General features: G+C 46.9%; 2 protein-coding genes across 2 annotated transcripts; both read left to right on the top strand.

The window, feature by feature from the left end:
* The first annotated feature begins 12,952 nt into the window (after nt 1-12,952).
* NDUFAF6 (NADH:ubiquinone oxidoreductase complex assembly factor 6) lies at nt 12,953-32,639 on the top strand. The gene is made up of 6 exons (XM_054385451.1): nt 12,953-13,069; nt 18,073-18,129; nt 19,579-19,681; nt 21,707-21,840; nt 25,534-25,635; nt 32,511-32,639. The coding sequence occupies exons 1-6, from the start codon at nt 12,983-12,985 to the stop codon at nt 32,637-32,639; spliced, it is 612 nt and encodes a 203-aa protein (XP_054241426.1). The 5' UTR covers nt 12,953-12,982.
* A 36,186-nt stretch (nt 32,640-68,825) lies between these two features.
* Nucleotides 68,826-69,592, top strand: PLEKHF2 (pleckstrin homology and FYVE domain containing 2). The gene has a single exon (XM_054385499.1). The coding sequence runs from the start codon at nt 68,835-68,837 to the stop codon at nt 69,582-69,584; it is 750 nt and encodes a 249-aa protein (XP_054241474.1). The 5' UTR covers nt 68,826-68,834; the 3' UTR covers nt 69,585-69,592.
* Nucleotides 69,593-70,374: the final 782 nt, after the last annotated feature.

Raw genomic sequence — 70,374 nt, 5'->3', positions numbered from 1 at the left:
GAAAGCAGTTGGTTTTTAAAAGCTGGTTTAGAATGCACCAGAAAAACAGTGGGGAAAGTGAAAAGCAGAGCAGTAGCTGAGCATCTCACTTTCTCAGCCACTGCTGTACTTACCTACTTATTAGGCTGGCTGATAAGGGGCACCTCTGGGGGAGAATGCTTCCACCTACCACTGCAGAGTTCAGTATCAAAACTCCTCTGTATGCCTGTGCCCTGACATCCTCTACAGACAAATCCTCCCAGCTCCTGCCCAAGTGTGTCCCCTCTCCTGGGCCCCCTGAATCTGATAAATCACTTTGGCCAAAGAGAGCTGGAAGGGATTCTCTTGGAAGAGTAGGAAAGGCATCTGCAAAACAAGAAGGATCCTAACTGTTGGATGATGTGAAGCTTCCCTACCTATGGTGACTCTGCTTTGCATTCTCCTCTCATGTTCAGGGCCAAACCCCATCTTGAAAATAAATTCAGCACTGCTCCCTGGCTACATGGATATTTGACTATCTAGTTCTCTGAAGCACTTCATGGCTTACTTCAGTTTGGAGTTTACAACTAAAATGTCATTTTCCTTGTTTCCTCCACAGGTTTCCTCAACACTTTTCATTTCTACTCCACTGTTTGTACTCTGCCCAAGGATATTCGAGTTCTTTCTGTCAACCCAGTAAGGACTGCTACTATCATTTACATTTTTCACAGTCACAGACTAACAGAATCTGTTCAGAGGCTGGAAGGTACTTCTGGAGATAATCTAGTTCACCATCCCTGCTCAGAGCAGAGCCAGCTAGAGCTATTCTCTACCTCATGCTTGGGCTTCCCTTTGTCAAGTAAGGGGAAAACATGCCAACATGAATGTTCACATGGATGTTTGAAACAGCAGGACCCTGATGTGCCATGGAGCAGAGCAGTGTGCCAGGCTCGAAGCACTCTGTGTGACCTCTGAGGACCCAGGCTGAGTTTCAGGAGGTGACATAGCTGCCTAAAGACTAGGCAGACAGCAGTTTGACTGAGTTCCTGCTTGCTGATCTGAGGAGCTGTAAGTGCCCAAGATTTTGTCAGGAAAAACACTGAGGCACCCAAGATCCTGTTTCTGTGCATGGCTGTACATGCTATTATCTTGACAGAATCAGCTGTCATAGCATCCCTCACACACCAGCATCCCTTCCCTCAGGGACCAACTCCTGAAGACCTCGTATCATCTCACAAGATCAATCTAAAAATTAGTAGAAACACAACAAGTGCTGCAGTATCTCAAGAGCCTGTGTGTGTGTCTCCATGCTGCACTCCACAGTCCTGTCCCTACAGTTCTTCCCTGTGATCTGCACTGCAGAAAACTGTCAAAGCATTTTAGGAGATTTCAGCTGGTTGGCTGCTTTGCACCCTTGCACGAAGGCTTTCAAAAAGAAACTTCTTTCAAAAAGAAGCTTGAAGGGTTTGGGGAACTCTCCTGCTAAGCAGCTGACTGCACAGCCTGTGCTCTGCCTGGCATCTGCCACGAGGGGCTGGGATGAAGGCAGGAGGGAGGAGTTTTGTATCATGAGCAGGGAAGGAGGCTCCCACTGGGAGGCAAGAGAGCAAAGGTCAGGGTGGAATGAGTCCATCTCTATGGCCTTGCAGCTCTGTAACTTATGGACATGTTGCTGCCAGCCATTGGTTCCAGGTGAGCCTCCCAAAGTATTGTTTCCTCCCCAGCAACTGGCACCCTGCCTGGCCTGCAACACCTCACAAGTGCCTGTTCTGCACAGGAGGTTTTCCCTGAGCCCTTTTACAAGCTGTTACAAGGGCCTTGGAGGCAGTGAGGGTGCCTGGGGTGCTGCAGCACTGCCAACAAAGCTGTATTGTTTTGCTCAGCTGCCTGGCACCGCACTCAACCCTACAAGGGTTTGGAGCCTGGTTAAAGTTCCTGGACAGGTCAGGGGTCAGGTTGAATTGACCAGAATGAAGAGGGATCCCCTCAGGCCACCAGTTTTTGAACAGCAGAAGACAGCAGAAGCTCTTGGCTCGTGGAATGATCCAAGTGCCAAAAGGCTCCATCACCTTGGGCCGTACCAGGGTAACCAGTTTATGAATTATCCTCACTGAGTGGCAAGGCTCAGGCAGATCAGGGCACAGTGCCCTTCCAAGTCCTTGCTGATACAGGCCCCACGTGGCAAGCAGCAAAATGAGCATGGGTCTTACTTCTGTCTCTTGTTTTGGTGAAATAGCCTTGGGCAAACTCCCTCACAGCTCAAGGCTTAGGACAGGGCACTCATGATGCCAAGTTCTACTCTTTACTTTGCTCTAACAAAAGCAGCAAGCACCAGCATGCCTGCACAGGGAGCACAAGGTAGAGGATGGATGGCAGAACAGGGAGTGGTCCATACCCAGCTACAGTGCTGCTGGTCTCATGCTCTTCATCTCAGGTGGTAAAGCTGGAAACAGGCCTGGAGTGTTTCCATAGTGGGACAGGTCTCATACCATCACTGATGCAGTAGTGATGTGTCCTGTGCACCTAAAAGGCCTTGGGTTGTGAACAGTAACAATGCAAGTCAGTTAAAATAAGTTGTCTCAGGGACCACAAAGCGTCAGCTGTTCTCAGATGGGACCATTGCAGACAGCACTGCCACAGGAACTCAGCAACAGGAACTCAGCAACAGGACTTGAGAAGCCAAGCTGCCAGCTTTGTGCTTTAGTTACTCAACAGTGCTCCCTCCTGCAAGTTCTCCGAAAAAGACAGCACAGGAAGGTGTAGAGATCTCAGCAGAACATGGTACAGTTCTGGAACAAGTTGTTGTTCTTCCCCAGCTGATGCCTCTTTGCTGAAATGCCTGAGGCCTCTCTCATCTCACTGCATCTCCTGTCACTTCTTTTCAGACTTGTCAGGGACAAACCCTAGTGATGAGGTCTCTCATTAGTCACCTTCTCTCCTTCTGAGTGATGGTCTGGTTTGCAAGGATCCAAGCAAAAAGATATCACCAAGAGTAGGATTCACAACAAAACCACTTGCCTCCAACACAGCAGACACAACATTTGTTCTCTTTTTCCTCTGGTAAAACCAAACCAAAGCAAAGCAAAACAAAACAAACACTTGGTGGATTCCACTGAAAGCTTTGTTAAACTTGCAGTTGACTTCACCTGCATGCTGAAAACGAGTTTACACCCCCCCCACCTCTCTCTCTCATCTCCCTCCCAACAACTTCACATGAATTTCACACAAGAAAAGGCTGGCAACTTGTTGAAAGAACACAAAGACCTTGTCCCTGCCTACCATAGAAACAGGGCTGATACCTGTCTATCAAGAACTTGTGGCTCTGCAGTTTGCATGTTTCTTGCTAGCACTGTTTATCAAGGTAGCACAGATGGGGTGTATTGTTTGGCAACCTTAACCCTAAGCTTTATACAAGAAAGATGATGACAGGTGCAAGATAAGGGCTACATACAAACCCAAGAGTTCATTACAAACACATTTGCATCCAAAGCAGCAGCAGCAGGAGCAGCAGCAGGAGCAGGACTTGGCTCTACTTTATCTTAAAAGCATATACTTGGTGGATTGCATTCAAATCCTCCTTGCATTTGCATCTGATATTGCATGCCTGTCACCCCGGGCAACAACAGGGAACCAAGCTGTGCTTGCGTGGGCCTGTGCTTCTGTGCAAGGACAGCCAGATAAGTCCTCCTCCTTCTCACAACAGGATGGAGAGGCCTTAGCATAGCTCTTGAAAAACTGGAGATCAAAATCTGAAGAGTGCATTGTCCCTGCAGAGAGCAGGTTTTTCTCAAAGGAATTTGCTGTTGGATTAATAATGAAAGCTTCTTAATGATGGTCTTATTTTGATGTCCAAGTGGAAGCTGGGCAGATAGGATGCACTAAGCCCTTAAAAACTTGGCCTCACGTTCTGCCTCTGCCTGTTTGTGTGTGCAAAGAATGCAATACAGCTGTGGAGATGTTTGTGGTCAGAGATGGTCAGTGACCTACAACCAGTAGAGAGCCTGAGCTTAATTAGCATGATCCGAGAGCAGAAGCTATGTCCTTTTACTGAAGTATCTATGTAGAACCATAGAACCAGAGAATGGCTCAGGTTGGAAGGGATCTTAGAGCTCATCTGCTCCAACCTCTCTGCCATGGGCAGGGACACCTCTCAACTAGACTCAGCTGCTCAAGGCCTCATCCAACCTGGCCTTGAACACCTCCAGGGAGGAAACAGCCACAACCTCCCTGGGCAGCCTGTTCCAGAGTCTCACCAGACTCATACTGAAGAACTTCTTCCTAAGATCCAGTCCTGTTTTAATGAACTGGCTAAAAAGAGATAAGAGACTATCCTAAGAAAAGATAGGGATCAAAAGGTACCATGGAACAAAAGGTGCATGAACTAAATACTCATCTGTTCCCTCAGAAGTCTTCAATTTGACTCAGGAGAATTTGAAAATCGGTATTAACTGGCCTTTACCTGATGATGTATGATAGATCCACCTGTTTCATGGGACTAAAACTGAATCTCAGGTAAAACCACAGGAAGACTATCCAGATGAGCAGCAAATTCTATTGACTGCAGTGGAGTATGCCCATGGCTGGCAAAGATGCCAGTGCACAAAGGAAACTTGCTGTTTCACTCTGATAGACAGTCACCCCAGCTTAGTCCTGTAGCACACAGCCAAGGAAGCAGGCAGTGGTCCTCAACCTTCATAAATCACAGCCATAGATTCCATTCATAGAATAGTAGGGGTTGGAAGGGTCCTTAAAAAAGCAGTCAGAGTAACCTTCCTGCCAGAGCAGGGTCACCCAGGGCAGGTCACACAGGAACACATTCAGGTGGGTTTTGAATGCCTCCAGAGAAGGAGACTCCACAACGTCTCTGGGCAGCCTGTTCCAGAAGTTTTTCCACAGATACCATCTCTTTATTTGAAGCAGCACACCAAAAGTAACTTCTCACAGAGACCTTTGTTTCCCACTGCTGCTAGCACAGCACCTTTTACAGCCTTTATTTGTGCTTGAAGCTGGGGAATGAAAAAGCACAACAGTAACAAGGAATAAAAGAAACTTAACCAGCAGTTTATCTACAGAAGAACCTACAAAAAATAAACAAATGCAGAGCAGCAACAAAGATGAAACCCCTTCACTGCAAGATCCATCTGGAACTTTTAATCTACTTTGTAATTAAAGACTTGGGAGGTTTAAACCATGAGAAATGAGAAAACTAACTACATTTGAAAGTGGCCCAATGCTTGTTACCACATGCATGGTTGTATTATCCTGTGGCCAGGACTGAGGTGGCTGCAGCTAGGCAAGTTTTCTTGGTGTGCTCCTTTAAACAAAGGGTTTTGGTGGAATATTTTTAGTAGGCCAGGTAAAAATAACTGCATAGGCCTGTTTGCTGTGGCGTGGAACTGGGCAGGAAGCACTGTTACTGCACACCCTGATACTGGAATGAAGCCAGGATTATGCAGAAGACGGAAAGGAGAGAGAGAGAGAATATATCTTTGCCCATGTGAGCACAGAGAGCAGACCTGTCAGATCACTGCTCGGATTTCTGCCCCTGTTGCTACAGACGATGGATCCCTGCGCCAGTCTCCCACATCCCAGTGACCACTTCAGTCTGCAGACTCTGGAAATTCTGAGGCAGGTGTCTCTCTCTCTCCCTATTCTCCTCTGCAGGAAGACAGTTTTGATACAAGCATGTGAATATATTTAGACCTCCTCCGTATGGCCATCATGGCACAGCTAAGACTCACTTTTTCTCATTTCATGGAATCATAGAATCACAGAATGGCTCAGGTTGGAAGGGACCTCATAGATCATCTACTCCAACCCCCCGACATGGGCAGAGACACCTCTCAACTAGACTCAGCTGCTCAAGGCCTCATTCAGCCTGGCCAGCAGGAGGCATCCACAACCTCCCTGGGCAGCCTGTTCCAGAGTCTCACCACCCTCAGAATGAAGAACTTCTTCCTAAGATCCAGTCTAAACCTACTCTCCCTCAGCTTCAAACCATTTCCCCTTGTCCTGTCTCTAGACACCATTAGGAAAAGTCCCTCTGCAGCCTTCCTGGAGGATCCCTTCAGCTATTGGAAGGCAGCTCTAAGGTCCCCCCAGAGTCTTCTCTTCTCCATGCTGAACACCCCCAGCTCCCTCAGCCTGTCCTCACAGCAGAGCTGCTCCAGCCCTTGGATCATCTCTGGGGACTCCTCTGGACTCGCTCCAACAGCTCTGTGTCCTTTTTCTGCTGGGGACACCAGAACTGGAGGCAGGATTGGAGGTAGGGTATGCTGACAAATAAAATCTGGATGTTCTTTTAACAATGGTTGGCTATAACTGTTTTCTTGAAATTCCAGGTTACAGCAGTAACCTAAACCATTGCTACCCAAGGGTTTCAGAATTTTATCTGAGAAGTCAGCAAGACAAAATACTTCAGTAAGAAACATGACAAGCAATCATCTTTAAGCTTCTGAGAGACATATTGCAAAAGGTGGTAAAATTTGCCTCTTACTAAGCTTAAATTTTTACATTCACTGTTAAATACTCACTAAAACATCACCTTTAGTCCAACTGTGCTGGCAGCACAAAGGCTGACTTACTAGAATCCATACAAACCTGAGGAAGATTTTCACTAACTCTCCATGACATGTGAAATATTTGTTTAAAGCAAAACCCAAATCTAAATCTAAATTTAATGAGAACAATAAAGGCACAGAGCAAAAAGCAACAAATGTCAGCACACCAAGAAAGAGGTCAGGATTATTTTTTTTTGTACAACACTTGGTTATTTTTTTTTCTTACTAAGGGTTTAAATCAGTTTAGCACCATTTTGGTTCATTCAGAGATTAACAAAACTTAATATTTTATAAGATTTATTTAGAATACCCTTGTGGTTTAGAGTATGTTTATGTAACCCTCTGCCAGGAATTGGCAGCAGCTGAAAGAGCTGGATTCATTTATCTACGGGTTCTCTCTGAAAACCTAAACAACAGCAGTTCCAGCCTCCACCCAAAGCTAAATGACCTCCTTTGGGTGCCCTGACAAACAATAAATCCTACTCAAGGCATAGCAAGGGTTTAAAATAAGGGCTGGAGTTTCAAGACAAAGAGAACTTTAAGAGACAAGGGAAAGGGAAGAGGAAAGGTGCAGGGTAAAGCCACAAGAGCCACTAATCAATAAAATAAATAATGCTTTAGTGTGATCCCTAACCTCCCTCTTCTCCTCATCTCTGTGACAGAAAATAAAGGCTTCCTCTCATTTCCAAACTGATACCCTCTTACAACTCTCCCCATATTTACTGGATGGCTTCACTTCACAGCTAAGCTACTGATCACGTGCAGTAGCAGTCACAACCAGGGAGACCTGCAGATCACAGTCTCACAGTATATCAAAGGTTGGAAGGGACCTCAAGAGATCCTCAGGTCCAACCCTCCTGCCAGAGCAGAAGCACTTAGGATAGTCCACACAGGAACACATCCAGGTGGGTTTTGAAAGTCTCCAGAGATGGAGAATTCATAGAATGGTTTGGGTTGGAAGGGACCTTCAAGATCATCCGGTTCCAACCCCCCTGTCATGGGCAAGGACACCTCCCACCAGCCCAGGTTGCTCAAGGTCTCATCCAACCTGACCTTGAACGCCTCCAGGGAGGAGGCATCCACAGCCTCCCTGGGCAACCTGTTCCAGTGTCTCACCACCCTCACTGCAAAGAATTTCTTCCTAATCTCCAGTCTCAACCTGCCCTCCTCAAGCTTCAATCCATTCCCTCTCATCCTATCACTACAAGCCCTTGTCAAAAGTCCCTTCCCAGCTTGCTTGCAGGCCCCCTTCAGGTACTGGAAGGCTGTTCTAAGGTCTCCCTGGAATCTTCCCTTCTCCAGAATGAACAGCCCCATAGGAGGGGTTCTCCACCAGTCCACCTCTGGGCACACTCCACCAGATCCTGCCCTCTCTCCAGCCTGCAGCCTCTTGCTTGTGCTAACATCTCGTGCTGGTGCTGACGCTCAGCTGACCATGCAGTGACCTGATTCAAAGCACCAAAGTGGCCAAAACCAAATTCAGGAATAGCAAAAGCAAGCTGTGGATAGTTTTCTGCTCTTCTAACTCTCTGTGCTACAAAATGAAGGTCAAAGCTGTCACCAGGGAAGAGGTGGCAATGCTGGGGATAGAAAGGCAAGACTGCTGTTGCTTCTAGTAGTAAGCAGGTTGGGATAGCAGAGTTTTAAGCTAAAACTGCTCTTATGCATGGTGGCACTTTTGTATGAACTTCTGCCTTATCCCCAGGCAGGCCAAACTCGGATGGAGCACTTTGTGACTACAGGACTAAAAGGGACGTTCTGTCTCTAAACTACAGCCAGCCTGGATTGAATGGAGGCCCCCTCCCAGCAGAGAGGAGGAAGTAGGGCCTCTGTTGGAAAACTTAAACACATTTACAGAGAACTAAGCCTTGGGCTCAGCTTCGCCGCCCAGGCAGGACTGCGCTGCTCTGCTCCACACAGCCAACCGGCCCTGCGGCTCTTCCCCGTCCTGCAGCCACTCCTGCACACCTCCACTGCCACAACTGAACTTACCATTCAGCTTCCCCGGCTGTTTTGGGCACCCAGATACCACCCCACCACCCCCCACTCCCGAGGTGCCTGGTTTCTCAAGCAGCAAAGGAATTCGCCACCAGAGTCCACCTCAGGAGCTGGGGGAAACTGAGGCAAGCGAGGCACGACGGGCGCCATTTGCCGGACAACAAAAGGCCGTGCGGCTCCCACAGCCCCGGGCGGAAACCGCTCCTCCTCGGGTGCCATCTAGCGGTGCCGTCCCGTTAGGCGGTGGTGGCGCCGCAGGGTGACTGACGGGAGAGGCGGAGCGGCGGGCAGCATGGCAGCCGCCGCCATGGCGCGGGGAGGGCTGCGGCGCCGGCCCTGCCACTGCCTCCCGCGGCTCCCGCGGCCGGGGCTCGGCGGTGGCAGGGCGGCGGCAGCGGGCTGGAGCCGCCCGGCGCCCGGAGGAGACGTGCAGTACTGCGCCGAGCTGGTGCGGTGAGTGCCCGGGGGCAGGCCTGCAGACGCCGGGGTTTCCCCTGGCCTTGGGGCGGGGCGGGACTGTCCGAGGAAGGCTGGCGAGCGCTGCCCACCGGGCGGGAAGGCTGCGCGGTTCCTCGGCAAGGGTGGCGGAGGTTCTGTCCGGCCGCTTTGCCCAGCCCGGCCGCTTTGCCCAGCCCGGCCGCGGCCTCGCCTGGGCGCGGCTGGCTGCGAAAACCACCGCAGTGGCCCTGCGGTGAGCCCTGCCGGTGGATGGGGTTGCGGCAGAACCTCTCCTTCTCCGGGAGCAGCAGCGGAAACGAGGCAAAGACTTAAGCTCCATGGATGCCCTAACCTGTGCACGTCAGTGTCCCTCTCCAGCTTCTCTCGCAGTCGCGTTTCTTCGGAAACATTGAACGCTTCCACTTCATTTCATTCCAGGAAGGTTGGAAGAGACCTCAAAGATCATCGAGTCCAACCTGTCACCCTAAACCTCATGACTATCTAAACCATGGCACCAAGTGCCACGTCCAATCCCCTCTTGAACACCTCCAGGGATGGTGACTCCACCACCTCCCTGGGCAGCCCATTCCAGTGGCCAACCACTCTCTCTGGGAAGAACTTTCTCCTCACCTCCAGCCTAAACCTGCCCTGGCGCAGCTTCGTTGTCCATTTCGGCATTTGGAAGGGAGAGATCATCGAAGTGGGTGTTTAAATGAATGGTTTTGGATCTTGGCTACTGGGAAATGGCCAAGCTTCCCAAGTACTCCTTGGAAAATGAACAAAAGCAGAGGAAATCCAGCAGCTAGACAGACAGCTCAAGTAGCATCTGACCTGCATGCAGGAGGAGGAGGAGGTCTCGTGTTTTCAAAAGCATCCATTTCTGATCAGAACCAAAATGCTCCAAGAGGAGCAGGAGTGCAGCTCAGACACTTCCAGGCCAGGCAGCATTTCCTGCTTGGCTTCTGGGCTGTAAAGATCTAGCAGCTTTCTAGGTCACAAGAGTTCAGAGGTATGAAGTGAATAATGAAAAGATCCTTTTTGTAAAGACTTAAGTAATTTCTGTTTGGATACAGTTGCCCTAGGTGATCAACTAAAGCAGGGAGAAGGCTTCTAAGCCTGTATAGAAAGAGTGGAACAGGATCATCTTTGCCAGACTGATGCCAGTAAAAGATACAAAGGTGTGGGTGGTCAGTGATAATGTTTGAAGTGGGGAAAAAACGGAAAGAAATGTGACTATCCTAAATTTTCTGTGCAGCACAGGTGCATGACAATGCATAGCCAGGTTGTATTTCCCTTGATAAAGCTTAAGGTTATAGCTTTGTTCCCCTGCCTACTCTACCCTCTAACTCAGGAGATCAGAGGCTGTATGTACAATTAATATACAGGTAAAGTTAACATAGTAAAATGTTTGCAGTAACAATTTAGATTCCAAGAGACAAAAGATGTCATGATTGTATTTAATTTTTTTCGGGGGCTATTTTTGTTAAACCATAAAAAGGATGATCCTGCAGGTGATCCTGCTCTGGCATGGGGGTCGGACTTGATCTCTACCTTCTAACATTCTGTGATTCATGAAAATGAGTTAATGTGTTCTCCTAGACACCTGCTTCTCCACTCTGGAGGTAAAGCTCAGAGCTGCTGATCTTGTTCTGATGAAGAATCAGGTTACAGGCTTATGAAAAAGTACACGAACATGTTGCTGAAAACAAGCAGTTTAACTTTTCAGAGGTGACCAAACATTTTTGCTGGCTACAGGTCTGATTTTGCAGTTCTTGATTCCCTGCTCTCTGTTTCTGATTTCCTGGCACACCCAAGTGGCCAAACAAAGGCACATCACTGCACACCAGCAATGAGGTACCTGCAGGGAAGCTGCCAAGACACAGAATTTGTGCTTTGATTATTGTTGCCAATAAACAAAAACGTACTGGTTAAGCAACCGCCAGGCCCCGAAGCACAATCTTTGAAAGCAGTGTGGTTTCATGCATCTGGGTCAGGCCAGTCCCAGGCACAAATCCAGGCTGGGTGCAGAGTGAGTTGAGAGCAGCCCTGAAGAAAGAGTCTTGGTGGTGTTGATTGATGAGAAGCTCCCCAGGAGCCAGCAGTGCCCTCATGCAGACCAGAAGGCAGCTGGCTGCAGCCAGAGGAGTGTGGGCAGCAGGGCGAGAGGGGATTCTGCCCCTTGACTCTGCTCTGCTGAGACCTCACCTCCAATCCTGCCTCCAGGTCTGGTGTCCCCAGCAGAAGAAGGACACAGAGCTGCTGGAGTGAGTCCAGAGGAGGCCACAAAGATGATCCAAGGGCTGGAGCAGCTCTGCTGTGAGGACAGGCTGAGGGAGCTGGGGGTGTTCAGCCTGGAGAAGACTCTGGGGGGACCTTAGAGCTGCCTGCCAATAGCTGAAGGGATCCTCCAGGAAGGCTGCAGAGGGACTTTTCATAAGGGTTTGCAGTAGTAGGATAAGAGGGAATGGTTTGAAGCTGAAGGAGTTTTAGACTGGATCTTAGGAAGAGGGCGGTGAGACTCTGGAATAGGCTGCCCAGGGAGGTTGTGGCTGCTTCCTCCCTGGGGGTGTTCAAGGCCAGGCTGGATGAGGCCTTGAGCAGCTGAGTCTGAGAGGTGTCCCTGCCCATAGTGGGAAGGTTGGAGTAGATGATCTCTGCAGTCTCTTTCAGCTTGAGCCATTCTAGGATTCCGTGTTTGGAACAGAAGTCTGGAAGTTGAACAGTCTGGATTCTATTTGCAGTTCTGCCACAACTTTAGCCAAGTCTTGAGAGCTGGATTTGAGAGGTGCACAGCGAGTTCAGACACCCTCCCCTCGTGTGGAGTTTGTCTTATTTTAAAATGAGCATAAAAGCTGCTACTTTTGCAAAATCAGAGTTTTGAACTCTAGCTTCCTGCTACTGCTTTAGGAGTTCAGTGCTAAGCAGTAGCACACTCAGTGTGCATAGAACTCTAAATAATAACTGTATTTTTTCCCTCCCTTTCCAGGAAGCGAGACTATGAAGGATTTCTGTGCTCTCTGCTGTTGCCTGCTGAATGTAGAACCTCTGCTTTTGCCTTGAGAGCCTTCAACGTGGAACTGGCTCAGGCAGGTATTAAGATATATTTGTGAGCTCTGGAAATGTGAAATGACAGTTTCAGTATTCTAAATCACACTGCTAGATGGTGTTTTGCCAAGATTAACTTCTTGCACTATAAGGGGTGGTGAATAAACGCAATACAAACCTCTGGCTTTGAATGGCCCTTGGAGAGTGGCCAGCCTCCCCTGACTTAGTTTGTTTATCTATCTAGTTTTTCTGACTTCCCTCATTGTTTTACATGTTAAAATTAAATAATAACAAACAGGCTGTGGTCCTTGATACTGTTACGTGATTGCATCTGTATCCTGGCTTCAAATACAGCAATTGAGTTGGTAAAGTGCAGCTAAATCCTGTCTGTAGAAGGTCTGTCAAAAACTCGGATGATATAATCAGTCCCAGGTCTTTGTTGGCAAAAACCAAGGGGATGGAAAGGCTGCCAGGAGGGAAGTTTGTAATTAGAGTTGTAGTAGGAGAGTGGCTGTAGTCTCTCCCCTTTGCTAGGTGGCCAGAAGCTGCCAGTGCAACCGGGAAAGTTGGTAGCGCTTGCCAGAAAGGAGTGACCCAGGAAATGTGCTGACCAAGCAGAATCTCTCTGTGAGATGTGCTTCTGGCAACCTTGGCACTGCCCTCCCTCACTGCTGGTGCCACTGTTTCTTTTCCTTTTGGGAAGAAAGCCAAGGTGAGGGTCACCAAGAACTTAAATCTCCACGGGTTTCAGAGTCAGGTTGTGGTGAAGGTTTAATTATTTTTTTCACTCTCTGCAGTGTTCATGTGCTGTGTGAGGATAAATACACCTTCAGAACTGAGCACTTTCCTGTGGAGTTTGGCTGTGTCCTGGGTCTATCTTTTCAGTGTAGATAGGCCAAATGCCTTAAAGACACTGTGAATTTCACTCCAGATGTATCCTTTCCTAGGTTAAAGACTCCATAACTCAGAAGACCACAGGTCTGATGCGAATGCAGTTCTGGAGGGAGGCTGTGGAAGATATTTACTCTGATAACCCACCACATCAGCCAGTTGCTGCAGAGCTGTGGAAGGTAAAATATCATAATTTCATAATAGTGTGGGAAGTGATGTCATTGTTATGTGTGTACTGTCTTTCATTCTTTATATAAAACAGATAATGTAAATCGTGGTTGTGTGATAATGTAAGTTACAGATAACCAAAAGTAAAGCTGGAGAAGGAGGGTATTTATGTAGAACCTACTGGAAGGGGCAGCCTTCTGTCAACCATTTGCTTTTTCCTCTTCTGCTTAGGTGAAGGACAGAATAAATTGTGGTAAGACATAAGGTGGTAGCAAGTGAAGTGCATAACAATGAGGCAGTGCTAGTCCTGCCTGAAGAGATTGAACTGGACAGAAAGACAGGAGGCTAAGCACAGAGGTTGAAGTAACAAACTGCCCTGGTGAGACCACAGCTGGAATACTGTGTCCAGTTTTGGGCTCCCCAGTTCAAGAGAGACAGAGACCTGCTGGAGAGAGTCCAATGTGGAGCTACCAGGATGATGAAGGGACTTGAGCTTCTCTGCTATGAAGAAAGACTGAGAGCCCTGGGGCTGTTTAGTCTGGAGAAGAGAAGGCTGAGAGGGGATCTGATCAGTGTCTGTCAATATTTGAGGGGTGGGTGACAAGATGAAGGTGATGGTCTCTTTTTGGTGATAGGACAAAGAACAATGGGTGCAAGCTGGAACACAGGAGGTTCCACCTGAACACATGGAGACATTTCTTAACTGTGAGGGTGGCAGAGCCCTGGAACAGGCTGCCTAGAGAGGTTGTGGAGTCTGTCTGCCACAAGAAGCTCCTGGCCAAGCTGGCAGCTCGTGGCTTGGACAGATTCACTCTGAAATGGGTCAAGAAGGCTGGAGGGCAGGACCCAGAGAGTGGTGGTGAACGGGGCCACATCCAGTTGGCGGCCAGTCACTAGTGGTGTCCCCCCGGGATCAGTGCTGGGCCCCATCCTGTTCAATATCTTTATTGATGATCTGGATGAGGGAATTGAGTCCATCATCAGTAAGTTTGCAGTTGACACCAAGTCAGGAGCAGGAGTTAATCTGTTAGAGGGTAGGAGAGCCCTGCAGAGGGACCTGGACAGGCTGGGTGGGTGGGCAGAGGCCAAGGGCATGAGATTGAACAAGGCTAAGTGCAAGGTTCTACACTTGGGCCACAACAACCCCAAGCAGCTCCAGGCTGGGGACAGAGTGGCTGGAGAGCAGCCAGGCAGAAAGGGATCTGGGGGTGATGGTTGATAGTAGCTGAACATGAGCCAGCAGTGTGCCCAGGTGGCCAGGAAGGCCAAAGGCATCCTGGCCTGGATCAGCAGTAGTGTGGCCAGCAGGACAAGGGAGGTTATTCTTCCCCTGTACTCAGCCCTGGTCAGGCCACACCTTGAGTATTGTGTCCAGTTCTGGGCTCCTCAGTTCAAGAGAGATGTTGAGGTACTGGAAGGTGTCCAGAGAAGGGCAACGAAGCTGGGGAGGGGTCTGGAACACAAACCCTGTGAGGAGAGGCTGAGGGAGCTGGGGGTGTTTAGCCTGGAGAAGAGGAGGCTCAGGGCAGACCTCATTGCTGTCTACAACTACCTGAGGGAAGGTTGTAGCCAGGTGGGGGTTGGGCTCTTCTCCCAGGCAAGCAGCACCAGAACAAGAGGACACAGTCTCAAGCTGTGCCAGGGGAGGTCTAGGCTGGGTGTTAGGAGGAAGTTCTTCACAGAGAGAGATTTGCCATTGGAATGGGCTGCCCAGGGAGGTGGTGGAGTCACCATCACTGGAGATGTTCAAGAGGAGCCTGGATGAGGCACTTAGTGCCATGGTCTGGTTGAGTGCTTAGGGCTGGGTGATAGGTTGGACTGGATGAGCTTGGAGGTCTCTTCCAACCTGGTTGATTCTATGATTCCATGATTCCTCTGGAGACTTTCAAAACCCACCTGGATGTGTTCCTGTGTGACCTGCCCTGGGTGATCCTACTCTGGATATGGATTTGACTTGATGATCTTTGGAGGTCCCTTCCAACCCCTAACATTCTGAAATTCTGTGAAACAAGAGTATGAGGAAAAACACAAGACCTTCACTTGCAGTTACTGGGAGAATCTCAGTACAGTCTTTTCCACATATGAAGAGTTGCATGATAACTTCTGCTTCTGTATTATGTTTCTCACAGATCCTTTTGTGTGCATTCAGAAATGGGAGATGTACTTATGAAGTTTCCAGTTTATTTTTACCAAGGAGTTCTGCAGGCACTGGAACATGAAATGTAAAATACACCCACAGATCTGTTCCTCTGCTGGTTGTGGCCAAAGAAACAAAGGCTTTCTTCCAAAGTTTTTTGTTTTTTTTTGTTTCTAGTTAGGACTGGCATTGATATGTTCAGTGGATGATGGAAGGTCTGAAGGCAGTGTAAATGGATTTCCCCCTGCTGCTGAAAGAGTACCACAGATTAATTTCATTGATAGGGATCTCTGGTTGTCATCTAGTCCTACTTGCTACTCAGAGAAGGCCTATTGTCAAAGTTAGGTCAAGTTGTCAAGGTCACATTTAATTGAATTTATAATTTATTTGGGGACGGAAATTCCATACATTGGTAGCTTGTCTGTCATCTTTGGGCCACAGGCCACAGAAAGCCTTAGAACCTTCCTAAAGAGCAGCTACCATAAGGCTTCTATTTTATAAGATCAAACCTTTCATTTAAACTAAAGGTTTCTGAGCCTTCTAGACAGGAAAAGCTGTGGTTTGTCCAGATCTCAATAGCTGAATATATTTAACATGGATCCCATAGGTTTATGGACCTGCTGGAAAACAGGCAGTGAAATGTGGAGTCTCCAAGGATTCATCTGCATTGTTTTTGTTCAAATCTTAGGAAAAGCAGGACCCTCACTGTAATGCTGGGTTAGGACAATGCAGTTCCTGCAGGATTAGAGCGTTTCATTTGTTGCCATTTTGGCTGCACATTTACTCTGCTGTGTACCTCTGAGACCACAAAAAGGAGTCCTTTCCAAATCCTTTCAGTGGCTTTTGGCAGTGCTGAAAATGTGGCCTCTCCTGGACTCTTCCTCCTTCAAATGTGAAATAAAGCCTAAGTGAGCATTTGTTCATGTCTCTGAATGCTAATGTTTAGATTAAAATTGGGATTTAAACAAGGTACACTTTGTTTAACTAAGAGAAAATATAGGGAAAGCCAAGAAATAAAACACCTGTTTGAGTCATTTTTAGGAGGACCAGAGCTAAGGTGACACCTCCAGCTCAGGTGAAGCATGTGCCCTAGCCACAACAAAGTGTTAGTACAGTTGGAATGAAGACTGGCAAAGCTTGTGAGCCTTTTCATGGGATTATGGAGTTGAAGATGCACCTAGGGTGAGATTTGAAGGCAGGCATTAAAATGCAGAACTGGTTGTTTAACATGTCAGTCTGTCAGTGCCTTTGCTTTTTATTTCCTTCTTTCTGTCTCCCTTCCAGCATATGGCAAACTTCCCAAAGTGCTTTTGTCTCCTTTCCAAGGAAGAACTTGCTTTGGAGTAGCATAATTTACACACACACACACATACATACATACATACATACCTACCTACTCTCCCCAACCTCCTCCCTGGTTTTATTGCTGAGCATCACATCGTGTGGTATGTGGTCAGTTCATAGAATCGTAAGATTGTCTTAGGTTGGAAGGGACCTCACAGAACATCTGCTCCAACCTCCCCACCATGGGCAGGGGTGTCTGTCAACTAGACTTGGCTGCTCAAGGCCTCATCCAACCTGGCCTTGAACACCCACTAGACACCCTCATGAAAAGTCCCTCTGCAGCCTTCCTGTAGGATCCCTTCAGCTATTGGAAGGCAGCTCTAAGGTCCCCCAGAGTCTTCTCTTCTCCAGGCTGAACAAGCACAGCTCCCTCAGTTGGGGTCAGGTGTTTCAGCTATGTCCCCTCCAAAAGTCTTGTGCACCCCAAGCCTAGTTGCTGGTTGGCCAGTGTGAGGAGCAGAGCAGGAGAGGCCTTGACTCTGTGTAAGCACTGCTCAGCAATAACTAAAACATCCCTGTGTAATCAACATTGATTTCAGCTCAGATCCAAAACATAGCCCCTTAATAGCTACTGTGAAGGAAACTAACTCTCTCCCAGCCAACACCAGTACAATGTTCAAATACAAACCAGTCAAATGCTGAGATACCAGTTGCAACCCTTTGCATTAGCTAAGGCTGCCAGTCATACTCCTTTCTTACTGGAGAGCTGGGGAGGAACCTTACACAAGGGCTTGGAGTGATAGGATGAGGGGCAGGGCAAATCTATGAGCAGAGTAGATTGAGGTTGGACATCAGGAGGAAACTCTGCACAGTGAGAGTGGTGAAATACTGGAACAGGCTGCCCAGGGAGGTGGTTGAGGACCTATCCTTGGAGACATTCAAGATCAGACTGGATGTGGCCCTGGGCAGCCTTCTGTAGCTGGAAGTGTCCTGCTGACTGCAGGGTGGTTGGACAAGTTGCCCTTTGAGGGTCCCTTCCAACCTGATGCAATTTGTAATTCTGTGGAAGATAGAATTGTTCTATCCCTGTGGTAGGTTTTCTCCTTATCTGGTTTCTTTAAAGGAAGACCAACCTAAGACAATCCAAACAGAACTGGCTGTGAAATAATATGTTGAGAAATAATTCAGGAGGTATTTGTAGGAACTCTGCTAACATTGCTTATTGCTTGATTCTGGAGGAAACTCTGCTCTGCTTGGAAAGTGAACATAGCTATCTGCAAATATTTTGTGGGAACATAAGACTCCCATGAAAAAATAAATCACGTTCCAAAATATTTTTTAAAGCAATACTTTAAGTTAACTGGCGTGATGGCCAAGATTTCATTTTGTGTGTGTGTGTGTGCAACAACTTGTAACAGATGGCAGTTGAAAATTTCTGAAGTCTCATTTTTCACTGACATGCCACTTTGATTTAAGCCAGTGAGTACAGTCTTTGTAAGAAAAGGGTTATCTGAAATACAATTCAGCTTCAGAATGCAGCACTGCCATCACTTTGTGTGCACTAACATGGGTGTTTTATTGGGTAACTTGCAGGCTGTCAAGAGGCATAAACTGACTAAAATGTGGTTCATGAAGATCATTGATGAAAGAGTAAGTAAGTTCTTAATTCTGGTTTTAGTGATATTTAATTTTTTTCTCCTTATTTTTATGTGTGTGTAAAAGAAAAGCTTCATTAAATAATTATATTAATTAACTGCATGAGGGTCAATAAGTCAAAGTGCATCTGGGCCAGGCCAGTTGAAGGCACAAATCCAGGCTGGGTGCTGAGTGGGTTGAGAGCAGCCCTGAGGAAAGAGGCCTGGGGGTGCTGGTGGCTGAGCAGCTCCCCAGGAGCCAGCAGTGCCCTCCTGCAGCCCAGCAGGCAGCTGTGTGCTGGGCTGCAGCCAGAGGAGTGTGGGCAGCAGGGCAAGAGAGGGGATTCTGCCCCTTGGCTCTGCTCTGCTGAGACCTCACCTCCAATCCTGCCTCCAGCTCTGGTGTCCCCAGCAGAAGAAGGACACAGAGCTGCTGGAGTGAGTCCAGAGGAGGTCACAAAGATGATCCAAGGGCTGGAGGAGCTCTGCTGTGAGGACAGGCTGAGGGAGCTGGGGGTGTTCAGCCTGGAGAAGAGAAGATTCTGGTGGGGGGGTCCTTAGAGCTGCCTTCCAGTACCTGAAGGGATCCTGCAGGAAGGCTGCAGAGGGACTTTTCCTGAGGGTGTCTAGAGACAGGACAAGGGGGAATGGTTTGAAGCTGAGGGAGAGCAGGGTGAGACTGGAGCTTAGGAAGTTCTTCAGTACAAGGGGGTGAGATTCTGGAATAAGTTGTCTAGGGAGGCTGTGGATGCCTCCTCCCTGCAGGTGTTCAAGGCCAGGTTGGATGAGGCCTGGAGCAACCTGGGCAAGTGTGAGGTGTCCCTGCCCATGGCAGGGGAGTTGGAACTAGATGATCTTTAAGGTCCTTTGCAACCCAAACCATTCTATGAATCTATGAATCCCACTCCTCCATTTAATTAAACCTTGCTGTAAAAAGTGTGTTAAGAACTCAAATTGATTCTCACTGAAGATGACAGCTTAACACTTGATACTGGAAAGAAGAAAACCTGCCCTGAAACAATCACAGTCTGTGACTGAAGGTATGGTGAGAAGCACAAGATGAATCTATGAATCTGGGAATCCCTATTTATCTAATTTTCTCTGTGCTTCAGATGCAAATTAAGTATTTAAATTGGCAACACTGTAGTGTAAAAATACCTTAGTATGCTTTGCTTTGGCTGTATCTTTTGTGTGAAGAAATCTGATTTCTTACTACTGCACCAAATTACGTTTGCTCCAGTAACCAGACCTGGCTGCAGCTGCATGCAGCTACTTGGTTAGGTTAGATTTGGTGGGAGCTTTAATGACCACTTCCATCTCAGTTTAAACTCTCTTATATTTTCTCCTTTTTTTAAAAAAAATATTTTTTCCTAATAGTGAATTGGGCAGACATTGCTGTAGTAATATATTTGTACAAATAGCAGTTCTATTTACATTTTACTCAAGTTCTGTGTTCATATTCTAGGAGAAGAATTTGGATGATAGAGCCTACAGGAACATCCAGGAGCTTGAAGCATATGCTGAGAACACTCAGAGTGCTCTCTTGTACCTCACCTTGGAAATGCTGGGTAGGCATTGTCCCCTTTTGAGACTTTGGTGACTCAGTAGTGCAGGTGCAATATTTGCAGGGTTTCAAAAAGCCTCCTCTTTTTCCACTGGAGTTCAGTAGAAGCCATCTTAGGTAATCACAGAATCATAGAATGCCAGGGGTTGGAAGGGACCCCCAGAGGTCATCAAGCCCCCTGCAAAGCAGGACTGCTTAGGGCAGGTCACACAGGAACATGTCCAGGTGGGTTTGGAAGATCTCTAGTGAAGGAAACTCCACAACCTCTCTGGGCAGCCTGCTCCAGGGCTCCAGCAGCCTCACACCGAAGAAGTTTTTTCTCATGTTGAGATGGAATTTCCTGTGGTTGAGTTTACTCCATTGCTCCTCATCCTGTCCCTGGGTATCATAAAAAAGAGCCTGGCTCTAGCCTCCTGGCAGTCACCCTTCAGATATTGATAGGCATTAGGTCCCCTCTCAGCCTTCTCTTCTCCAGACTGAACAGTCCCAGGTCTCTCAGTCTTTCCTTGTAAGAGAGATGCTCCAGTCCCTGCCTTGTTGCCTGTGACAGCACAAAGGAAATGGCAGAAATGTGGGTTTGGGAGGGAAGCATAGGACCATTCTCTGTGGCTTCAGCACGCTGCTGAATCAGCTGAATCATGGAAGTGTGCTGTAAGCAGTAATGCTTGTCAGGAATCTCTCACTGGAATTATTTTTCTGGCAGGAAAGCCAGTTCCTAGGATCTTGCTATCCTGGAAGAGGACATGCAAAGAAAATGAGTTTGTGTGCTGATGTACAGCATCTGCATAGGTGCTGCTCCTCTGAGCATAACCTTTGCAGAAACTGCAGCAAGCTAAGAGGTGTCATGTTCCTGAGTGTTGACATCAATGAATTTGCTTGTAGTTTATGTATATAGACAGTTCTATCACAGACTGACACACAGCTTTCATTAAATATGAGTGCACCCTCAGCAAGTCTGCCAATGACACCAAGCTGTGTGGTGCAGCTGACAGGCTGGAGGGAAGGGATCCATCCAGAGGGACCTGGACAGGCTGCAGAGCTGAGCCCAAGCCAACCTCATGAGGGTCAACAAGACCAAGTGCAAGGTCTTACATCTGGGTCAGGGCAATCCCAGGCACTGATACAGGCTGGGCAGGGACTGGCTGGAGAGCAGCCCTGAAGAAAAGGCCTTGGGGGTGCTGGGGGATGAGAAGCTCAGCAGGAGCCAGCAGTGAGCACTTGCAGCCCAGAGAGCCAAGCAGAGCCTGGGCTGCAGCAAGAGAAGTGTGGCCAGCAGGGCCAGGGAGGGGATTCTCCCCCTCTGCTCCACTCTGGGGAGACCACACCTGGAGCTCTGTGTCCAGTTCTGGAGCCTCTGTTACAAGATGGATCTGGAGGTGTCCAGAGAAGGGCCGTGAGGATGATCAGAGGGCTGGAGCTGCTCTGCTATGAGGACAGAGTGAGAGAGTTGGGGTTGTTCAGTTTGGAGAAGAGAAGGCTCTGAGGACACTTTCTTGTGGCCTTCCAGTATCTGCAGGGGGTTACAAGAAAGCTGGGGAGGGACTTTTGAGGGTGTCAGGAAGTGTTGGAACTGGGGGGAATGGATCCAAGCTAGAGGAGGGCAGATTCAGATTGGACATGAGGAAGAAATTCTTCCCCATGAGGGTGGTGAGACACTGGCACAGGTTGCCCAGGGGGGTGGTGGAAGCCTCATGCCTGGAGTTTTTTAAGGCCAGGCTGGATGAGGCTCTGGCCAACCTGATCTAGTGTGAGGTGTCCCCTGCCCATGGCAGGAGGTTTGGAAGTGGATGATCCTTGAGGTCCTTTCCAACCCTGACAATTCTGTGATTCTGTAATATATATCATCATAGAATGGCTCAGGTTGGAAAGGACTTCAGAGATCATCTGTTTCAACCTCCCCACCATGGGCAGGGGCACCTCATTACTGGACTTGACTGCTCAAAACCTATCACTGAGTGATCAGGGAGGACTATACTCCTCAAAAGGCCTGACATTATGTTTCTAAACATATTATTTCTGCGATTTTTAGGTGTGAGGGATGTCCATGCTGACCATGCAGCCAGTCACATTGGGAAAGCTCAAGGCATAGTTACCTGTTTAAGAGCAACTCCATATCACAGCACAAGACAAAAGGTCTTTCTTCCCCTGGACATTTGTATGTTGGTAAGAGAAACAAGTTGTCAACAGTCTGGTGTTTCTAACTGGCTCTTTCAATGCTAGATGAGATGGTAATTTGTTAGGCCACAAATAGAACATCCTCTTGCTTTATTTTAACTCCTTCTACAATGGCCTAGTAATATGCCAATGTCATTGCTTTGTGTGTTTTGGAAGGTAAGAGGAGAGACCTTCATGAAACTCTGGGGTTTCTGAGGGCTTATTTATTACTATGAAATGTAGTAGAGGTTAGCTTTCAGGAATTTTTCCATTAATGTGTAAAATTTAGAATTCAACACATGAAATGCATGGTGGTTTTTTGGTTTGGTTGGTTTGGTTTTGTTTCTCTTTTTTTTTTTTTTTATCCCTGTCCTCATAAAGGATGCATTGTTAGAATTTTTTACTCCTGAACAACCTTTTTGGGTTTGTCTGTACTGCTTTTTCATAAATATGCTGGTGGGTTTGTTTTGTTTGGGGTTTTTTGGTGGAGTATTTTGGGGTTTTTTGGTTTTTGGGGTTTTTTTGGGGGTGTGTGGGGTATGTACGTTTTTGTTTGTTGAATGTTTACTAGCTATAAGCACACACTCCATACACTGATGTAGGAAATGTATAGCCCTCCAATTTAAACTGTACACTTAATGTGCATTGAAATGTAGGAGATCACAGAATCACAGAATATATATGGTTGGAACAGACCTTCAAGGTCATCCAGTCCAACCTTTGCAGTCCAACCTTTGACCCAGCACTGAAGGGTCAACACTAAACCATGTCCCTAAGCACCAGGTCCACAGGCTACTTGAACACTCCCAGGGATGGTGACTCCAGCACTGCTCAGGGCAGACCATTCCAATGTTTGAGAACCCTTCCAGTGAAGAAATACTTCCTAACATCCATCCTGAACCTCCCCTGGTGCAGCTCAGAACCATTTCCTCTGGTCCTGTCCCTTGCCACCAAGGAGAAGAGGCTGCCCCCTCCTCACTCCAACCTCCCTTCAGGGAGCTGTAGAGTAATAAGGTTGTGCAGTTTGAGATGAAAATGAGATTACAGCTGAATTTTTCCCTTTAATGTTTTCTGGCTAGGTCTGTAAGCATGTCAGCTGCTATTCCTTCATCTCCAGTCTGTATTTTTAAATGTTGAATGCTTTTCTTAACCCAAATTTATGTCATTATGGTGCTGCTTAAGGTAGTTTTGTTAGTATTAGCTCAATGTTATTTTAATATGCTTGGAAGTTTAGTAATTTAGGTATCACAGTCTCACAGGATATCAGAGGCTGGAAGGGACCTCCAGAGATCATCAGGTCCAACCCCCCTGCCAGAGCAGCATCACCCAGGGGAGTCTGCACAGGAATGCATCCAGGCAGGTTTCGAAAGTCTCCAGAGAAGGAGACTCCACAACCTCTCTGGGCAGCCTGCTCCAGGGCTCTGGCACCCTCACTCTAAAGAAGTTTCTCCTCATGTTGAGCTGAAATCTTCTCTGTTCAAGTTTGTCTCCATTGTTCCTTGGCTTACTCCTCTGCACCACCCAAAAGAGCCTGGCCCCCTCCCCTTGACCCCCACCCCTCAGCTATTGATAGACATTGATCAGATCCCTCTCAGCCTTCTCTTCTGCACACTAAACAGCCCCAGGGCTCTCAGTCTCTCTTCACAGGGGAGATGCTCAAGTCCCCTAAGCATCCTCCTGGCTCTCATTGGACTCTCTCCAGCAGGTCTCTGTCTCTCTTGAACTGGGGAGCCCCAAACTGGACACAGGATTGCAGCTGTGGTCTCAGCAGGGCAGAGCAGAGGGGCAGCAGAACCTCCCTAGCCCTGCTGGCCACACTTTTCTTGCTGCACCCCAGGATCCCATTGGCTCTCTTGGCCACCAGGGCACATTGCTGTCCCATGCAGAACTTGCTGCCCACCAGCACTCCAAGGTCTTTCTCCATGGAGCTGCTCTCCAGCCAGGGCAGCCTCTAACCTGTCCTGGTGCCTGCTGTTGTTCCTCCCCAGATGCAGGACCCTGTCCTTATTAAACAAATTTTGCCTGCACCCAGCTCTCAGCCTGTCCACCTCATGTTGGATGGCTGCACAGTCTGACAGGTAGTTGCAAAAAATGTAGATACTCTGTAGGTCAAGGTTCTAAGATTGCCAAAAGGAGCTGTACCCTGCTTTCATCCCTTTGGGCACTGGATGGGATGGGAGCCCTTCCAAGTTTTTAGCTTTTCAAACGTAGCCTGAAAATTCACAGTCATCCCTTGCCATGGAAGGTGTTTTACAGTGAAACTAGAAACAGCTTGCAGCCCTTCTGAGCATCCTGTAAGCATTTCAGCTGCTGGCAGCAAGTGCAGAGCTCTGCTGGAGTCTTGTATCTCCTGGGAAGCCTGCCTGCCTGCCTGCCCTCATCCAGCTTCCACAGGGTGAGTGGTGCTGAGGAGCACAGGAAGCTGGTGCAGTGCTGACTGTACCCTGCTGTGTCTTACAGTGGGCACTGGAGCCACAGAATGAGTTTGGGGGTGCTAGGGGTGATGTTGATGGTTTGGGGTTTTTTTGAATTGTTTGCTGGAGGTGGGTTAGTTTGGGGGTTGAATTTGGTTGGGGGTTATTGGTTTGGTTTGGATTTTTTTTTGATTGTGTCATTTTGTTAATTTTTTGTCTTTGTTGTCAAGTTTTTCTTTCACTTTTTGTTATTTTTTGTGGGGGTTTTTGTTTGGTTAATTTTCTCTTTCATGTTAATTTCTTGATTTTTAATTTTTTTTCTTTTTTTTTTTTTTCTTCTTTTTTGGTTACTTTTTTGGTTACTTTTTTGGTTACTTTTTTGGTTACTTTTTTGGTTACTTTTTTGGTTACTTTTTTGGTTACTTTTTTGGTTACTTTTTTGGTTACTTTTTTGGTTACTTTTTTGGTTACTTTGTTTTGTTACTTTTTTGGTGGGGTTTTTTTTTCCTCCTTTTTCTTTTTGGCACACCCATCCCAAGGTGATAAATTACTTCATAAACCAGCAGAGCTTCTGTGTTAGTTGTTACTGGCTTTCTTCTGCTTAGTATCAGCTCTTGGATTTATATTTTTACAAAGTGGGTATCAAAACCTGTCTAAGCTCCCAAAATTTCAAATGTGACTTGGTTATATATAACTGAACTTCAGGGAATATGAAGTCTTCAGGGAGCAAATTCATGCAGAGAAAGTCTGTACCCATTGTTCTCTTTCTTTTCTTGATTTTTTTTTTTTCCCAAGTGACTGACCTAAAAATACATTTAAAAAAGAGTGTGCAGTGGTAGAATATTTAGGCTGTTTTGGTCTTGTGTCACAGAATCATAGAATCATGGAGTGGTTTGGATTGGAAGGCACCTCCAAAGGTCATCCAGTCCAACCTCCTTTGCAGTCATCAGGGACATCCTCAACCAGATCAGGTTGCCCAGAGCCCTGTCCAGCCTCACCTTGAATATCTCCAGGGATGGGGCCTCAGCTACCTCCCTGGGCAACCTGTTGCAGTGTTCCACCACCCTCATGCTGCAGAACTTGTTCCTAACATCCAATCTAAATCTGCTCTGCTCTAGTTTGAAGCTGTTGCCCCTCATCCTGTCACTACAGACCTTTGGAAGCAGTCTCTCTCCATGTTGTTGGTTTGGTTGCTGGGACAGGTGTTTTAAAAAGCTAAAATGGAAGCTTGGTATTTATTGAAGTGTTTTTTTTTTTTTTCTCTTTCTGGTTTTCCTCCTGTGTCTAGCATGGAGTTTCACAAGAGGATTTCATAAGAGGCAAGCAAGAGCAAAATGTGAGAGATGTAATTTATGACATTGCCAGCCAGGCCCATATTCATCTAGAACATGTGAGATTCCTTTCCTTTTTATCTTTTTTTTTTTAATATATATATAAATGAACAGAATTGATGTTCATCTTCCCAAAGCATCGTGCATATGTGTCGTTAGAAGCCTTACAGCTGCATACTTCATTCCAAATATTTCACCCTTAATTACTTTGACTTTAAGCACACAAAACCTTTAAATATTTTAGCTGCTTCTGTGCAAATATTATACTTGTCTGCCTGGTGCAGGAGGCAGTTTACTCACAGACATAAATATAAATACTGCCTCAATCCTTAGTAGTGGGAGAGAAACTTCAAGCAGGCTTGTTACAAATGCAGCTATGTGCCAGCGTGGGCTTGGCACCATAGAAGGGACTTCTGCATATGGTGTTTCACAGCAGAGTGGAGTGGCTGCCAGGAAATCAGAGCATGTTGCCTTTAACTGATGGTTAGTGTGTGTGGGAGGGGGGATTCATTCCCTAACATGGCCAACCATCCTCAAAGCTATGCTGAGAAAGGTGCACTCTGTTTATTTCTTTTCTGGCTCACAGCCAGGTGAATTAGGAAAGATTTTGTTTGCATGGAACCGTGGATAATGAATCCTGAAGAACTGCAGAGTCCTGCTCCATTTTGCTTTTATGCTCTTATTTTAGCTACGTTCTGAATTGCCTGTTGCTCCATAATACAAAAGCCAAATAATGTTTTCTCACCAGTGCTGTGTCTGCCTTTATCTGCAAAGAAAAGCTTGCAAGAAGCACTATCAGGAGTTCCATATGTCCACAAGTACATCTGTGCATGCATATACTTTGAGTATGGCATTCAGTGCTTCCAATCAAGGTAGTCTGAAAAGATAGAAGTTCACAGGATCACACAGGATCACAGGATGTTAGGGGTTGGAAGGGACCTCCAAAGATCATGGAGTCCAACCCCCCTGCAAGAGCAGGACCATGGAATCCAGCACAGGTCACACAGGAACACATCCAGATGGGGCTGGAAAGTCTCCAGAGAAGGAGACTCCACAACCTCTCTGGGCAGCCTGCTCCAGTGCTCTGGGACCCTCACAGTGAAGAAGTTCCTCCTCATGTTGAGGTGGAGCCTCCTGTGCTGGAGTTTTTATCCATTGCCCTTTGTCCTATCACAGGGTGCAACTGAGCAGAGCCTGTCCCCTCTTGACACCCAGCCCTCAGATAAATCCCCTCTCAGTCTTCTCCTCTCCACACTAAACAGCCCCAGGGCTCTCAGCCTCTCCTCACCAGGCAGTGCTCCAGTCCCTTCAGCATCCTTGTAGCCCTCCCTTGGATTCTCTCCAGCAGATTCCTGCCCCTCTTGATCTGTGAAGCCCAGAACTGGATGCAGTATTCCAGGTGTGGTCTCACCAGGGTAGAGGGGGAAGAGAACCTCCCTTGATCTGCTGGACACACTCCTAAAGTTCAGAGTGAAAAATGCCATTAATATGAGCTTCTGTTACAGCACTACTTGTGAGCACAGTATTTGATGCAGTAGAGATAAAAGAGCCCTTCTTCATTTTTCTGAAGGTAAAATGAGATGAGATGAGAGGTTTCTTCAGTCAGTGATTAATTAATGGGTCTAATTTTTGTTAATAATATGTAGCCTTGGGATTTTTTTTTAATACAGAGTATTTATAATTTGCATTTAATGCATTCCTGTTGCTGTTTCACCTGATATCTCAGTTTTTGTTGTCACATGCCCAATGAAACTAATTATTCCATTTGGAAGCAGGGAATAGAGACAAAGAAAATGAAGTTTCTTTTCACTATCTTTTCTCAGGCTGAGATATTTTGGATTTTTTTTCTTTTTTCTTATTCCTCAGCCCTCAAGCTATAATGAACAGTGTCTAAACCCCCTTGACTTCTGGTGCAACTGTAGCTTACAAAAATGCCAAGTGCCTGGCCTAAAATGCCTCCTGGTATGGAGGAGAGCCAAGAAAAATTATTTGTTTATTTATTATCACAGAATCAGAGTGTTAGGGGTTTGAAGCTCATCCAGTCCAACCCCCCTGCCAGAGCAGGCTCACCCAGGGCAGGTCACACAGGAACACATCCAGCTGGGTTCTGAATGTCTCCAGAGAAGGAGACTCCACAACCTCTCTGGGCAGCCTGCTCCAGGGCTCTGTCACTCTCACAGGGAAAAAGTTTTCCCTTCTGTTCCTGTGGCACCTCCTCTGCTCCAGCTTGCCCCCAGTGCCCCTTGTGCTGTCCTTGGACATCCCTGAGCAGAGCCTGGCTCCATCCTCCCCACACTGCCCTGCACATCTTTATCCCCAGGAATGAGGGCAGCCCTCAGGCTCCTCTGCTCCAAGCTCCAAGCCCCAGCTCCCTCAGCCTGTCCTCACAGGGAGATGTTCCACTGCCTGCAGCAGCTTTGTGGCTCTGAGCTGGACTCTTTCAAGCAGTTCCTTGAGTTCCTTCTTGAACTGAGGGGCCTGGAACTGGACACAGTATTCCAGATGTGGCCTCAGCAGGGCAGAGCAAAGGGGGATTATTATCCAGGTGTTTAAAATGTGGTTGCTGGTATTGCATAAAACTTATGGACAAAGCAGGGTGAGAATTCAGTTCTTCAGAGCCTTCCAGATACTTTGATACTTCTTAGTATGTTGGTCCACTGATTCCCAACATGCCAACCAGAACAGGCAGAACTTTATTCCAGTTTTCTTCCCTCTCTGTTCCTAGAGCCCTGCCCATGCTCTGCACTGGAAGGGTCTTACAGAAAATACTTGGTGTGATCATGTAATTGGAGACATACAGGAAAGCATAAACACAGGGACAGCAGAGTAGGGCAAGGCTTGCACTGAGTTCAGGTGAATGTTGATCTTGGCACACACCACCCCCCCTTCCCTCCCCTCTTTTTGTTTGTTTTTTAATGGAAGGGCTATATCATCTTAATTAAAATAAAACCCCATTCCTCTCTGAATACTTGCTTCCAGCCTCTGTCACCATCAGTGAAGCATAATTGACAGTGCAAGATCTCTGGAGTGTTCAAACCACTTGAACTGGCAATAACTGGCAGTAATAATAGGGTATTAGCCTCCTTGATAATGAGATGGGCTTTGTTAATGCAGGAATAAAGATAGTTTCTCCCCTAATGGATGGAACAGGCTTTTGCTGGCTACTTTTGCTGGGTATTTCAAGTCTTCAGGTGAATGTAATGGGCTAGTGCTTTTAAATGCATCTCTTCTCCTAGATAAAATCATCCAAGAGACTCTTTTGCCTGAGGGGCTCTTCAGCCACTTACCCTCTGTCTTAGCTGGAATTACAGGGTAGGGTAAATTTTAAACCTGCAGAGGGGTTTCAACAACCTCAGCATCTGTTATACAACCACGTATTTTGGAGGATGTGGGTAGCAGTTGCCAGCCCTCTTTCACAGTTAAAAGAAACACAGTTCTCAAACACTAACTGAAGTCTCACTTCTGCTATGTGAAGCACATTGGAGTAACATGGCACTGAATCTGGGGAGGAAAGTTAGCCTGAAGTGTGGGCAGCTCTTCCTGATGCTGTGACTGATGACCAGCAGAGGGCAAAGTAAGAGAATAAAGATTTTCTTTAGGAATTGTTGTGTTTCAGCAGAAAAAACCAAACATCTACTAAAAGTGGTCCATCAGTCCTGCAAATCAAAAGCCTGCAAATACATTTATATTTTCCCATGCCTCTTTCTTTTAAGCACCTTTCCCTCGTTGTTTTTTTTTAAGAGCATCTCTCTTTGTCTTTCTGCATTCATCTCAATTATGCTGGATCATTACAGACTCAATTTGCCAAGGAAGATAACATGCTTTCTGAATGACATGCAACCCTTTCTGGCTTAGGAAGGTCAAGCAAGATTACTTTCTTTTTTTTTTTTTTTTTCTTTTTCAGCTTGCAATTAATGGTAGGAAGGCAGAGCATTAGTTCAGGGAAGAGTATTTTCTGTTTTGAGAGAGAAACACACAACACACTTATTATTCCATCTCAGAGTTTTAAGACAACTTGCCTTGTGAAAAGATGCAGTATTTTTCTTTCCTAAAGTTTCAGCCTGATCTCTCCATTGTCTGGAAAAATCCATGGAAAACTAACACATACTCCTGCTTTCTCATCGGCATGCACAGAAGCTTTGATTGATTGATTTAACCTGTAAGAAAAAGCAAAATGAGAAGGGATTCTGTGTTTATAAAGCAGCACTGCAGGAAGGTTTGCTTCAGCTCTCTTAGATGTACCTGAGCAGGACATGGGTTTAAATTGTAAGTTTGAGCCAGGCATGGTTTATACTTTGTTTATATGTAGATACTGAGCTATTAAGAGCCTTTTGAAGTCCCAGTAGTGTAAATGGAGCATAACTAGACCAAAAAGATGCACTCAGAGAAATTAATTTCTGTTCTTCCATCATTTCTGTTTCAAGGGATGCAAAGAGTTATTTGGGGGGGGTGTGGGGGGAGGTTAAACCACGTTTATTAACTCAGATGCAACTTGGAACTTTGTTGGAACAGGGGATGTTGATCTACATTGGTTTGTTCTATGTAAGGTTGTCAAATGAAGTAAGGATTTTAGGAGACCTCTCCCAGTGTGACATATTTCTGTGCAATTACTTTTGGATACAGTGGGGGTTGTACATCATGAAAAATTCCAGTTTCAGTATGTTAAAATCAAAAGGGGTGGGGGTTGTCATATTGTCTGTTGCCTTTAACCATTTCATACAGTATTTGATGTTGATTGTTGATTTTGCTTTTCCCCCTCCCACCTCACCCCTGTGCTTTCAGGCTAGATCTTTCAAGAAGAGAGTTCCTGTGAAGGCATATCCTGCATTTTTCTGTACGGTGGGTGTGATATCCTGCACTCTTTAGGTGATGGACTCATCTCTGTGCTTATGTGGTTGTGAAGAGCAGAGTATTAAAGGAAGCATGCAGAACTGACTTCTCATGTGTCTGTCTTGTGATATCCTAAATATCTACAACCTGTGAAAATCTTAATGCATGCCTGACTCTGGAGCCCCATAGTTTTGATCAACACTTTTAATCCTTCTTCTTTAATTACACAATGGTAGAATGGCTCAAGGTGGAAGGGACCTCAGAGCTCATCTACTCCAACCTCCCCACCATGGGCAGGGACACCTCTCAACTAGACTCAGCTGCTCAAGGTCTCATCCAACCTGGCCTTGAACACCCTCAGGGAGGAGGCAGCCACAGCCTCTCTGGGCAGCCTGTTCCAGCATCTCACCACCCTCAGACTGAAGAACTTCTTCCTAAGATCCAGTCTAACCCTGCTGTCCCTCAGCTTCAAACCATTCCCTCTTGTCCTATCTCTAGACACCCTTATAAAAAGTCCCTCTGCAGCCTTCCTGGAGGATCCTTTCAGGTGTTGGAAGGCAGCTCTAAGGTGTGTCCCCACCCCCAGAGGACATTTGACCAAGGAGACCTTCTTGTGGCCTTCCAGTGTCTGAAAGGGGCTACAAGAAAGCTGGGGAGGGACTTTTGAGGGTATCAAGTAGTGATAGGACTGGGGGGAATGGAGCAAAACTAGAAATGGGGAGATTCAGATTGGATGTTAGGAAGAAATTCTTCCCCATGAGGGTGGTGAGACACTGGCACAGGTTGCCCAGGGAGGTGGTGGAAGCCTCATCCCTGGAGGTTTTTGCAGCCAGGCTGGATGTGGCTGTGAGCAACCTGCTGTAGTGTGAGGTGTCCCTGGCCATGGCAGGGGGGTTGGAACTGGATGATGCTTGAGGTCCCTTCCAACCCTGACAATTCTGTGATTCTGTGTGACCCCATCACTTTGTCCAAGATGTCTTTACATTCACAGACCATTGTTCTGATGCAAGGACTCAAAACTGTGTCTATTTTCATAATTTGCTGACTGGTCTAGTAAAAACTAATGCTTGTCTTCACCAAATACGCCTTTTTTATGCTTTGGATGTACACTACCACTTAAATGAAAGGCAAACTGTGAAGCCTCTTTGAAGTTCCTCATCCAGCAGGAACTTGACAGGCTGGAGAGGTGGGCACAAGCCAACCTCATGAGGTTCAACAAGACTAAGTGCAAGGTCCTGCATCTGCGTTGAGGCAATCCCAAGCACAAATCCAGGCTGGGCAGGGACTGGCTGGAGAGCAGCCTTGAGGAGAGGGACTTGAGGGTGCTGGTGGAGGAGAAGCTCACCAGGAGCCAGCAGTGAGCACTTGCAGCCCAGAGAGCCAAGCAGAGCCTGGGCTGCAGCAAGAGAAGTGTGGCCAGCAGGGCCAGGGAGGGGATTCTCCCCCTCTGCTCCACTCTGGGGAGACCACACCTGGAGCTCTGTGTCCAGTTCTGGAGCCTCTGTTACAAGAGGGATATGGACATGCTGGAAGGTGTCCAGAGAAGCACCAGGAGGATGAGCAGAGGGCTGGAGCTCCTCTCCTATGAGGACAGACTGAGAGAGTTGGGGTTGTTTAGTCTGGGGAAGAGAAGGCTCTGAGGAGACCTTCTTGTGGCCTTCCAGTATCTGAAGGGGGCTCCAAGAAAGCTGGGGAGGGACTTTTTAGGATATCAGGATATAGGATGTATCAGGATATAGGACTGGGGGGAATGGAACAAAGCTGGAAGTGGGGAGATTCAGGCTGGATGTGAGGAAGAAGTTCTTCCCCATGAGAGTGGTGAGAGCCTGGAATGGGTTGTCCAGGGAGGTGGTTGAGGCCCCATCCCTGGAGGTGTTTAAGGCCAGGCTGGATGAGGCTCTGGCCAGCCTGATGTAGTGTGAGGTGTCCCTGCCCATGGCAGGGGGGTTGGAACTAAATGACCATTGTGGTCCCTTCCAGCCCTGACTGATTCTATGATTCTGATTCCATGATCCAGTTTCATGTATTGCTTTTTAAACTGAATGTCCAATTATTTGTGTGTACCATATGGACTAAGCTTTTTCTTTCTTTTCTTATTTTCTAGGTTGCTTTAGATGATTATTTATCTAAATTACGAAAAGTGGACTTCAGTATATTTCATCCAAGCTTACAAAAGAAGAATACATTATTACCATTGCATTTGTATATTAGATCTTGGAAAAAAAGGTATTAAAGTTTGGGGTGTTTTAATATGGGTTCAGAGTGCTGAGTGGGTTTTGTTCATGCCTTGATAGAATTGTTAAGTCTCTAAATTCATATTTGTGCAAGGTGTTGTTCATGGAAGACAGCAGATGCACATGAACTGTAGCTGTCAGTAGTTAAGTTTGTTCTTGGAATGTTAGGCTGATACCTCTGCTTCACGTCTGCCAAGTCACATGCCCCTGTCTGAGTGAGATTCTTGTCTTTCCTGCAAGAACTGCAATATGATACAGTGATTCTTGGACAGATTTTGTGCTAGTGGATACCTCTGACAGTTCTGGCACTTTACTGGAAAAAAAAAAAAAGAAAAAAAAACCCAAAACCCCATCAATAAACCCCTGCTTGCTTTGTGCCCAAGAGCAGTTACAGTAAATGCCTTAAAAATATCAGCTGGGCGATTCTGTTTAGTGCAAGGAGCAGTCTTACTGCAAGTACTAATGATGCTTCATAGATGGAAGAAGGAGCACAGGCAGGTGAATGCAAGAAAACTGGCAGGAAAGGCTTTAGCAGTTTTAATGATGTACTGTTTATGTGGAGTTTCAGAATGGGAAAAGAGTTGTAGTGCAGAAATTATTTCAGTCCATGTTGAGACTGATCATTGAAGTGACTGTAGGTAGTGGGAGGAGAGCTTTGCAACATATGAAGAGAATCATAGAATGGATCAGGTTGGAAGGGACTTCAGAGATTATCTAATGCAGACTCCTCACCACGGGCAGGGACACCTCTCAACTAGACTTGGTTGCCGAAAGCCTCATCCAGCCTGGCCTTGAACACCCCTAGGGGAGGAGACATCCACAACCTCCCTGGGCAGCCTGTTCCAGCATCTAACCACCCTCCTACTGAAGAACTTCTTCCTCAGCTCCAGTCTCACCCTGCTCTGCCTCAGCTTCAAACCATTCCCCCTTGTCCTGTCTCTAGACACCCTCAGGAAAAGTCCCTCTGCAGCCTTCCTGCAGGATCCCTTCAGCTGTTGGAAGGCAGCTCTAATGCCCCCACCCCAGAGCCTTCTCCAGGCTGAACAACCCCAGCTCCCATCCTCATAGCAGAGGTGCTCCAACCTTTGGATCATCTTTGTGGCCCTCCTCTGGATTCACTCCAACAGCTGTGTCTGTCTTATGCTGGGGACCCCAGAAGTGGATGCAGGATTAGAGGTGGGATCTCAGCAGAGCAAAGGGGCACAATCCCCTCTCTTGTCCTGCTGGTCCTTCTCCTCTTGATGCAGCCCATGATACAATTTGCCTTCTGGGCTGCATGAGGGCACTACTGGCTCATTTTGAGAACCCTTAGAGTTTTCTATCTCCAGCTCAACCAAAAGCTTTTTCACTCTACTCTTAGGTTGGCTGTGTCCTCCTCCTAGCCTCTTGTCTCTGTGTTGTTGCCCCCAGCTGACACTTTGTTCATATTCACCCTGCTGCTCAGGACACCCTTCTATGTGGTTTCCCTGAATTCCTTTTCTAAGTTACTGTGAACAAACATACTCCTGAATGTTCCAGGTCATTTTAGTCTTCCATTTCTGTAAAGATACTGCTGGTTTTGGTTTTTTTTTTGGTTTTGTTTGATTTGTTGTTTTTTTTTTTTTTTCTGAGAGATTACCAGGAGCTTTATACTTAGTATCTCTTATGATCAAGGTAAATACTACTGTTTGATTTGTTGTTTGGTAAAATAATTCTTCCTAACATCCAGCTTCATTCAGTTGCACAAATCCAGTAGTTTATTCTGTCGTCATCCTTGTTCTGTTAAATAGCTGCTTTCCCCTGAGATTTATTGTTTTTTAATCAGGGTTAATCTCCCCAGATGCTTGGTTGTATAACAGCATCCTGCATTTTAGTGTGCAGTACTACATAATGAATTTCTGAGAACAGGATTCATGACCTTTTTTAATCATAGCAACTGGCAGCATGGTAGAAACGTCAGGCCCCTGACGTTAAAGCTTTCATTTGATGGTTTTATTTAATATGTCTGAGGTCACTTTGTGATAGTAGATGTTGGAGGTTGGAGTAGATGATCTCTAAGGTCCCTTCCAACCTAAGCCATTCCATGATTCTGTGTTGGTCAGTTCTGCAGTTTCTCTTTGAATTTGTTCAGCACAGGATCTTGGTTTTTAGAGGTATTACTAGAGGTGTAATAACGGTGGTTGCTATGCACCTACAAAAATCATGTATCCTGGATGAGCAGTATATTGCTTATTTCAAACTGTCCACTTCTCAAGTCAGTTGCTGTGTCATAGCATTGGTGTTCCTGAGTGTGGAAAGAGGTCTGGTGAAAAGGAAATAATTCTTCCTATGCAGGCCCTGCAGCTCTGCCTGCCAAAAAAGGAGCAAAGGCTTAGGCTCTGTGGCTGCTACTAGGCCAGCTGCACATTTGCTCTGTTTATTTTATGTTCTGGAGAAAGCCTTACAAATGTCTCTTTCTGCAGTTGGTCCTCGTTTTGTTCCCAGCGTGCTGAGTCAGGACAATAGACTCAGCTCTGCCTGTCCTCCCCAGAGGAATCACTCTCCTGTAAAGCTAACTTTTGGCAGGAGTGAAGGACAGTAAGGATGAAGGGAAGGGAAGCCCTGCAGTATCACCAGGACATTGAGCTGCTACAGTGATCTCTTGCTTCCAGGCCACAAGGCCAGTACTTTCCTTCAGTGCTGAAGTGGAACAAATCTTGACAATGTGCTTACAAAGACATCAGTGGAAGCATAGAAAAGAAGCTGTGTGATGCAGTGAATGGCTAGCATGGTGAGAGGAACTTATCAGTGAATTAGTAAACAGTGGATGGAATAAATAAATTGAAGTTATGTCTTCAAGTCACAAGATAGTTTTGAATGACCTCAGAAAGGAAAGCAGCACTTTGAATTGCAAATGACAGGAGGCTGCTTGAATAAGCAATCTGTGCCTCTTTTGTATCCTTCAGGGAACAACTCTCTGGGATGGTCATGCCCCATTCTGCCCGTGGGGATGATGTTGTCAATGGTGGCATTAAAAACCTGTCAAACAAGGTAGTCTTATTTTGTGTGCCTTCACTAGCATAATCTCTTTTTATTTCTTGATAGCAGTTGGTGCCATATAAGAAGTTCCATTCATCAGTTCTAATGATTTATAATTCACAGAATCACAGAATGGCCTAGGCTGGAAGAGACCTCAGAGATCATGTAATCCAACCTCCCTGCCATGGGCAGGGATGCCTCTCAACTAGCCCAGGTTACTCAAGGCCCCACATACTCAAGCCTTGAACATTTCCAGGGAGGGGGCATTTACAACCTCTCTGGGCAAACCATTCCAGAATCTTGCCACACTCATAGTGAAAAATTTCTTCCTAAGATCCAAAATAATTCTACATCTTACAAGCATTTGTCCTTTTTATTGTTGGTTTTTGTGTGGTTGATTTGGTTGTGGGGGTTTTTGTGGGTAGATTGTTGGTTTTGTTTATTGTTGGATCTGACAAGACATTTTCTTATACTGGTGCTAACCTCCTGGTCATTTCTATCAGAAAAAGCAACTGCCAAGTCTATTGCTAGCTGCTAATTATGTGTTTGAAAAGAATTGCCATGTGCAGTTAGCCTGGCCCACATAAAGCAGCAGCCTAGCAGTATCCTGCTCGGTGACCCTATGTTTTGTGTATCTTTTCTCTTTATGGTCGTGCTTTTGGTTAAGCACAGAGTTGTATCTTGACCTTTCTCTATGGAGCAGTTTACTGTAGTCTGTTCCAGAGTCTCCACTTAGATTTGCAGGTTTAAGGCAGCAAAAGCTAAGAAATGTCCTAGAGAAGAGCAGATTTAGATTGGATGTTAGGAACAGGTTCTTTACTATGAGGGTGGTGGAACACTGGAACAAGTTGCCCAGGGAGGTGGTTGAGGCCTCTTCCTTGGAGCTATTCAAAGTGAGGCTCAAGAGGGCTCTGGGCAACCTGATCTAGTTGAGGATGTCCCTGCTGACTGCAGAGGGAGTTGGACTGGATGACCCTTGGAGGTCCCTTCCAACCCAGACCATTCTGTAATTTCCCTCACAGCTTAGTAGCTGAATATCTGCATCTCACTTTGGTCCTTGCTAGTGTTGAAACATTCAGCAGTAGCAGGAAATGCTTTCCAGCCATAAACACAGGAACTGCTATACTACAGAAGAGGAGGGCCATGCACTTCTGTCACTGTGTTTTTCAAAACCACATTTGATATGTTTTGAAAGGAAGGTGCAAGAGGAGTCATTTAGATTTAGCAGTCTGCCACAATAGTGAGGATTTTTTTTTCTTACTGCTCTTGATGCCAGGTTAAGAACTACAAAGGTTTAGTCACAAAAGGGTTTTGAAGGGGCTAGAGATGCTGAATGTTTTGCACTGTGTTCAATAGCAGTTGTTCATTCTCAAAACCACATTTGTCTCCATAAAGCTCCATCGTATTTTTTTCAGCTCTTAGGAATCTTGCTGGCAGTCTACAGATTTTTTAATGTGGCTGACCTTCAACTGCTTTGAATCAATTTCATAGATTCATAGAACATTTAGGTTGGAAGGGACCTTAGAGATCATCTATTTCCAACCCTCCTGCCATGTAGGTGTCCCTACACCTTCCAGTAGACCAGTTTGCTCAAGGCCTCATCCAACCTGGCCATGAACACCTGCAGGGAGGGGTCTCAAGTAGAATTAACATAAACCTGGGATTTGCTCAGCATATTTTGGTAGTTCATTCCCAGTCTGTTGTCAATGTGGGCAGTTTGAACTCTCTAGAAGAAAACGAAATCCCCTTTTGCCCAGCCAGGCTCATGTGGTGGGTTTTCTGAATCAGAATCACAGGGCTCTGGGGGTTCAAAGCGAAAATGCTGGCTAGGATGGGGAGATTGGTTAGACTTCTGTCACTCTGTAGATTTAAAAAAAAAACAGCTCCCCCAACACTTAAAAACTCAGAGCACATGTCTAGTTTGGATGCTGTTCAGTAACATATTACTGCTGATAATCAGTCAAGGCTGAAGCGTGAAAGCTTAGATTTTGTAATTTCACACCTTCTTTAGTTACCACAGGCAGAGCAAAACATTGTGGTCTGAAACATTCATGCCTGTTGAGATTGTCTAGCTTAAATAAGCATAAAATTAAATGAAGGGGAAAGACAAATAGTTAAGATACAACTGTTGGACTTCTTTAGTGTCAGGAAGATTGCATTCCTTCAACAGAGTCTTTGCTTATGGCATTCTGGTTTAGAAGTCTGGACTCTTTTCTAACGAAAAAACCCCAAGCAAAGGTTGGTTGCTGGTTCGCTCTGTACAAATCTAGAGATTCCCAAATTCAGACTCTCCCAGGTATTTTCACTCTAACTAAAAAAAAAAAAAAGAACAAAACAATCCAAACCGGACAAGACCATCTCCACTCCATCTCCCAGCTCCTTAGGAGGGCTGGGCCAACAGTGGACATGTCTAAGGGGCTTCATAACAGAAGCAGTGTTTGGAAATTAGAGGTCTGAACTATAGCTGCAGGAGCTGCAAGAAATCTGCCTGCCTGCAAATACTGCTTTTTGCATGGTGAAAGTGAAGGATGTGAGCAACTAATGGGAGGCAGAGAAGGAATTTCACTCCATAAATGTAAAATGACAGTGCAAGTAACTCTGGTGTGCAACAGCTTCCACTAATCTTTGAAGACCCTTTTACCTTTCAGGTTCTTGAGGTGCCTGCAGGTATGTTTCAGGGCAAGCTCAGAGCTATCTCAGTATGGGTAGTCTGATGTTTCTCACACCACCAGGTCATACAGGCTCTGGATACACAGTGTCCTGCCAAGGCCTCTTGAGCCCCTTGGCAAGGCAAGGGTGTCACTGCAGGGCTGGGCTGTCACAGAATGCAGTCATAACTGTGGTCCCTTGTGGGTATCTGAGGAACAGAGGTGCCAACCCAGCTTGCACAAGCAAGATTTCAAGCACTCATCATGCAGAAGGGTGTCTGAAGTTCAGGCTAACTATGTCCTGCTGGATATTGGAGTAGTTAAGTAGGCTGCTCTGTATGACTGCTTTTACCACAGGAGCTATTCCATGATGCAGCACAGGATTCAAAATGCTTTTGGTGAGAGAGACCATGACCTTGCAGTAAAATTCTAATGCCATGTTGACCCAACTCGAGGTAAAACTTACTGATCTGAGTTCTGATAGAGAAGCAAAGTGTTGAGAAGTGATGAACAGCAAATTTCTGCAGTTCATCTTTGGCTGTAGTCAGCTGCTCGGTTGGCTGTGGTGGGTTTGCCAAGAACTAACTGCTCAAAGGTTAGCAAGCAGGTGTCACAATTTTCTGAATACAAACTACACTCTTAGGTGTGCCAGGTCCTATAGAATGACTAGAAATTCGTTGTGAATTAATGAATTGAATCATTCAGACACTGAAAAATGAATTTTCAAAGAATGAATAAATTGGCACATGATGTCGTCAGGGTGAAAAAAGGAACTGGATAAATTTAGGGATTCTTTATCAGTGAGTGTCTATTAAGGAACATATTAATTGCAACCTCTGGCACTTGAAGCCCACATTCCTCCCTCTCCCCCTCAAAAAAAGACTTATTAGAAGCTCACTTAATAAGTAATTGATTTTTCTTAGGCCTCCACTAGTGGTAAGTGTTTGGGATAGGGCACAAAGAATGTCAAACACCACTTCCAATGACTGCTGCTGAGTTTAAAAAACAATGGTCTCTTTTGAGCATTATGGAGCTTTCATTTGTTGGGGTTTTTTTCTTCTATTTTTGTCCACAGCAAAATGAACAGATCCCCAAAAGAAGTGAGGAAGTGATAAGAGTAATAAAGAAAATGCACATATTTTGCAGAAATGCTCAAAAAATAGGTAATTGTTTCTGACAGGCAATGTAGAATCATAGAATGGTTTGGGTTGGAAGTGACTTCCAAAGATCATCTAGTTCAACCTGCACTGTGCAGGGACATCCTCCATATGGGTCTATATCAGGGCTTAAAAGGCTACCACAATATTATGTAGAGAAAGAAAAAGCAGTAAATAAAACAAAAGAGTTTTTCATGCATGGTTGGTTTTCTAGCTAGTGTGTGCTCTCTGCATAGAATCCAAGCAGCTCACCATGGGTTTCATGGCTTGGTGGGAGATTCGCTCTCCTTCACCAGATGCCTTCTCCTTAGCACCAATTTTTTGCTTTTCCATAAGTGTCCACTGGAAGGGGGCAGAGCTGTTACTTGCAAAAGGGATGTGGGTTCAGTAGCCCTGCTTGCTTTGATTCTGTAGGAAATTCACTCATGGAGCTGGGAGCATATCTGAACATATGATACTGGTCCTTTACAGGTGTCCCTGTCACTTGTAACACTCCCACATGGAAGCTTTTGAACGTGCCTCATGTCCAGAAGCTAAATCATGTCACAACAGCAAAAAAGGGCTGTTGCTTCATTTCTGTACTTCAATAAACCCTTAGGGCAGCATTTGGCTTGGGCTGAACACTGGCTGGATTTGGAAGCAGCAGATGGCCAAGCTGCTGTGCTGTAAGATGGGAGGATGTGTGCTCAGCATTCCATGTCCTGTTCCCTTCCCTGTGTCCCTCTCCAACAGCGGCAGAGACCCAGCTCGGTGATGCAGCTCTTGCCTGATGAAATGCAGTGCATTCCTTATGACCACTGGAAAGCCCCATTGCCTAACTATTCTTGTTCCCCAGAAAACCCAGCTGCATTATTGCCCAATGATATGAAATCTGGAAAATGAAACCCTGGTAAATTGCATGTAAATGACTTTCTTTACACAAATTCCCCTTGGGCCGTTTTCCAGAGCACAGATCTTGGCACTGGAGCGGCACCATAGCAGTGCATGGCACTACCACTGAAGCAGGGGTACTGTGCCTACTTGCCTCCTACTCCACAGCTCCCCAGAACACCACAGCCACTCTTGTAGTATCCATCAATGTCTGGAAATCTAGGAAGGAGCAGGTTTGCTGCAGATCAGCCAGCTAGATTTGGAAAATACTGCTGTGAGTGACTTGATGTGTGGGCACAAAAAGAGAGGATACAGAGCAGTAAAGGGGCTCCTGGTTTTTATGCCTCCTGCAGCATTCTGGTCAGGGTTGTACTAGCAGACCTGCCATAGCTTTTCCACGCTGACTGGCAACTCTTCAAACTAAAACACGCTGATACCCCTGTGTGCTAGGACAGATTTATACAGAGAGGCAACGAAATACGCGGCCATCCTTACTGATTCCTGGTAGACTGCGCATGGAGGGATGGACATAAAAAGCGGTCCCGGGACGGTGCACAATGGGAGCGTGCGTGGGTTGGTTTGGTTTTAGGGAAATCGACGCTCTCCTGTTCCGAGAGTCCCTCTTCCGCGAGGTGCCACTCGTGGGCTGGGGAGCGCCGGGCCGCTCCGATTCGCCCCACGCAGGGCGGCTGTCCAAGGCCCGGCCGGCCGCCGAGGGGCTGGCGGCGCCGCCCCAGCCTTTCCCGCCTCCCGGCTCCTCCCAAGATGGCGGCGGCCCCGCCCCGCGCGGGCGGTGTCCCGGAGCCCGTCCCCCGGCGGCGGGGTGTATGACCGCGGCGGTGCGGGGACAGGGCGGTAGGGCTAGCTGCGGGGCTGGCCTCGGCCGGGCGCTCGGGCGGCAGGCGGACCGGGACGCGCCGGGTGAGCAGTGCGGGTCTGGCCGCGTCCCAGGTGGCGAGGGTTCGGCCGCCGGGCTGGTCGGTGGGGGAGGAAGAGGGAAACTTTCCTTGTGGAGCCGTTCGCCGCCGGAGCTCCGGCCGTTTTTCCGCGGCCATGTTGGGATCCGGGGGCTGCCTGGCGGGGAAGGAGCTCCCCCGGTGGGAGGCGGCGTCGGGCTCCGCTGGCGGATGCCGTGGGGATTGTCCCGCCGCGGGGCTGGGGCGCTCGCGGCCCCCTGCCGGGTCGCTGCCGCTTCGCGCCGGGAGGGAGGCAGCGGAGCGGGAAAGGACCTAGGCAGGAAAAGGGCGGCGGGCGCTGGCTTATCCCAGGGCGCTGAGGGGAGTTGCGGGGCCTCGGAAACGAGTTTGCCTTTAGAAGGCGGGGGGGAAACGGCGACATCGGCCCCGCGGTGTTACATAAGTGCCTGAAACTCTCCGACTCGTGACTGGCGCCGAGGCTCGGGTGGCGGCTGCTCGTCGAGGGGCAGCCAGACGGGATGGGAGCGAGCGGGGGGCGCTTCCTTCCCTGGCGGGCCCCGCGGTGCGCCCGCCGCCAGAACCTTCGCCTGGCACGGGGAAGCGCCTTGCTTGTTGACTGAAACTCCTCCTTGTTCTCGGGGCGAGTCGCCTGAAAAGCCTTGGTGCCGTGGTAAGTAACAAACCAAAAAGGCAGCGGAACGGCGAGTGGTGCGGTCGCAAGCATGAGCTGCGCTTTTTCATGTGAGATTCGCGTATTTTTGGAGAAGAAAACGCGATTGATCCGCTTAAGATAATATGCTGCGCATAAGCTGTTGTCTGAAAGCGGTTCAGCAAGACAGCCACGTTTCTCCTCTCGCCTCGGTCGCTGCCCGATGCGCGTAGCCGGCCGGTGTTTCCAAAAGGCAGAACTGCTCCTCACGCCGGGCAGCGATCTGTGAGGCTGCCGAGAGCAGCGCGACTCGGCACCCGCTTTGTCCCCACTCAGAGGAACGGCTGCGGCTCAAGTTTTGACATGAACTGTCAGTGCGAGAGTTGTTGGTAACCAAACGGACCTGTTCTGTACATAAGCGGAGATCAAGGGCTCCTTTGTCTGTCTTTCGGTTGAATTGCTGCGAGTGGTTCCAGCAGCACCCCCGAGTCCCAGCTCAGCTGTCCGGCGTGTTGAGTAGCAACTCTAGGGCTTGGTGCTGCGTCTGAGGCTGCAACGTGCCTGACAGCTTCAGTTCACGTGAGGTTAGTACAGCAGGCAAACGAAGTATAAAATCAAACGCACAACACTGAAATCAGTTTCAGAGCTGAGGTAACTAATTTCTCTTTCTTTGCCGAAATAAAGATAACTTAAATACTCAGCTTTCACGTTCTAAGACTTGTACAACGAATTGTTTTCGGGATGGCTGTCTGAAAGAAGAGAAGTGTTGAAAGATAGCAAGGTAATCAGTGCTGAGATCCTACAGATGATTTGCTTTGTGTGCAGTCATCAGCACGCAGAAAGGAATTAGACCTTTAGCTCAAGAGGCAAACTTTGTTGTTTTTAACCTATATAATTTACATATTGTTGACTAATCAAGTGAGAATAAGAATCCTGTGTAGATACAGAGGTCATGTGTATCAGTTTAGTAAGTTAAATAACATTTTCTGAGGTGTTCTAGTGCTGTGCTGCTTGTGTTGGTAACAGCAGAAAAAGTGAGGTGTTGTGAGCCCGAGTGCCAAATTGTTGCTTCTGAATGCAAATTGGCTGTGTGCCCTTTGGAGTGTCCACGAGTTTTGCTCTGCATAGAAACCCACATAGAGGAAGTCCTTTAAATGCTAAATGAAACTGGCGAGTAGAAGTTTGGAGCTGGAGAAACTGGATCAGATTCCTCCATCATACCGTCTAGAAAAAGACAGAGTAGTGTCTTTTCACCTAGAAGCAGCTTGTCATTAAACACAGTGATGAAATCCTTCATCAAGAGCTCTGTTCTCTTTCCCTTAAATTATGGGCTGAGACTTAATATGAGAGTTACAGATGTCCTTGGACTAATAGAAGATCTACCTGTAACATCCTGCAGCCCTTTTAGTTTACAGAAATTATCATAAGTAAGATGGTTGTTACGGACAAACAACTCAGTGACTTTTAAACTTCACTGTTGAGGTTAGTGGATGTGAGGTTTCAGAGTGGTGGAACTACTGTTCGGGTGAGGCACGATACAATGGAGCTTGGCACGTCACCTTTACCTTGCCAAGGGCCAAGGAGGGCAGAAGAGGCAGGGTACAAACATTGGTTTGGCTACACTCGCAGTGTTTGTGGTGACTTGTCTTCACCAAGAGCGCTAGAGGTGCTAAAAGGGAAGGCTTGAGGGCAAAGCGTGGCAGGCAGATGGGGAAGAGCTCAAGTTTTAATACTTTTCTGAAAACGTGTGTCAGCTAGAAAGGTGGAAGTGGTGGTTGGGCAATCAAATGGCATGCAGGGTTTTGTTCTTATTAGTGGGTGATGTCAAATAGGGAAGCTGTAGCATTAACAATGAATCCATCTCATAGATAAAGGTAAGAAAATAGGTAAGAAAGTTAGCTTCAAGTAAAGTTTCTGGGGTTTTTTGGTGTTAAAAAGTCAACTTGATTTTTTTGGTGTCGTTAAAAAGTCAACGTCTTGATTTTTTTGGTGTTAAAAAATAAACTTTATTTTTTTGTGTGTGTGTGTGTTAAAAAAGTAAACTTCTTGGTTTGGTTTTTTTTTTTTTGCGTGTTAAAAATGTAAAGCTTATTCTGCACTGCTTCAACTTCTAAAGGTACATTTGTGCCTTATTTCAGGCTCTGTTAATCTCTTAATAGAATGGTCTGGATTGGAAGGGACCTCCAAAGGTCATCCAGTCCAACTCCCTCTGCAGTCAGCAGGGACATCCTCAACTAGATAGGTTGCCCAGAGCCCTCTTGAACCTCTTCATTCAGTTTATGTAATGCTGTTTGTATATGTAAATTTGACTGCTTTCAAGGGTTCATTCAGTAATTTGATATGTGTGATAATCTGGGGATCATTCTGATGCTCTGGAGGAGAGTAAATAAGGTGCAAGCACAGTCTTTTGAATCTGACCAGCCTATTTAATACTTTCTCCCTATACAGCAAATACAGAGTTTGCTGTAGTAGAAAAACTTTTGCCTTGATGATTTAGGAGAGGACTTGTTTTTACAGTTGGGGGGTAGGGTGGGGTGAGAAGCATCTCTGCAGTTAGGTGTGGTGGAACATGTTTATGGTCTTAAAGACTACTTTAGTATTGCCATGCACTACCAGCTATGATGACAGCCGTGTTAGCAAGTAGAGTCCTGCAGATTCTGAGCCACGTGAGTTAGTCCTGTTGAAAAAAAAGGAGTTTCCTCACAGGACAAGTGGTTTGATTTGAGAGTTGTAGGACAAAGAGTCTTCTTTGACAAAAGTAAATATTATTGTGCAGAAGTGTTATTGAGCAGAAGAGTTGTACTGCATGTTTTGCAGCCTGCCACTTTGATACCACAGAGTCAAAAATGCACTTGTGTTTACTTCAGGTTTTTTGAGTAGCATGAGTAGGTAAGAATGCTGCTGCTGGGGTGTAATAAGACTTTTTTTTTTTTCAGCCTACTAGTGATTTGTAAATAATGTAGGGATTAAAAAAAATTATTTGGAAGAGAGTGGCTCGGGTTTTTTTCTTTCCTCCTTATTGTTCTGTTTAATATTGTTAATATTAATTAATAATGTTAATATGCTTAATATTGTTTTATTGTGTGTGATACAGCAGGATTTTTGGTGTTTCTTTTTATGTGTAAAAGAAGAAAGCACAGTTGAAACTTTAAAATCACAAATACAGGAAAGTTCCTTCTAAGTTTCCAGCCCTCAGCCACCTTCTGAAAGTAAGAAGATGACATGCAAGCATTGAATGACTGTGTTGAGATGCAATCTCTTGAGAAGTTGTACTCATTCAAAGAGATACAGGGAGGTTGTTAGATAGTGATGTATCTCTTTTTGTCAGCAGCTTTAGCTTTCACTAGATAACCTCTTGCACCTCAGACATCATCTAGAGGTGTTGCTTTGAAGTGCTTGGTTTACACTGCTCTGCTGAGACCCCACCTCCAATCCTGCCTCCAGTTCTGGTGTCCCCAGCAGAAGAAGGACACAGAGCTGCTGGAGTGAGTCCAGAGGAGGCCACAAGGATGATCCAAGGGCTGGAGCAGCTCTGCTGTGAGGACAGGCTGAGGGAGCTGGGGGTGTTCAGCCTGGAGAAAACTCTGTCGGGGTGACCTTAGAGCTGCCTTCGATACCTGAAGGGATCCTGCAGAAAGGCTGCAGAGGGACTTTCCCTGAGGGTGTCTAGAGACAGGGCAAGGGGGAATGGTTTGAAGCTGAGGGAGAGTAGGTTTAGACTGGAGCTTAGGAAGAAGTTCCTCAGTATAAGGGTGGTGAGACTCTGGAACAGGCTGCCCAGGGAGGTTGTGGCTGTCTCCTTCCTAGGGCTGCTCAAGGCCAGGTTGGATGAGGCTTTGAGCAGCTGAGTCTAGTTCAGAGGCATCCCTGCCCGTGGTGGTGAATTTGGAGCAGATCTCTGAGGTCTCTTCCAACTGGAGCCATTCTGTGATTCCACTTAACATCCCCTCTGCAAAAGGAAGAGTTGCAGCATGTTCTTAAACATTTCCATTTCTAAAGCATATGCAGAATTTGTTAAAGCAAATCAACATTAAAGAGGTTGCTGCACACGCTGCTGTTGAGGCTGTCAGCATCTTCCTCAGGAGAGTAGCTGTGCAGGTTCAATCCAGTGCATACCTTGGTGCAGTTTCCAAAGTTTCCTTCACCTCGAGTCATCATTGCTGCAGCAGGAAGGGCCTAAGAGCAAAGGCAAACAGTCTGTTGGATGAGAATCCTGTGGAGCACGAGCCCCTGAGGTACCCTGGACGCTGTTTATTGCACTCAGAGGACTGGGTTGTGCCGAGTGCTCTATGTCCTTGCTCCAAGTGCTTGCCATATAACTTTAAAATGCATCAAACACACTCAACAACCAGTGAAAGGGCAAAGGGCCAGGGAGTGCATTTCCCAGGAAGGCCACCTAGGGTAAGCTGCTCTGCTTATGGAATTCTTTCAGGAAACGACTCCTTTAACCTCTTCTGCTTTAAATTTCTCCTCACTTAGCTGTCAATACTTGGTAATGTAAAACTGCTGAGAATGATTTTCAGTGTGCTTGTGTTCTTAAAACTGTGTGACAGTGATTTCCCTCATTCCCCTCCCCTTCTCCCCTGCTTTCTGGTCTAGGTTAGCAGCATGGAGGCAGGTGAACTGCCCTTGTAACACACAGGTTGTGACTGAAAAGCTGCTTATGTAGGAGACTGACAAGTTCTATTTACTGTATCATTGTTAAACCTTTCCTTTGGGATGTTGTTGATATTTCTAGACCTTCACCCTCCACTCATCTGTCACCAGGCAGCAGCACTCAGTATAAAACTGGGCTTGTGTCCCTTTACTGAAGAGCAGTTCAGTGCTTGGATACATACGTTTTAAGTGTTGCTGGGGCTGACAGTGACAGGTCCACAACTGCAGTGCTTCGCTGTTGTCAAGCTTCCTGAAAATTGCACCATGTGGTTTGATTTCAAGCCTCAAGCTGTGTTTCAGCTGCCTGTGAACCCCTGGTTTCTACTGGGCTGATGGTTTGCAGCCTGCTGACAACCCTGCTGTGTGCAGGGTTACTGGGGCTGGAGCCATTTTTGGCTACCAATTTGAGCAACTTCTTTCAGGAGGTTTAAATGGTAGGAAAAAGATTTCCTGCAGCCAGCCATGCTTAGCATGCCTATAATCTGCTCTTGCTGGTGAGCTGCTGGTAGAAACCAGGATAAGGATTGAAGACTTTTAAGGAACTAAGGATGTCTGAAGATTCTGATTTTCCTGCTATGATACTGGAAAATGTGCTACAGCAGTGCTTTGTCTGACTCTGTTAGATAGTGGCCAGCTCCATGGCCTCCTGATAGTGTTTCTGCAGTATAATATAATGTTAGGGTTGCCCCTGAAGTGGAGACTTCTTAACCTACTTAAGAGCAGCAGAAAGTGGAGATGGTTGCACATGGTGTCAGAGGAGGAGTTTGTGTGGTGTTACTTGGCTTGTGTCTTGTTTAGTTATGTGGAAATGCTTGGAATTACTGAGCTGGTGAAGGAAAAAACCCAACTCCTCTTCATCATGCAGCTTCTTTTGCCTACAACAGGATGGAAAGCACATCTGTGTGTCAATAATATTGATATAATAAAAATTAAATAATGATCTCATGGTTGTGTTGCTGTGCTTGTAAATTGTGAGCCTGCACAGGAAGACTTTGCTCTGTTTTAAAGCACAGCTAGTTAAAAGCAGAAGTCCTTTTGTGTTGTAGTTGATTGTAGGAAGTTAATGACTCCTGCCTGGCTTTGACTGCTTGGTAACTCTCCCTGTAGCTTGGTCATTCTGTCATCAGTTATAGCTGGTCTAGTCCTTGTTTAGCTCTTGGTAAAATTCAGTGGCTTCTCTCGTAATGGCAGTAAAGGCTAACTGAAGAAAACTTTTTAAACACTCAGTTTTATGTGCCTGTGCACAATAAAAAGACATAAGCCAATGAACAAAGTCAGCAGGAAGAAAGGGAAACACAATTTTTGTCAACTTGAAGAGGCTCATTTGAAGCTTCTTCAAACGAGGTGTTCTGGTAGCTCTGAAGTGCTAAAATTTGCAGGTACTCTGAAATCTAGGAGATGCTGTTTTTAGTGTAAGAGCGAGACAGCAGAAACTCTTCTGTAAATGTCCTCTACTTGTATGATAAAGATGCTACAAGGAGCATGCTGCCACATACTGTTTTATTTCAGTCACTGAAGACCAAATCCTCTTTTTCACACTGACTGAGAGCTGGTCTAGCTAGCCTTTAGCAAGCTGGCCTCCATGTGTCCTCTAAATACAGTAATCCATAACAAAAACAAACCACACAACCGATCTGGTTTGGGAGAATTGCTTGGAAGATGGACTTGGCAGCACTTCTGTAGGACAGCTGTATGCAGATCTGTTTTATTTTCTATCCTAATGATGCCACATCCCCTCCCTGAAAGAATTTAAGTAATCCATTTCAAGATTTAAAAGGTATGTTGATGCTGTGGGTTCTCTCAGTGGTGCAGAGCTGGCAAAACTCAAGGCAGGATCTGGCTTGCTCTGAAATGGGTCAGATCCTTTTGATGATTTTGTTCTTTTGTTTCATGTCCCTCACCCCATGTGCACTGAGTGTGAAGCGTGGCAGCATTTGTATACCTGAAGTAGATGCCCAGGTGGGTGCCCTGGTGCTGCTGAAGTGGGCTGTCATCAGTTCAGCTGTTCCTTTGCAGGCAGCATCTCAGATGCCTGGGAAGGGCACACCCAGCCCCTGTCCAGGCAGTCTGCAAGGGAGGGGTAAGTCACTGCTGCCAAACTGGGAAATGACATTGACTGGGAGAGACTTTCCCAACAGCTAAACAACTGAGTAGGGAAACATTAAACTGTAAACAGCAAAATGTGTCCCAGTGTTGGGTGCTGCAGCCTGGTTGACTGGTCTTCCAGCAGCAGGTGAGGGTTGTGTCAACACCTGGACCTCTGTGCAGGGTTTGTCTCTTGGAGCTTCTTGAGCAGCAGCAGGTTGCCAGGTTCCTTTTCTCTGCCCTTGACTCTTCTGCAGCATTTCTAAGGTGTTGGTCTGTTGCCTGCTGTCCTTCTGATGGCTTTTAGCTACTTAGAGCTGCAGAAAACTTCAGAAGGAACTTATTTTTTGGGATCAAGATCCATGGAAGATGGTTTTGAAACCATATTCTGGGGTACATTCCCAGTGCTTTGGTTTTAAGATGAAAGATTGCAGCTTGCTAGTGCCAGAGGCTAAGCTAACCACTGCTGGTGCTCCTAAACATGTGCAAGTGGAAAGTTGAAATACTAGGTTATTTTCCCATGACAGCACAGATTTGATCTGAAGAGTGGACGTGTTTTTCAGTGGATAGTTGGTTAATTTAAAAGGGCACCTATGTTTTACATAGTTTGTAAAGATACAGAGTCACAGAATGCTAGGGGTTAGAAGGGACCTCCAGAGCTTGGGTGCAACCCCCTGCAAAGCAGGACCACTTAGGGCAGGTCACACAAGATTGTGTCCTAGTGGGTTTTGAAGATCTCTAGAGAAGGAGATTCCACAACTTCTCTGAGAACAACCCTGTTCCAGGGCTTCAGCACCCTCACAGTAATGAAGTTTTTCCTCATGTTGAGATGGAATTTCCTGTGGTTGAGTTTCTATCCATTGGCCCTCATCCTGTCACTGGGTATCACTGAAAAGAACCTGGCCCCATCCTCCTGAGAACCACCCTTCAGATTTGTAGACAATGATCAGATTCCCTCTCAGCCTTCTCTTCTCCAGACTGAACATTCTCAGGTCTCTCAGCCTTTCCTCATAAGAGAGATGCTGCAGTCCCTTACCCAGCCTTGTAGCTCTCCATTGAACCCTCTCCAGTACTTCCCTTCCCTTTTATGTATAAAATAACATGTATAAAAACATACAAAGCCTCAGCCCCTTTCCTTAGGCCCATTTCAGTATGCTGACAGCTGCAAGTGTTTGCTATGCCCATAGGATCTTGCTTTCTCTGCTTTGGGTTTGATGTCTGATTGGAAGCAGCATTCAAGATGTGCCAGGCCTGTCTTGACCTCTGCATATGAAGCTTTCAGGGTTGTGTGGCTGTGCTGTGAGGTTTTTTTTAACTAGCCATACCTGCTTCCCACATACACATGCTGGCTATCTCCCCTTTCAGACCCTGAAAGGCATTAAGAATTTCCTCAGCTGCATGGTTCACCTGGCAGTGCTGTGTTTCACAGGTGCTGTCCAGGGCAGTGTAGGCTCCTGTCAGTGCCTGGGGAGGGCTCAGCTCCTTAGCAGACAGGTAACCACATGGCAATGAAATGAGTTTAGGATGTTGCTCCCTTTGCTCCACCCAGGTGGTGGTTGTGGAACTGCCTGTGTCCTTCCACCAGCAGCTCTGTAGGATGCCAGGAGACACAAGCAGTTATCTGCTACCATGGTTCATGATAAATAGCAGCCTGACAGTGCCAATAAGCAGCTCATTTTATTAAAAAGCTGTATATCTTACAAGTGTCTTGCTCCTGGGCTTGTGCAGTACAACCTCCTCTCCCCTAAGAGGCATTCAGGGACTTTTTTTCCAGTGAAGTTGGTCACAGAATGGAAATGCAGCCACTTCCAGTTGGTCTAGAGTGGATTGAGGCTCTCCTGATTCAGAGAATGGTTTAGTTTGGAAGGCACCTTCAAGATCATCTAGTTCCAGCACCCCCTGCCATGGGCAGGGACACCTCACACTAGATGAGGTTGCTCAAGGCTTCATCCAGCCTGGCCTTGAACACCTTCAGGGAGGGGGTGTTCAGCCACCACCTTCCTGGGCAACCTGGTCCACTGTCTCACCACCCTCACTGGAAAGAATGTCTTCCTAACTGGAAAGAATTTCTTCCTAATCTCCAGCCTAAATCTGCCCTCCTCAAGCTTCAATCCATTCCCTCTCATACTATTTGTGGTAGTTTTAGATTTTGCCTAGAAAATTTTCCACAGATCTTGAACAGAAAGTGGTAGAATGTAAATAAATCACCATTGGATGTAAAAAGGAAAATAATGATAAGGTCTGAATAATCCCATTGGACAGATAACAAATATAAAAGTTAGTTCTGTACACTAACTTTCTCTCTTTTTTGTTTCCTCACTCTGGCAGATACTAACTTCTGGCTTCTGCTGGCTTTGCTGACCTTGAATGAGTTCTTGTTGTGGTTAAGTAACTAACAGCAGCTCTCTGCTCTTCCTCTTGTCCTGTGGACAGAGGGGTAGGGAAGGGAGCAGGGAGAGGAAAGGCTATTAGTAGCCCCCTGGTCTGTCCAGGGGGTTCTTGTGCTGTTTATAAAGTGTAAATATATGTAACTGTTGTATGTTTTGTACATATCCATTGCATGCCATATTTTAGATGGTAGTTTTGCTTGTAAATACAGCTTCCTTTGCTTCCAACTGAGCTGGTCTGGCAATTTTATGTTGGGGGGAACTTGCAACCCACCACACTGTCACTACAAGCCCTTGTCACAAGTCCCTTCCTGGCTTTCTTGTAGCTCCCTTCAGGTACTGGAAGTCTGCTCTGAGGTCTCCCTGGAGCCTTCTCCTCTCCAGGCTGAACAGCCCCAACTCTCCCAGCCAGTCCCCACAGGGGAGGTGTTCCTGTACTTCCCTGTTGTATGAACTCTTCATGAGAGATGGAAACCCAGGCAAACTATTTTCTGTCACTGCAAAGTGGAAGAAGGTAGTGGGAATCAGCAGTCCTGGATTTCTGTGTCTCTTCAGTGGGTGCCACGTGTTTCTTGCAGGCATTATGGCATGTGGCATTCCAGCTGAGGTGGTTCCTCTCACCCTTTGTGCAGGGCAGACTGCAAACTGGCCAAACCTGTCCAGGGGCACAGCCCATTCCCACATGCCTTTATTTTCTTCAGGTCTCCTCTATGATTATTTAGCATTACAATTCATCTGGAACGTGGGAGCTGCTCTTTCTGTTTACAAACAGGTTAAAGTGGTGTTCTCTTTCCAGCGGAGGTTTACTGTGTTCAATACCAAGCCTTGTGAGGGGCTGATGAGGAGGATTTGGATGGTTTTGCCTGCTTACAACACCTTAGGTAGTCTGCTAACTGCTCAGCAGAGTGGGTTGGATAGTAGGGCAGCATTGCTGTGCTCTTGCTGTGCTAACACATATGCTGCTTGGCTAAAAATAACTTTCTGTACCCAAACAAGCTTCTGAGTGAGTTGGGCAATGCAAGGTCAGATGCCTTGACAAATCTACCTAGAAATGATCTCCATCCCCCAAATGGAACTGGCCTTTCCCAGCAGTTGCCATTGCAGAATAAGGCTCTTGCCATGCTGGTTTGATGATAAAGTTTCTGTTGTTCCTTTAGAATCATTTAAATCCTATGAGCAATTCTTACACAGGTTTCACCTGGAGAAGGTTCTTGGGGAGACCTTAGAGCAGCCTTCTGGTACCTGAAAGGGGGCCTACAGGAAAGATGAGGATGGACTTGTCATGGAGTGTACTGATTGGACAAGAGGTGATGCTTTTAAGCTGAAAGAGGGTAGATTTAGATTAGAAATAAGGAGAAAATTTTTTACTGTGAGGGTGGTGAGACATTGGGACAGGTTGTCTAGAAAAGTTGTGGATGTCCCCTCCCTGGAATTGTTCTAGGCCAGGTTGCTTGGGGCTCTGAGCAATATGATCTGTCACAGAATTGTCAGGGTTGGAAGGGACCTCAAGGATCATCCAGTCCCAACCCCCCTTGCCATGGCCAGGGACACCTCACACTACAGCAGGTTGCTCACAGCCACATCCAGCCTGGCTGCAAAAACCTCCAGGGATGAGGCTTCCACCACCTCCCTGGGCAACTTGTGCCCACCCTCAGGGGGAAGAATTTCTTCCTAACATCTAATCTAAATCTCATTTCCTCTAGCTTTACTCCATTCCCCCCAGTCCTATCACTACCTGACATCCTAAAAAGTCCCTCCCCAGCTTTCTTTTAGCCCCCTTCAGATACTGGAAGGCCACAAGTCTAGTAAAAGATGTCCCTGGAACTAGATGATCTTTAAGCTCCCTTCCAACCTCCCCCATTGTGTGATTCTGAAGTGAAATGGCAATCCTTCCTTGTAAGCTGGAAATGAGAATGTACTAAAATGTACTGTAATGCACTGAAAGAATTACTAGACTGTAAGATCATAGGATCATAAGATGTTAGGGGTTGGAAGGGGCCTTTGAAGATCATCAAGTCCAACCCCCCTGCCAGAGCAGGACCAGAGAATCCAGCACAGGTCACACAGGAACACATCCAGATGGGGTTGGAAAGACTCCAGAGAAGGAGACTCCACAACCCCTCTGGGCAGCCTGTTCCAGTGCTCTGTGACCCTCACAGTGAAGAAGTTCCTCCTCATGTTGAGGTGGAACCTCCTGTGCTGTATAGTTCACATCCATTGCTCCTTGTCCTATCCCAGGGTGCAACTGAGCAGAGGCTGTCCCTGTCCCTTCCCTTTTGACCCCCAGCCCTCAGATATTTATAAACATTGATTAAATCCCCTCTCAGTCTTCTCCTCCCCAAACTAAACACCCCAAGGTCTCTCAGCCTCTCCTCCCCAGGCAGTGCTCCAGTCCCTTCAGCATCCTCATAGCCCTCTCTTGGACTCTCTCCAGCAGATCCCTGTCCCTCTTGAACTGGGGAGCCCAGAACTGGATGCAACATTCCAGGTGAGGTCTCACTAGGGCAGAGTAGAGGGGGAGGAGAACCTCCCTGGATCTGCTGGACACAGATGTTAGGCATTTAAAACAGGGATTTCTACACTGTACCTTCTAGAAGATCTTTAGTGGGACTAGGCTTAAGACAGTCATTTGCAGCAGTTTAAACCCAAACCCTAATCAGTTTTGTCTGGGTGATTGTGGTCGTTGTTAGCTTGTGATGGCATCTGACTAGAGAAGTGCATGGATTTGCATTCCCAGGGTATTTGGACATAGTGTTGGGTTGATGGTTGGGCTTGATGATCTTAGAGGTCTTTTCCAACCAAAGCAATTCTGTGATCTATGACTGAATGCTGAACTGAGAAATAATCTGAAGATTTCTGAAGTGTTGGCAAGGCAGGTTGCAGAGGATGAGGTAATAGGGTGGCTGCTAACATATTTGCAGCATGGTTTCTGCCAGCCTGAGGCTGATGCCAGAGCATTAACCAACAGGTTGAGACAAATGAAAGGTTAAGACTACTGGTTTGTACTGGATAGACCAGTAAGGGAGTAAGTGAGCTCATCTGTGCTTCCCCATGGTGCAGCCACTGCTCCACAGGCTTGTGCAATGCAGGAAGCCATGACTTGACAGTGGGGAAGGAAAAACAAGAAACAACACATGAACATAGAAAACATTAGGCTGAGAATCACAGAAATGAGACCTGGGAGAGGTCCACAGTGTCATCTGCCCTGCTTCCCTGCCAGTCTAGCATTGATTGATGCTTACACTAGGTTTGCTCTGTAGTGTTCAGATGAAAATGTCACAAGCATCTTTGCTTCCTCAGTGTAATTCAAAGCAGCCTTGGTATTGCCACCACCCTTTTCTGGTGTTTTATCTTCCTGCCTGGATGTTTGTGTTGTGTGTTTGTTTTTTTTCAACTTTATTAAATACCAATAATTAATAAAGGTGTGAAAAAAAGGTGCAAAGATGCATCACCTCTACTGTCTTAAGGAAAATGTAAATTTTTTTTTTTAATGTGTCTGTAAAGTAAGTTCAAGTTCCAGCCCCACTACTGGTACCTTTCTGAATGCTACAGCAGTTAAATAGAATCACAGAATGGTTTAGGTTAGAAGGGACCTCAGGGGTCATTTGTTACAACCTCCCCACTGTCGGCAGGGACACCTCTCAACTCAGCTGCTCAAGATCTCATCCAGCCTGGCCTTGCACACCCCTAGGGGAGGAGGCAGCCACAGCCTCCCTGGGCAGCCTATTCAGAGTCTCACCACCCTCAGACTGAAGAACTTCTTCCTCAGCTCCAGTCTAACCCTGCTCTCCCTCAGCTTCAAACCGTTCCCCCTTGTCCTGTCTCTACACACCCTGATGAAAAGTTCCTCTGCAGCCTTCCTGCAGGATCCCTTCAGCTGTTGTGGAAGGCAGCTAAAAGGTATCCCTGGAGTCTTCTCCAGGCTGAACACCCCCAGCTCCCTCAGCCTGTCCTCACAGCAGAGCTGCTCCAGCCCTTGGATCATCTTTGTGGCCTCCTCTGGACTCACTCCATCAGCTCTGTGTCCTTCTTCTGCTGGGGACACCAGAACTGGAGGCAGGATTGGAGGTGAGGTCTCAGCAGAGCAGAGTCCAGAGGCAGAATCCCCTCTCTTGCCCTGCTGCCCACACTCCTCTGGCTGCAGCCCAGGGCTCTATTTACCTTCTGGGATGCACAGTCGAAAGTGATTCTTGCTGAGTTCAGAGGGATCTCATTGCCTTCTTTCCTGCTGTCATCTCTACACTGATAAAAATCTCTTTAATCTCTTGGCCCTTCTTACTTTGCAGTATCATGATGTAGCTTTTTGTCATTCTTGACACATCTCAGGAATCATCTGGGTTGCCTTCTGCATCCTTACCAGCTGGTTACAGTAGTGACAGCAAGAGAGCTTGTGAAATACAGCAGTTGAGGGAATGCTTTTGTGAAGAGAATTATGAGAGATCTGCTTGTTAGGAGGCTGATTTTCTCTTGAAGTGACAGCTGGGATGTTTGCAATAGCATCCAGGACAGCTAACTCCAGCACAGTACAGGGATTTGGTTGTCCCTGTCACATCAGCTTCTAGCAGTGCTAACGACCTTTAGAAAGCATTTGTCTTAATCTCCTCTCAACATAATAGTTTTGGGGGTGAAATTTCTTTGAATTTCACTTAACTTTATGATCAAATTGGCTTTTTCTTTTCAGTGTTGTATGGAAAAGTCTAATTTAATATTAAAAGAGCCCTGCAGTGTTTAAAGATGTATTTAAGTAACTGTAAAATACAGAATGAAGTATTAATGAACTCATAAATACCTTAGTGGATAATTAGCACTTCATTTTCCTCAATATTTTATTCCATGTTCTTGAATGATGGAAATAAAGTTTTAATTAAATACCTCTCACCACTATGTCTTGATCATCTTTATAGTCCTTGACTAGTCGTGCTGACTTGTTCTTGAACTTGTTCTTGGCTTCCAATTACAGCTCATCAGATCTAAGTGCATGGAAGGCTTAATTTTGCCAGCAAAGATGACTACAGTGAAGCATTCAGGACAAGCAGTGGTGTCATCCTTCTCTGTGTAGGAGGTGGAAATAGAGAGAGCAAAGTAAGATTTCAAATTGATGCTGATTTCCTCTTACACGAAGTGCTGTGCGTGTGTTTTAGTTCAGTTTTCCACACAATTTGTTTGGGATTTTGGTTTGGTTTTCTGTTTGTTTGGGGTTTTTTTGGGGGGAAGGGGGATTGTGTGTGTTTCCTTAAACAAATTGCACTAAAACTTACACTTTTACTTGGCAGTGGTGCAGAGAGTGAAGTGTTGCTCTTAAGAGCAATACATCTAATATTAACAGAGATTAGAGTCCTGCAGTGCTGACGTGCCTTTGTAGCTGAAAGTTTGCCCACAAAAAGCACTGACGTTGGCATTTCAGAGGCAGCTTTAAATCAGAGAGATGTATACAAGGTCTGACACACTTCATTGGTTGTGTTTACTCAAGTTCAGGGATCTTATTTTGGTTGGAAGAGACCTCTAAGGTCATCGAGTCCAGCTGTGACCCTCAGACCACCATGGCCATCAAACCATGTCCCCAAGTGCCATGGCTACACATTTCTTGAACACCTCCAGGGATGGTGACTCCACCACCTCGCTAGGCAGCCTGTTCTGATGCTTGACCACTCTTGCAGCAAAGAAATTTTTCCTAATCTCCAGCCTAACCCTCCCCTGGCACAATTTCAGGCCATTTGCTCTCATTCTATCACCTGATCCTAGGGAGAAGAGAGCAAATCCAACCTCCTCTCAGGTAGCTGTAGAGACCAATGAGTTCTCCCTTCGGCTTCCTCTTCTCCAAACTAAACAATCCCAGTTCCCTCTGCACTCCTCACAAGGTTTGTTCTGTAGAACCCCTTCATCAGCTTTGTTGCCTTTCTCTGGCCACGCTCCAGCCCCTCAAGGTTTCCTATAGTGAAGGGCCCAAAACTGAACCCAGTCTTGGAGGTGCAGCCTCATCAGTGCTGAGTACAGGATGTCTTCCCTGCACAGGCAAAGTGCAAGAGGAAAGCTGAATGAGTCTGATGTGATAATGGAAGGTCTTCATAATGATTTGAAACCTCTCCCTGATAAAACTGCTTAAGTGTGTGCTACATGGCTGTGTTTTCATCTGGAGATAGATCCAAAAGATGAGTTGTCTTAAATCACTCATTTAATGCACCTTAGATACCTGGTCTGCAGGTAGTCCTTGTCTGTCTGAAGTTTGCAGTTTACTTCTTTCTGTCTTGTAGAAGTTTTATTGATCTTCTGTACCTTTCATCTGTTTAAATTGTGTCATTAAGTATAATAAACCAATATTCAGCTCTATTTGAAATCCCTGCCTTACTCAGCTTTTGAGTCAGACATGATAAAAGCTTAAATTTTTGGTTTAGTGGCATTAAGTCACTCTGAAGTTTGACTCTAAAGTTTAAGTCACATTGACTCTAATCAGAACCTTTTATTCTGAAATGTATCAGTCACCCTTAGGCAAGAAGGAGAAGGGGTTGGTTTGCATGTGCTTGGTGGAACATAATTGCTGATGTGGTCTGTACGTGCAGATGTAAGAACAAGGGCTCTGTATGACAACTGGATGACTATTAAAAGTTCCTAGGGTGGCAAGCTCTAATATACTACCTTTTAGATCTACTATGTCTACCTCTTAATTCTTGTTCTTCTGTTTCTGAGTCTTCTCTTTGCTATTATGCACAGTCACTGCAACAGTCCCTAGCTTTTATTTCATCCTTTTGAATGCTGTGAGCAGGTGCTGTGGTTAGTGACATTTTCTGGATTTTAGTGGACCTGTGCTGCTGAATCTCACTTGGAAAGTTCAGGATCTGCTGCTGCTTCAGGACTGAACAGGACTCTGTGTGGTTAGTTTTGAGCTGTTCTACTTTTTCTGGCAGTTTAAATATGCTTTCCCCTCCCTCTCCCTTTCCTCTGTAAAGCTGTCACCTTAGCTAGGAATGTACACAGGAATGGATGAGATGGTTGCATCCTGGTAGCATGGCTATGACAAACCTGGACTGCCTGAACTATACAAATGCAGTGTGTTAAATATCATCATAGAATGGCTTAGGTTGGAAAGGACCTTCAGAGATCACCTACTCCAACCTCCCTACCATGGGCAGGAATGCCTCTCAACTAAACTTGGCTGCTCAGGGCGTCATCTAAGCTCCTCCAGGGAGGAGGCATCCACAACTTCCACAGGCACCCTATTCCAAAGTCTCTCTACCCTCAGACTGAAGAAGCTCTCCCTCAGCTTTAAACCATTCCCCTTTGTCCTGTCTCTAGATACCCTTACGAGAAGTCCCTCTGCAGCCTTTCTGCAGGCTCCCTTCAGCTTTTGGAAAGTAGCTTTAAGGTCCCCACCACCAGAGTCTTCTCTTCTCCAGGGAGCTCCCTCAGCCTATCCTTATAGCAGAGGTACTACAGCCCTTGGATCATCTTTGTGACCTACTCTGGACTCACTCCAACATCTCTGTGTCCTCCTTCTGCTGGGGACACCAGAACTGGAGGCAGGATTGGAGGTGGGGTCTCAGCAGAGCCAAGTCAAGGGGTAGAATCCACTCCCTTGCCCTGCTGGCTGAATTGCTAATTTTAAGGATGCTGATAGATAATCTGGCAATTATGGCAAGGTCAGTAGCATTTTCCTTCCTTAAGAGAGTGGTGAAGAAAAATAATGGTGAAAATTAGATGCTTATTAATTAGTGGTTGCTAGGGCAGGGACTGTACTGGACAAGATTTGCTCATGTCCCAGCCAGTGAGTAACAGCGTGCTGGTGGTTCTGCTGATGGCTAGAAACTTGGGAACTCAGGTTGTGTCCTTCTCCAGCATGCCTTTTGTGCCTGTCCTGCACTCTGAAGGGAGTGCTGGTTGTGATGGTAGCAGGCCCAGAGCTGGGATGAGGAAATGTTTTTGTGCTGGGCTGTATGCAGCCTGCAGCACCCTGCTGTAAGAGCTTTCTTTTTCATCTCCTTTTTCCCTGCAGCCCCTTGTGTGTCTCTGGTTCTGCTCTGTGGTCACCAAGCTAACTGCTACAGTGCTAATGTAGTAGAAGCCTTTTGTGGCGGTTCTGCATCTTTACAATTAGCAGGTAGGCTGTTGAGAATTCTATTTCATGCATTGCTTCTATATAGATCAGACAGTCTAGATTTCTCAGAGCCAGGGTATCAGGATGCAAGTATCCTGGAGAGCTGGTCAGAGAGGAACCTAATGAGATTCAACAAGGGTAAGAGCAGAGTCCTGCACCTGGGGAGGAAGAATAAACTGCAGCAGGACAGGTTGGGAGGGGATCTGCTGGAGAGCAGCCCCAAGGAGAAGGACCTGGGAGTGCTGGGGGACAACAAGTTCTGCATGGGACAGCAATGTGCCCTGGGGGACAAGAAGGCCAATGGGGTCCTGGGGTGCATTCAGAGGAGTGTGTCCAGCAGAGCCAGGGAGGTTCTCCTCCCCCTCTGCTCTGCCCCGCTGAGACCTCACCTGGAATATTGCATCCAGTTCTGGGCTCCCCAGTTCAGGAGGGACAGGGATCTGCTGGAGAGAGTCTGAAGGAGAGCTACCAGGATGCTGAAGGGCCTGGAGCACTGCCTGGGGAGGAGAGGCTGAGAGCCCTGGGGCTGTTTAATCTGGAGAAGAGAAGACTGAGAGGGGATTTAATCAATGTTTATAAATATCTGAGGGCTGGGGGTGAAGAGGGAGGGGAGAGGCTCTGCTCAGTTGCACCCTGGGATAGGACAAGGGGTAATGGATATGAACTCTAGCACAGGAGGTTCCACCTCAACATGAGGAAGAACTTCTTCAGTGTGAGGGTCCCAGGGCACTGGAACAGGCTGCCCAGAGAGGTAGTGGAGTCTCCTTCTCTGGAGACTTTCAAGCTCTGTCTGGATGTGTTCCTGTGTGAGGTGTGCTGGATTCTATGCTCCTGTTCTGGCAAGAGGGATGGACTCGAAGATCTCTGGAAGTCCCTTCCAACCCCTAACATCCTGTGATCATCCCTGACTTTGTATATTCACAGCTAAGGTGGCAGCTTTAAAGTGAGACAAAGCCAGCTTAGCTAAGTTAGTCAGGGTTAGACAGAAGGCTGACATCTTCAGTCTGTCCTACAGCTGTTCTGTGCCATTCAGTGCTGCCTCTCAAGAGTGGAGCTGGCACATAAAATAACCATTCTCCTATTTAACACCAGTGGAAGTGTTGAGTCCTGGGAGGTTGCTGGTTTGGTTACCAGGTTACAGTGGCAGAAGGAAACAATGCTGTGGGAAGTGACTTGTCATTGCACTGCAACCCCAGCAGAACTATTTTCCTGCTGCAGTAGCCTGGAATGTTAACAGCTGCAGTAAGGATGTGACCTCCTCAGCATGGCTTCTGCTTTAGGTGAGTGGGTGACTTGTGAGCTCCTCACAGGGTTCAGCAGCAGCAGCTGTGTTTGAGCACTTTGAAGGTGGCTGCTCTGACCAAGGGGATATCAATGCAAAAGTGCAGGGAGCTGGGAGAGAGAGAAGATCTTCTTGTCTTGCTAACAGAATTGTTAGTTCTGGAGAAGCTTCTCCTGAATAAAATTAGAAATGACTTTGTGTTGAAGACTTGCTGCAGGACTTGGGGCTGCCTGTGCCATGAAGTATTTTGTCACCTTTGAATAGCTCATGATGCCCTGCAGATAAAAGCCTTGCCCCAGCATCATCTTTGAGAAGTGGGTGCTAGGAAGAATGTGGATGTTAGGAAGAGACTCTTCCCAGAAAGAGAAATTGGCCATTGGAGTGGGGTGCCCAGGGAGGTGGTGGAGTCACCCTCCCTGGAAGTGTTTAAAATAAGACTGGATGAGGCACTCAGTGCCATGGGTTAGCTGATTAGGTGGTGTTGGGTGAGAGGTTGGACTTGATGACCCTGAAGGTGTTTTCCAACGTGGTGAATTCTGTGCTTCTGGGAGCACGTGTGTGGGAAGGAGGACGAACGGAAGGCACCGCAGCATTTCGAGAGCTGAGGTCTCTTTGGAAAGGCTGATGATAAACTCTGCTGCTGCTGGGGATGCTCTGGGTAGCCAATTTTTCTTGTAAGGTGATCTGTGTGGTGCTTTGCCTGGCAGGTGGTAGTACTATTGCACTGCAGTCTGGAGATGGAGGATGGCTCTGATGTGATGCTCTGATGGGCCTTAGACACAAGTGGAGTCATTTAGAAAGCCTGGGAATGGATAACTTTGCATAGCTTTTGGCCTGGACATCTTGGGGTTAAAAGTTGCTGTTTTCAGACAGTTAATGTAACATAGAATCATAGAATGGTCCAGGCCAGAAGGAACCTCCAAAGCTCAACCCCCCTGCACTCAGCAGGGACATCCCCAACTAGATCAGGTTGCCCAGGGCCTCGTCAAGCCTCACCTTGAATATCTCCAGGGATGGAGCCTCAATCACCTCCCTGGGCAGCCTGTTTCAGTGTTCCATCACCCTCATAATAAAGAACTTCTTCCTGATATCCAATCTCAATCTGCTCTTCTCCAGTTTGAAGCCATTGTCCCTTGTCCTGTCCCTGCAGGCCTTTGCAAACAGTCTCTCTCCATCCTTCTTGTAGCCCCTTCATGTACTGGCAGGCTGCTGTTAGGTCTCCCTGGAGTCTTCTCTTCTCCAGGCTGAACACCCCCAGCTCCCTCAGCCTGTCCTCGTAGCAGAGCTGCTCCAACCCCCTGATCATTTCATGGCCCTCCTCTGGACCCTCTCCATCAGGTCCATGTCCTTCCTGTGCTGAGGGCTCCAGACCTCCACACAGCACTGCAGGTGAGGTCTCAGCAGAGCAAAGTGGCAGAAACATCTCCTTGGTCTGTGTGCTCATGAGAAGAGGTGAACCTCTTGTCCTTACTTTACTTCTTGTGAATTAGAAATGGATTTTTTTTTTTTTTGTATCTCTGCTCTATTTTTTCCACATTTCATTATTATTTATGCTCATGATACTTTCCAGGTAGTTTCTCAGTATCCATTTCTGAACTTTTGTTCTTTTCTCAGAAAAGGTTGGTCAAGGTGAATGAGCATTAGCATGCTTAGGATTTCAGATGGAGTTTTACATTTAGTTCTTTAAAAGCTTAGGAGGGAAACATCTGAGTGCTTATTTTAAAAAGTTTAATCTATTAGTGTGGGAAAATGCAATTCATGCCCTGGAAATGTGGAATAATTCATCAGCAGTCAGTGGCTTTTGCTACCAGAGTCGTAGAATCATTTTGGTTGGAAAAGAGCTTGAAAATCATCCAGTCCAACAGTTCTCTAACTCTGCCAAGGCTGGTGCTAAACCATGGCCCTCAGCACCACATCTCTGCCTCTTAAACATCTCCAGGGATGGGGATTCAACCACCTGCCTGGGGAGCCTGTTCCAGTCTTTGAGAATCTTTTCAGTGAAGAAGTTTCTCCTCACGTCCAACCTAAATGCCCCCTGGCACAATTCCAGGCCATTTCTTCTTGTCCCATCACCTGACAGTAGGGAGAAGAGACTAACCCCCACCTGTCTCCAACCTCCTGTCAGAGAGTTGTGGAGTGCATTGAGGTCTCTGTTCAGCCTCCTTTTCTCCAAGCCGAACAACCCCAGGTCCCTCAGCTGCTCCTCTCCAGACCATGCACCAGATTCCTCACCTTTCTCTGGACCCACTCCAGCCCTTCTATGTCCTTCTTGGAGTGAGGGACCCAAAACTGAACCCAGGACTCAAGGTGTGTACCCGTGCCCAGTACAGAGGGACAGCCCTTGCCCTGCTCTTGCTGGCCACACTATTGCTGATCCAGGTCAGGATGCTGGTGACCTTGTTGGCCACCTGGGCCCACCCTGATTCGTCTTCACCCGCTCTCAGCCAACCTCACCAGGTTCCTTTTCTGGTGGGCAAGTGTTTCCAGCCATTCTGTTTACAGCCTGGAGTATTCCTGGGGCTGGTGGGTGAGAATTTGTGAGCATTATGGACGAGAGAGTTTCAGTCCAGAGGAGATGTGATTATCTTGTCTTATCTGGTCCTTCTTAACTTGCCCTGTATTCTTGCATTAAGTCCAGTGAGTGATTATTTTCACAACAGCAGAGTCTCCAGCACCAGTTCTGCAGTCATGTGTCTTGGTTTCAAGCCATGGTGATGATTAAACAGTCCTGGTTAAAGTTGTTTTCTCGTAGGTCATCCTAGAGAACAGTTAATTAAAACCGTTTCTTTTTCTCCCTGTTTCCTCCTCCTCCCAGGGCCTTTTATTTTGAAAGCATTCATGATGACCCTGAGCTGGGTTTGCTGTTTATTAGCAGGGAGTGCAGGGAGCAGAGTTGGAGCTGTGGAGCCAGGGAGTGCTTCCTACAGGTCACTGTCACTTCACAGCAAAAGCTTGATTTGCTGAGACCCAGCAGCCTGGCTGGGGGAGGGGGAGAGCTTGGGGGGATTCCCCGTTGTGGACTAGCAAAAGCATTTAACTTGCTGTAGTTTGCAGATAATTGATACCAAAGTGTAAGTGTAGAAGCAGTCCTTATTGATTTGTACCTGGAGGAAAGTCTGTGCTCCTGGTCTGGTCCCTTTGGACTCTGCTGACTGATTTCCTTCCCCACAGAACATGGGGTTACTAAATAGCTTCAGACTGAGCCAGTGGCTGACTCTCTGCTTTACAAGTCTGTAGTGGCTGTTGGTTCAGCTTTGGCACTTGCAAAGACTGCTCAGTGGGGGCATGTTAGATGGGAATGGTTATTTGACAAGTTAATGGCAATAAATCCTCATTCCAGATCTTGACCTTTGACGGTCAGGCACTTGAATTTGATTTTTCTTTTGAGGCTCTGGCTAGAGCAGATGCACATCCCAAAGTCAGGAGTTTATCCTTTGCATTCCCTTGTTAGTACTTTCTCCTTGGTAGATAGTCAACAGCTTTTCTGCAGCGTGGCACCTCTCTTAGATGAGGCTGTAGCAGAAGTGAAGCCAATCCCTTACCCGAAAAACCCTCTGCCAAGTGCCAGTGTTGTGCCTCTTTGCCATGTGATAATAGGGAGTTGGCAGGTGTGTGCTGAACCAAAAAGTGACTGCATCACAGAATCACAGAGTGTTAGGGGTTGGAAGAGACCTCCAGAGATCATCCAGTCCAACCCTCCTGCTAGGGCAGGTCACACAGGAACACATCCAGCTGGGGTTTGAATGTCCCTAGAGAAGGAGACTCCACAACCTCTCTGGGCAGCCTGCTCCAGGGCTCTGCCACCCTCACAGGGAAAAAGTTTTCTCTTCTGTTCCTGTGGCACTTCCTCTGCTCCAGCTTGCCCCCATGCCCCTTGTCCTGTCATTGGACATCCCTGAGCAGAGCCTGGCTCCATCCTCCCCACACTGCCCTGCACATCTTTATCCCCAGCAATGAGGGCAGACCTCAGGCTCCTCTGCTCCAAGCTCCAAGCCCCAGCTCCCTCAGCCTGTCCACAGAGGGAGATGTTCCACTGCCTGCAGCAGCTTTGTGGCTCTCTGCTGGACTCTCTCAAGCAGTTCCCTGAGGTCTTTCTTGAACTGAAGGTCCCAGAACTGGACAAAGTATTCCAGGTATGGCCGCACCAGGGCAAAGTAGAGGGGGAGGAAAACCTCTCTGGACCCACTGACCACAGCCCTTCTAATCCAGCCCAGGATGCCCTTGGCCTTCTTGGCCACAAAGGTTCATTGGTTAGGTTTTAGTGCTGGGTGGAACATGCAGAGGGTAGGTACTGGTGTCTCCATGATTGTATGGTAGTACTGGTGCTTGGAATGTTTGAAGGAAACAACGTGTCTCTTGAAAGGTGTGTTTTAGATATGCCTGTAGAGTTACAGTATGAAAAAACTTCCTCTTACTGATTAATCTTCTGCTGTTTCCTGGGAGGAAAAACCACAAGTGTAATACTTTTATTTACTGATCAGGTTCAGCCAATGTACTTTCTATGCAGAGCACCTCCCTTGACCTTCCCTTCCCTCCATAGTCTCCCTGCCCTGGAACTATCCTGCTAACCTAAAACCCTAAAAGCTCGATCTGCCCTGTTCTAATTCCCTGGGTGTTGTCATAATGGCACAGGGGAGCAGGGAGGGGAAGGATGACAGAAATTGGTATTGCCAGAGAAGGAAACAAAACAGAACCATGTCAACTAAATGTGATGTTGCAGAAGGATGGAGGGATTTAGTAGTGTGGGCATCTTCAAGGCAGTGAGAGACAAAGCTTTGAGAACCTTGGCAAGGGTAGTGGTTCAGAAAAGCAGGGCTGGTGAAGGAGATGGAAATTGCAGGAGTTTTTTTGGGGGGGTTTGCTTTCTTTCCTCTCTGACTGGTGGTCTTCTCTCTGGAGATAAGTGCCGAGCTTTGCAGTCCTCACAAGGCTTAATAAAGAAGCTGGTGCTGCTTGTTCTGACTGCAGAACAAGTGTCTCTTTGGCAGCAAATGTGACTTGGGATTTTCTTCACAGTAAGCTTAACTCAGCAAATGGGGATCCACTGCACAGGGTAATGAAGGAAGGCAGCCTTTTTTTCTTTGACACCTGGTGGAAATAGCATAGGTAGACTTGATTGTGAAATTCATTCTCTTTTCATAAAGCAGTTTGTGTTTTGTCTGACCTTCTGCAGGCCAAAATAATTTTAGATTTGATGGCTAAGCATAAATCTGGTTAATATCAGAGTTAGAGTTGTTTTCTCTTATGTTTTTCTAGAGAACAGGTAATTAAAAGCTGTGAGGCACATAAAGAAAATTCAAAAGTAATGCTGAGTAATACTTTTAATAGATTCTTCTGGGGAGGTCTAGGGAAGTTCTTCTTCCCCTCTACTCTGCCCTGGTAAGACCACATCTGGAATACTGTGTCCAGTTTGGGGCTCCCCAGTTCAAGAAAGACAGAGACCTGCTGGAGAGAGTCCAAGGGAGAGCCAGGAGGATGCTTAGGGGACTTGAGCATCTCCCCTGTGAAGAGAGACTGAGAGCCCTGGGGCTGTTTAGTGTGGAGAAGAGAAGGCTGAGAGGGATCTGATCAATGTCTATCAATAGCTGAGGGGTGGGGGTCAAGGGGAGGGGGCCAAGCTGTATTTGGTGGTACACAGGAATAAGCCAAGGAACAATGGAGACAAACTTGAACAGAGAAGATTTCAGCTCAACATGAGGAGAAACTTCTTTCCAGTGAGGGTGACAGAGCCCTGGAGCAGGCTGCCCAGAGAGGTTGTGGAGTCTCCTTCTCTGGAGGCTTTCAAAACCCACCTGGATGCATTCCTGTGCAGACTCCCCTGGGTGATGCTGCTCTGGCAGGGGGGTTGGACTGGATGATCTCTGGAGGTCCCTTCCAAACTCTAATGTTTTGTGATTCTGTGATTCTGTCTTCAATATCAGACATGGATATAAGATGATGATGTGTGCAGAGCTTCAAAAAAAGGTCAGTTTAGGTATATCTTTCAAACTATTTTAGTGTGGAACTCATTAACCTCTTGAAGCAGTAGCATGTTATTGATTTAATCACACTTAACCTTGGGCATGTGGATTTATGTAATCCCAGGGAGCATACTTACTTAGATGAGGCCTTAATGAGAGGTTTCTCTGACACTAAATTTGTGTCAAGAAGTTTCATTTCTAATTTGAGCTTTGGTTGACTGAATCACACACAGAATCAACAAGGTTGGAAAAGACCTCAAAGATCATCAAGTCCAACCTGTCACCCAAGACTTCATGACCACTAAACCATGGCACCAAGTGCCATGTCCAATCCCCTCTTGAACACCTCCAGGGCTGGTGACTCTACCACCTCCCTGGGCAGCATATTCCAACATCTAACAACTCTCTCTGTGAAGAACTTTCTCCTCACCTCGAGCCAAAACTTCCCCTGGTACAGCTTGAGACTGTGTCTTGACTGCATCCAGGTTATGCCAGAGTGAGAGAATCTGAGCAGTATCAAGTCTGAGCCTTGTTTCAGCCCAGTTTCATCTCTGTTATAGGCTGATGCTGCTTTGATGACAGGTGGTATAGATCTAGAAGAAAAGGCAGGTTAACAGAAGACTTCTCAAACTGGGAATGTATTGGGAAGTGCAGGCAGTAGGCACTGGAGTATTTGCTACTCTGCTGCCCTTCAGGCCTGTTCAAAGCAGTAGTTATACTGCAGTGTCTGAGCATCAGCTGGAAAGGAAGGCAGGCACAGGAGAGCTGTCTTCATGCTGAGAGACAAATCTGTCCTTAGTACTTGCCTCTCCCAGCTGTGTCCCTTCAAGTTTGTGGCTGTACTTGGGAGAAGCTTGAGGGGAGCAGATCTGGGTCAGACTGGTCTGACTTCTGCCCAGGCAGCTATAGAGTAAAAGGCCAAAGAGTGGTTTGCTGAGGATGAATCACTGTAATGACAACTCCTTATTTTCAGTTCCCTGTTGGGTGCCTTAGGAATCTTACCTTTGCCAGGGGAAGAGTGAGGAGTGGTTTTAATCTGTAACTGGAACACATCTGTTCTTTAGTCCCTCAGCACTTCCTGAAACTCCAAGCCTTCCTGCCTTAAATTGCCCAAAGTCAGCAGTGCAGCTCACTCAGCCTTTCTCAGCTGCAGGCTGTGTGGCTTGTCTTCTGAGCCCCACCTGCAGCCCTCTGATCACATCACCTGCGCAGACCTAGTTCCAGTAGGTGAGGAGGGAGGGACTATGGGGCCCCTGCAAAAAGAAGGCAGTGGTGAGCAGGCCTCCTGCTCCCTGGCCCTGGCTCAGGAGTTTGCCATGAAAGCAGGTGACAGGGGGTGCCAACAGTGGCCCATACACAATGGTTTGAGTAGGTAGACTCCTGGGTTTGGCCCCTGATTGAATGTCTATGTAGTGGGAAAAGAGCGATGCTTAGCTTGGGTGTGGTGGTGGTTTCCTACATGAAGAGCAATTCTCTAATCTCTGTTTGTTGTGCTAACACTGCCATGGGTCTGCAGGCTGCTCAGTTAAGTTGCTGTTTCTGTCAGTACCAGAATTTGGCATGCTGGGTGATGCTTTCTTTTGCCATCCAGAGCGTAGGTGGAGGAGGATGTAGGGAGAAATCTGAGCTCTGAGGATGCCGTAACCTTGCCGGGGAGGAAGCTGCCCAGCCTGTTGCCAGCGGCTCTGAGGAGCAGTGCTGTAGGTGCTGTCTGTGTGACAAAGATAGCTGTCAGCTGGGTGGAACATTTCTGCTTTTGAAAAAAGCCTAATCTGTTGCTAAAAATTCCTGGCTGTTAATACTGAGTTAAATCTAGCCCCAGACGGTGCCTCTGTGCCACTGTGGCATTTTCAGGCTGTGCCTAGAAAATTTTCCACAGATCTCAAAGAGAAAGTAGTAGAATGTAAATAAATCACCATTGGATGTGAAAAGGAAAAGAATGATAAGCTCCAAATAATCCCATTGGACAAATTGCCAACAGAAGCTAGTTGTGTATACTAACTTTCTCTCTTTTTGGCTCCCTCGCTCTGGCTGCTGCTTCTCCTAGCTCTTTGCTGACCTTGGCTGCATTGCTTTCTTTTGGCTAAGTACTAACAAAACAATTCTCTGCTCTTTCTCTCCTCTATCATGTACAAGAGGGTAGGGAGCAGGGAGGGGGAAGCTATTACTAGCTCCCCTGGTTTGTCCGGTGGGGTTCTTGTGTTGTTTATCAATTGCAAGTACCTGTAAGTATTGTAAATATTGTGTATTTTGTACATATTCATTGCATTTCATTGTAGAGTGTAGTTTTGCTTGTAAATACAGCTTCATTTGCTTCCAGCTGAGCTGGTCTGGCAATTTACTGTTGGCGGCAATTTTCAAGTCACCACAGCCAGCAGGTTCTGTTGGGTATTTAAGGAGCCGCGGGGTCGCTGCCTTCCTCGGGGGAAGGCTGCTGCTGAATCAGCCCTGTGCTGACAACAAACTCTCTGCTCTGCTTTCAGGACCCTTGTGAAAGATGGTGGATCGCCTGGCAAACAGCGAGGCAAACACGAGAAGGATCAGCATCGTGGAAAACTGCTTCGGAGCGGCTGGCCAGCCCCTCACTATTCCTGGGCGTGTCCTGATTGGGGAGGGAGTGCTGACGAAGCTGTGCAGGAAGAAGCCCAAAGCCAGGCAGTTCTTCCTCTTCAACGACATCCTTGTCTACGGCAACATCGTCATCCAGAAGAAGAAGTACAACAAGCAGCACATAATCCCCCTGGAAAACGTCACCATTGATTCCATCCAGGATGAGGGGGACTTGCGGAACGGGTGGCTCATCAAGACGCCCACCAAGTCGTTTGCCGTTTACGCCGCCACCGCCACGGAGAAGTCCGAGTGGATGAACCACATCAACAAGTGCGTCTCTGACCTGCTTTCCAAGAGCGGGAAGAGCCCCAGCAGCGAGCACGCGGCCGTCTGGGTGCCGGACTCGGAGGCCGCCGTCTGCATGCGCTGCCAGAAGGCGAAGTTCACGCCGGTCAACCGCCGGCACCACTGCCGCAAGTGCGGCTTCGTGGTCTGCGGGCCGTGCTCCGAGAAGAGGTTCCTCCTGCCCAGCCAGTCCTCCAAGCCCGTGCGCATCTGCGACTTCTGCTACCAGCTGCTGGCCACCGGCGAGATGACTGCTTGCCAGTCCTCCAGGTCAGACTCCTACAGCCACTCGCCAAAGTCCTCTCTAAACGATGTGTCCGACGAGGACGACGATGAAGACAGCAGCGATTAAGGACCAAACCTTTGGGGTTTTGTTTTTGTTTCCAAATGTGTTGCAGTTTGTATTTCGAACCACGTGGAGCTGGTTTTGGGGGGGTCTGTAGCGAGGATCCTCAGAAAAACTCTGTTCCTAGCCATAAAAATCTGCCTGAATATCTTCGGCTGCCATGTGCCTCGAGCTCTCATTGCTCTAGACAATAGCTGGCTGTTGTTTTTTCCCCCGCTAGTCTATCACTCTGCAGGGATAGACTGCTGCAAATGTTACCGGAATGTTTTCCAACCTCTTGTACTTGAGTTGTGTCTAGGTTAGACTGTTGTGGAAGACTGGAGAATGCAGATGTACCTTTGTTAATTTAACAACCTGTACTTCCTAGCGCTTCACCTCGGGATGCTGTTGCGTGGGGTTTGCAGACACAGGGAGGAAGGCTATAGGAAGGGCTGTTGGCTACAGTCCTTTAGACCATCTTGTTTTATCCCTTACCATGGTGTGTAATGAGTTGAAACGTGACACAAGCTACAAACTTCAAGGTCACAAAAAGCTGGAAATTGTCTTGTTTTGCTCTTATTTATGACTTCCTACACCAAGCAGTGCCTTGTACCAATTGTGCTGATTCAGGAAGAAACAAACCCGTTTACGGCGTCTGGGTTTGCCCGATGCTGGTATCTGAGAGCTTGTTGGTGCTATTGCAAATAACTGCTGTGTTCAAAGTGGAGCTTTGACAAGGTCAGAACTGTACCTCCTGGTGGAGACCTCAGACCACACGTCCTCACCTGTGCAGGCAGACGCGAAGCCTCCACAGACG

This window comes from Indicator indicator, chromosome 12, assembly GCF_027791375.1.
Source record: "Indicator indicator isolate 239-I01 chromosome 12, UM_Iind_1.1, whole genome shotgun sequence".
NCBI classification, from domain to species: Eukaryota; Metazoa; Chordata; class Aves; order Piciformes; family Indicatoridae; genus Indicator; species Indicator indicator.
This window is presented reverse-complemented; position numbering and strand designations above follow the sequence as displayed.

Coding starts and splice junctions, on each gene's coding strand:
- NDUFAF6 (XM_054385451.1), top strand. CDS start 12,983: ATGCGAATGCAGTTCTGGAGGGAGGCTGTGGAAGATATTTACTCTGAT. Junction 13,070..18,072: donor TTGCTGCAGAGCTGTGGAAG/GTAAAATATCAT, acceptor GGTAACTTGCAG/GCTGTCAAGAGGCATAAACT. Junction 25,636..32,510: donor CCCATATTCATCTAGAACAT/GTGAGATTCCTT, acceptor CTTATTTTCTAG/GTTGCTTTAGATGATTATTT.
- PLEKHF2 (XM_054385499.1), top strand. CDS start 68,835: ATGGTGGATCGCCTGGCAAACAGCGAGGCAAACACGAGAAGGATCAGC.